Genomic DNA, 72,089 nt, shown 5'->3' on the forward strand with positions numbered 1-72,089 from the left:
GGTTTCGGGGAAAACCACAATGTCAAAATTGTAAAAGACTTGGGCATGTAGAGAATGATTGTCGTCTTAAGAAAAAACATCAAGCTAATTACTCTGAAGAGAAGGATAAAAATAACTATCTATTCTATGCCTGTCATGCTGCTTCAGAAGTAAAGGGCGGTACTTGGTATTTGGATAGCAGCTGTAGTAATCACATGATAGGTAATGAGAAGATCTTTAAAGATATAGACAAGTCAGTCAAGTTACAAGTCAGGCTTGGCAATGGAGAATTAGTGGAGGTCAAAGGTAAATGAACTATCACTGTTAAGAAAAGGAATGGGACACAACTCATACAAGATGCGTTGTTAGTCCCAAGATTGGAGACAAATCTATTGAGTGTAGGGCAAATGGTGGAAAGAGGATATTCTCTACTCTTCAAAGGAGACACATGCATAATATACAACAGCAGAAATAAAAGTTTGGAGATTGCTAAGGTAAAGATGCAACACCAAAGGAATTTTCCAATCATATGGCAGTACAACAAGACAACAATGAAGGCTTAGAAAGATGAATCATGGCTTTGGCATCGAAGATTTGGCCACTTCAATTTGCACGGGCTAAAAATACTCCATCAAAAAGACATGATGAAGGATCTGCCATCCATTTAAGTGATGAACGACATATGTGAAGGATGCTTGCTTGGTAAGCAACATCGGAAATCGTTCCCATCAAGTGGTGCATGGAGAGCCAAGGCAATCCTGGAGCTCGTACATACAGATGTTTGTGGATCAATGAGCACGACATCCTTCGAACAAAGCAAGTACTTCATTCTCTTCATTGATGATTTTACAAGAATGACTTGGGTTTATTTTATGCGTGAAAGGTTAGAAGTCTGTAAGATTTTCAGAAGATTTATGAATCTCGTTGAAAAACAAAGCGGCCAAAGCATAAAAGTGATCAGAAGTAATAGAGGAAACGAATATACTTTAAATGAGTTCGACAAGTTTTGCAAAGATGAAGGCTTGGAGCATCAATTGACCATTGGCTATGCCCTAGAGCATAGTGGAGTTTCAGAAAGGAAGATCAGAATAGTGATGGAAATGGCAAGATCAATGCCATTGGAACAAGGCATGCCTAAGATGTTTTGGGCAAAAACAATACATACTGCAGTTTATCTACTTAATAGATGTCCAACAAAAGCAATAGAAAATAAGACTCCTATAGAAGCTTGGAGCGGAAGGAAGCCGTGGGCACAACACTTGAGAGTTTTTGGATACATTTGGAGGAAAAAGAAATGAAAAAAAAGGAATGAACATTTATAATAACAAATGACAAGATGAAAGCAAGGGAAATAGTTGAATGAAAAAAGAAAAAGAAAAGCTCTATTAGTTTAAGGTTAATTAATAGGTAAATTGAAGAAATAAGAGTTAGGAATGAGATTAGATTTTGGGGTTCTACATCTCCTCCCCATCCCTACAAACATTATCAGGTTCTACTCACTTGATAGTCTAAATTTCAATAAGGACATCATGTAAGAAATTTTTGAGAGTAGGAATTAGACCTTAAGGCTCGGTTTGAAAGGTGTACAACTACAAATATGTACAGTGCAAATACATACAAAATAATACAAAATATACGGTTTTACACTATACAAATTTGTATTTGTACTCTTTCCAATCTGAGCCTAATGTTTTTTTGAACAAAACTTCGTCCAAACTTCACCAATTGTTCATAAGCAAATTGGAAAATTTTATTGACCAGTGATCTTTTTTCTTTAATTTTCTTTTAGTAAGTCAAGTTTTATTATGGAAAAAAAATCTTGACCAACCGAGGGGGCCCCTATCCATATATCATGCATCCACCTAGGCATGCACGCAAAAGCTACTATCTAGGCATCTGCTATGGATGCTAAAGAATGTTGAAGAGTGATTGATCTTTTGTTTTGTTGTTTTTTTTTTTTTTAACAAAGCTCTTTTTAGGTTCTTCACTTATGTCTAAACCATTGGCATCAACTCACTCTTCCTCCCTACGGATTTTGAATGGTTAATAATTAAGTTTTGTGTTGCTGGTTTATTTTTAGTGTAGTCATAAGTTTTATTCATTTTTTTTTGTTTATATTTCTGCTGTTGATTTTAAAAACTATATGCTAATTAATCTTGGGATATTTAAGCAAGTATTGATTTTTAGTAAACCGGTTAGCGGGTCCATCCTTCAAATTATCTTGATTTTTTTTTTCTATCACAAACTTCATAAGAAGATAAGAAAGCACAATAAGAGATTTTCACAGATCTTTCTCTATCAAACTAAGTTAGAGTTATCATCGGGTCACCGGCAGGTGAATCACCCAGTACATGACGTAGCCAGAATGGTTCATTCTGATTATGCCACATCTACAATTTTGACCTAATCCGAAGTTGGGATGTCCAAAATGTTGGTAAATTTGATTTAATAAAATTTAAATTCACAGAAATTGTTGGGTTGCAGTTCCTTTGGCTATGTTCGACGGCATAACGTTGTCATTTTCCAGTAACTAATTATGTTAAAATTTTTTTTATTTAATTTTTACAATCCACCCAGATCACCAGATGTGTCTAGAGTTGCAAAAATGTGCCTTTAATTTGGCCATATTGCGTCGCTTCTCAGAGTTCTGGGTTACAAAGTTGCTAGATTTTGCCCGGAGGGGCTAAATAAATAAAATAAAATAATGGTGTGTCTGTGTTGTATTGACTCTTTTACTTAAAAAAAAAAAAAAAAAAAACAGCTATTTATCCCTCAAATAAATAACAGAAGCCTTGGGTTGTAGTGCTGTGTCTCAGTGTGCAGTACCACTTTTACTTTCAGAGGCACTATATTTTATCTTTATTACCTAACGAAGCGCGGCTCAGTAGTGAGAAAGAATTTAAGAAAAATGCCAGACGATAATGGAAGGAAAATTGGTGTCTTTTCATTGGTTCATTTATTTACGACTTAACGGATTTATGAGGAAGCCGAGAAGAAGCAGAGCGGGTGGTCGCTTGTTCAGTAATTCCAACACTGATGCAATCCACCAGTAATGGAGCTTCCCAAGAGCTTGGAGGATCTTTTCGTTGTTGTTTTTCTTATTTGATGTTTATATGGTTTAGATCAATACCCTTTTTCTTTTCTCTTTTTTCTATTTTTTTTTCTGTAAAAGTTGCTCCGCCATTTCTCGACCTTTCTTTGACGCAGCTGCGTACATAGAACAAGCTCTTCGTCGAAGCAACAAAGCAGAAATTTTTTTTTACATTAATGGGTGCCGAATATTAAACCCCACTTGGGATGCCATTCTTCAAAGGTGAGAAGAATCGATTCCGTCGAGTCTGTAAAGGTGAAAGATAAAATTAGATATCTCTCTCTAGGGTTTTGCTTTATTAAGTAGCGCGACTGTAGGATGTCTTTTTCTCTCGCGTTTGGTTGTACAGCTAAGCGTGCAAACAAGAACGGGTTCTTTTTCTCTAGGGTTTAGTTTTTCAGGTGGGCAAGATCTGCGTATTTGTGGTCCTCGCCATGGTTAATTAAGTTTAACACTTAACAGTACTTGTAGCCAAGATCTCTCTCTCTCCAAAGGTTTTATCTTGTACCAGTACTTTATAGCCAAGAACTCTCTCTCTCTCTCTCTCTCCAAGAGAAATTTCTGCCATGTTAGGCCTTGATGGATTCAGAAGAGTTATCTGGGAATGTATGGTCCAGACCACAGTTTATTAAGTTCCAAAGGTTTTATCTCTCTCCAAGAGAAATTTTATGGTCCTCACCACAGCTTATTAAGTTCCAAAGATTTTACCATCTACCGGTACTTGCTAACCAAGATTTCTCTCCCCCTATCTCTCTCTCTTTCTCCCTCAAACCCCCCCCCCCCCCCCCCCAAAGACAAATTTCTGCCATGTTAAGTCTTGATGGATTCAGAATCGTTATCTGTGTATGTATGGTCCTCACCACAGTTTATTTAGTTCCAAAGGTTTTCTCTTCTACCAGTACTCAAGAACGCTATCTCTCTCTCTGGATTCAGAATTGTTAGGGGTAATGTCATTTTAACTAGAGGTAGGAATTGTTAGGGGTAATGTCACTTTACCTAAAGGTTCCTTATAATGCCGCTTTGCGTTTGAGGGGGAATCTTGTGGTACCCTTCATCTCAAATATGAAAAAACTACGAGAAGTTATAACTGGTATAGATTTATGTTAGATTCTAAACCTTGACCTAGACTTAGCAGTAAGAGATTTGCAGATAATGTACTGATAGATCAAGATTTCAAGTTTCTACTACGTTTTGAGTAAAAGCTTGTTGACAAAAACTAAGAATTATTAATGTTAATGAACTTCATTTCTTGCGGTTCTGCTTTTCATTTTCCCTTCCTTTTTGGTATGTTGATCTAAAAGGCTCATATTTTTAGAGAGAATGTCAAAATATTGAAATCATTGAACCATGTCGCAATTTGTTGGAGTGACCTCGAAGAATAGGGCGTGGTGAGTTAATATCTGGGCATCTGCCGGATTCCCAAACTGGCCCGGCTCTGTGTAGTTTGTCTGGCAGGTCTCAGCCCTTGCGTCGCTACTGATTCATAGATCTTCCATCTATTTTCAACTGGAGGAAGCAGAAAGTTCACAAAGGGCGTGTTAGGATATATGGTTGCACGTTTTTACCAAAACGAAACACCTGAGAAAGTGGTTTCACAATTCGCACAAACAAAACTCTGCGTCTGTGTGTGTATATGCTTGCTAACTTTTGGTTCTTCCCGTTGTGGGTGTGAAGAATTATACTGTACTAGTAACCCTAGGGATAAGCTAAATCCTACATTGTCATCATTTTTTGCTATTCTCTAGAACAGGAAAAAACCCTAGGGATGTGCCAAAAGTGAGCGACACGATTGTTTGCTCCACTACTGGGTCACACGATAACATTCTCCACTGATGTACCGTCTACATTCAAGAAGACCTAAATTTCACCTATATTCAAGCAATCTAATTGATGCTTCTGCATTAACTCAAATGAGATGGGATGAATCGATTTTCAGTCTTAGCGAGGACATCTAACCTAGATAATTATATATAGAAAGAACGAAAGGATTCTATTTTGGAGTACAGGCATGGACGCATTGTGCTGATGTGCATCATTAAACACTGCACTATTTAGTTAGAACTTGGGAGATTATCGATCACCAATATTACGCTTCTGAGTCTGTTTTGAGATGACATTCAGGAATATGGTCACCCATCACCATACAGTAAGGGTAAGTGGAAATATTAGAATAGCATGAAATGGAACTAGATTGCTTTTACGGATTGGATTGCACACTCTGAAGTTTACCTTAAATCTTCTTTTTTCTTTTCTTGAAACCCTTAAATCTTCTTCTAAGGCTGGAATCTGAGACCACCCCTACCGAAAGGGAAACATCCATCATTGGGTCTTGGGGTATTGCTGTTTCAATTTTCAACTCTTGCCTTTTAATTGGTATTTATTCTGAGGACGTGATTCTACCATGAAAATATTGGGAGAGCATAGTGCATAGACAAGTAGGGCTGTAAGATACTGTGATCAGTTGTCTAATCAGAATATGAATCTCTGTAAGCCAAATGGGAATAGAAAATAAATAAAATCCGAGTCAATCAGGAGGTGGTTCCCTTCTGTTGGCAATATACGCCTGTAATACTCTCTGCTTTCTGTTCAATTAAAAGGAAAAGGACAAACTCGGTCCATTAACACACCTCTTTCCTTCTCTTTAATTTTTAATATATAACGTGGAAGCTTGGATTCTGTCTTCTGAAAGGAAAAAGAAAAGGAAGTAAGAGGTGAAACTGCAACTCCTTTCTGCAGTTCAACCTCCCAGAATTTATCTCTTGTTTAATTAAGAGTTCTCTTTATATGCTGATCCCCAAGGATAAAAGTTCGTACACATTTTCCTTTTCTTTTAAATTATATATCCCAGTGATAGTGCATTCGTGCACCATTGACTTTGTTTGATATATATATATATATATATGTATCCTCCTTCCAATCAACTTCAAGTCTTCAAATCGTGCAGTAGTGGCTAGATAGTATATAAGCACATTGTTTTTCTTTTTTTGTTATTTACTTTTTAGGGCATCGGTTGCCTGGTTATAGATTTGATAATGCTATAACTAAATAATCTTTTCATTAGATATTCTTGAAAGAAATAAAAAAAAAAATCTTTTCATTAATTCCTGTATAGAAATTAAGACTCTTCACTCAGTTTTTTTTCTTTGTATAATAAACATTTCATGACTATCCTCATAGTATCTCGTGTTAGACCTACATGACTATGGTTAGGAGGACAAGAAGTATGCTTTGAACAATTTATCAACCAGATTATATACAAAGAAAAGAAAGGAACAAATTTTCAATCAAAGTACAACTTTTCTTGAAAGTTGAAACTAGTGAGGTAAAATCGAGAGATCACTATACTGAGGTCCAGTAACATCGTCCTTATCCACTAAAACAACTTTAGCAGCAAGGTCCATTAGGTGCATACGCCAAACATCTCTGGATCACTCTTGCTTGGTGCGGTTTAACTTCATCACAAATGAAAAGCTATATTGCATTACTTTCTTTGTCCTTAGGATCATCATGTCAGCATTACTTCGTCATTCACAATGAATAGTTTTCAATAGAATCTTAGGGCTCATGAGTACATGAATCCATCAAGAACTTGTTTTGGCTTGTTCCCCAGTATTTTGTGCTAGAATTGTTTGTTATTGGCATCTCGTCAACGTGGGTCCTGCCCGGCTTCTTAGCAGCATCACCAAGCCTCCATATCTACACTGCACAGTGACACATCCTGATCTTATGGATTCTTCCTCTTCTCCGTTCCATTAGTATGGTACCATATGCCTTTCCTTTAAGTAGCTCTATGAACTCAAGCTCAAAAGTAAGGAGCTAATAATTAATTAATCTTTTTGTGCTCTGATGAGCGGTATTTTGGTCAACCCACTTCATGATGAACACGTGGACACTACTAGTGATACAGCATCCCACTTAGCAAGACAGTTCGTCGGCTCGACATGCAGCAGTCAATATCAGGTACGAAGCCGAGCTAGAGCGAGCTCGAGCGAGCTCGGCCCACAGTGTCCCCCTCAGCAAACTAGCTAGCCTGCTCGACACGTGGCAGCCAACACCAGGTATTCACCCGAGTTGGAATAAGCTCGGCCCACGACGTCCAATACCGTAGAGTAGCTCGCCGGAGTAACACATGGCAGTCGGCCAACATCCCCAACTTGTTCGAAACAGTCCCACAAACAACGCCTGCAACAACACTATAATCGCAGCTTGAAGAACGGACCACCGAGTTGACCGCCCCCAAACCAGTAAGTGACCTATAACCACAGCTTGGATCTAGCAATTAACTGACCAATACACCCTGGGATTTAGGAAACGGCTCCACACAAGGCTCATAAACGTTGACTTACAGCACCTGAACCTCAAGAAGCAATCAAAGGACCCTAGAACAACTCCCAAGGGGTTAGCGCACATAAGCTCTCACTCTTTCATATTTTATCTCTCTAAGAACCACTCAGACTTAAACATCGGAGTATCCTCCTGGGGCAAAATTTACCCAAGGACTCTAACCTCTTTTCCTTTCAGCTCCTAGCTTAGCAAAACAGCCCGCCTCGCACCGCAAGCCGAATTCAGTCCAAACCACCTCATCAGACATGGGAGAGTGAACAGATTCTGTGCCTCATTTATTGATGGGCCCATTTTTGACTTCATCATGCTCTTTTCTCCGGTGTCGATTTAGAGGAAGACTAGGGTTTTGTATTCACACCAACATACAGGCGTCTATTTCTAGGTGCCTACATAAAGAATTAAGCATTGAGATGATACGTTTACAAACCTATTATTTGGTCTAAAGCACTTTGATTCATAAAAACATAGTCCAAAGTATTTGGTCTTGCATCACCACCCTTTAGAATATTATGCCAACAGTACCAGCATTTTTGTTATGTATACGTTCTTGCTATTTATTGAGTGTGTCCTAAAATTTGATGCAATAATTCAGAATAAAAAATTGAACCCGAAATTTCGTCTTTGGGGTGGTGGAGTAAAAAGAACTATTTATGTAATTCAGGTGGGAACTTCCCTCATGACGAAAAGGTGGTCTATGTAAACATGTGCGGCGTAATTAGATAAAGACCAATAAAAATACCATATGGAAAACCTTTAAATGAAAATTAAGTAGACTCTTTTCACTAAGTGGCATGTTCAGTAAAGCATAATAAATGGAAGAGGTCTTCTAAATAATCAATTTGACTACTTTCACCATATATTGGCTAATATTTTAGTAATGTGGAAGATGATGTGACCAATCTAAACCATCTATTAATTGATATAGATCCTTTTGATTGACAATGAGTCAATTAAGTGCCTAATCCTTGTCAGTTTTACCATAATTTAGACCTTTTTGGAGCTTTAAATCTTGTTCTAAGTAAAGGCCTTTTCTTCGCCACATGACCGTGGTTTATAATGCTGAAATGTGCCCATTGAACAGCTACGAATAGGGTACAGTATTAGGTTAAACCCAATCCTCCTTGACCCATATGTTGAATTTATTAAAATACCTCTAGTTCTTATAATTAAATTACCAATATACTAGGAATATATACGGGTTTTAAATTGGAAACCCTAAGCCTTTTTCACCCATTTACCCTCCTTAACTATCCCTCTATGTGACCTCAGCAGTTGGCCATCATTCCTCCACTGTTGGACTTTGTTGTTGTATGTTGAATGTTGTTATGCTGGCCTATGCCTCAAATTTTATGCATTATGAACTCATTGTGAAGAATATGAACTTATGTATTATGTGTTGAATTTAATAATGCTTTGAACCTTATGTGAATGATAATTGACAGTTTATATATGATTTTTATATGCTTCAATCAAATAATAAGAAATTTTGATGTTTGTTCATGTTATTTTATTTATTTATTGTATATATATAACAGGAAATTAGATGTGGGTTTTGGACCCAACCCACCCCACCCCACCCTCAAATGCAAAAAGGATAGGGTTGGGGAGGATTTTGCATTTTCATGTATGAGAGGGTTTGGATTCCACAAATCCAACCCACTACAGGTTTCGGGAGGATACAGATTGAGAGGTTTGGGGAGGTGGAAAGGGTCTAAAATTTACAAAAATCCTCCCGAACATGCCCCATTGCCATCCCTATTCATGACTGTATCCATCCTACCTGCCACAATAAAGGATAAAACCAAACATTAGAGCCTTCTATATTGTACCTGTATACATATATTATCTAGGAGGCCACTATACATGAAAATGGTCATATTTTATTTGAGGGCCACATTTAATGGGATACTTAGGGAAATTCCATCAGAAAGTTTTCAAAAGTTGGGGGGCCATGTCCTGAATGACATCATCTATTCTTGTCCATTCCTTTTTTTTCTCAAAGTTAGTATTTAATACTTAAAGGCTTCAAAACAACTTTTCCCAACAAAAAAAAAATAATTAAAAGAAAATAATATTTTAAAATCACCTGCCATCTGAATTGCTGACACTCTATATAGTTTATTAATGTGTGTGGCAAACAATTTTAGACTGGCATAGTGGCCTTACATATCCTTAGAAATCAATAATAACCACATCTGACTTATTGGCTTCACACAATTTACTGGTTTCCAACTTCTGATTGAATCTTCACCTTCATCAGCAACTATCTTAGACAACCTGCTTGACAGAAAGACCATAGTGAATGGCATTTGATATTGCAACTAATAACAAGACTGCTCTCGTTCTGCGGAAACACCATTCATGGAGAGATGACAATAATGGCGTGTTCATGTGTGGAAAAAAAAACCATCAATTTATAATTGATTATATAATAATGGTGCCATATCAAAATATCTTGGTTGAACCGCTCATATATATCTTGGTATGTAGCTTTTCCACATTATTTTGAGCCATTCAATTTTTAGCCTATGGATGTTGAACAAAGGTCAAGAAAATAGTTGAGGACCTTGTGAAAACATGAAGCATTGAGTTTGAGGGAGGTTCAACAATAGAGAAAAACAAGCGCATAAAACAAATAATTATTGTGGTTTGTCACATAAGATGGGTACATCCATGGGGAAGGATCATGTGAAGACCACAAAGTACAAAACAAGCTAATGGTGATTCCTTTCTAATTTTGTCCCAAAACTACTGCAATACAATTATTGATGCAATTGATTAGCAGCAAGGTGATAAATACATGCTGAAAAGTAGTGTCTCCTCCCATTGTTTAGACCCACCCAAACAATACCAAAGAAGAGATCTGGGCTTCCCTATCCAGAGTTGCTATGGTTGTATAATATAGAACTTAAGACACAATTTTAAATCATTAGAACTCATTGTTACCATGCATAGGAAAAAGAAAATTTCTTGGGTAAAAAGGTGAGATCTTTATTTTGGTCTGGAAATATTTAATTTAAATTTTAGTTTTATATACCAGAAATTTAGTGAAAGTGTTCACCTAACAGAAAGGAGCCCAAAAAATCAGGGCATTGCATTGTTGCTATACAAAAAGTTTCTAATCGATCATTGACCCATAAATTTCGAACTTATTCCTAATTCCTTGGAATTCTACAAGATTCAAAGGAGAATTCTACCTTAGATGGTCCTTTAGAATTAGATTGGTAGAGCCATCTTAATTCTTTAGACAGTACATGCATTCCTGAATTATGCACTTAATTAGTAATAATCATATATATTAACCTTTTTTTTCTAAATAACCATTCAAAATTCCTTCCTCATTTAGTGTCACTGACATACTTTATGCTGAAACAGGAAATCAATTCCAATTCCATGCTGACTCAACAAGTATTATGTGCAACACCTTGAGGAAGATATATTGCTGTGAGGTAGAGAACTAGCAGGCTCATTACTAGCACCATTACGTTTTTCTGGTTCCTAGCTAGGTTGAAAACCATCAAAAATATGATGGGATTTCTACAACACAGAACATAGGTCTCACGGCACAGTTGAATGTCTTAGATGCTAGGGGACGGAAGGTAAATCGATTTGAGGTTTTCCCATCTAATTTCTGTAGTGAATTGAGAAATGTATTTGTCACTTCAAACTTTTTTCTTCTGCTTTAAATCCTATAATATACATAGATGAAATAGTAAGACCTTTAATAGACCTTTTTTTTCTCCTAAAAAATCATTTCACATCCATAGGAATTCAACAAACTTGCAGTGCCTTGACAATGTCAAATCGTCATTGCAATTAGTTGTCTTTAAGTAGATCTTGAAATCTCTTGATAGTGAAATTCTCACCCAAATTGACCTTTAATTAACTCATAGACAATAATCAATATCACACATGAACTGAACACAGAATGAGAAATAATTACACTACTAGTAGGCATACAATTAATGCCATGCCTATGTAGTATTTACCACATAGCTAGACATAGCACTTATGAATGACTTCACTTGAATTTTTTTAGGGATAAATAATAAGATGGTGTAAGCAGATAATAATAGGAGCCTAATTGAATAAAATCATTTTTTAATTAAGTCTATTGTTGCTTCAGTAAAAAAAAAAAAAATCAAATATGGCACTTAGACCTTTTGCATTGATGAAATATTAGTGCTGAATATTCTAAGTAGTTTTGTAGATAATACGTTGAGGATTTATTATGTCATGCAAACTCTTTGAAATTATGATCTTATCCAATTAGCTAGATATGTATGATTATTTGCACTATTGAACTAGTGATTTCTTTTACTTATTAAGAGAATTCTTAAAAGCATACTTATTTTAGAACGATGGTGTGCAAAGTCATTTGAAATTAATGGATGCATTCTTATTCTTATTATTAATTTTGGAATTTGGAGACTCATTTTAATTCTACAACTAAAAGACTGGTTGTTTAAACATCTTTACCCAAAAAATATTGAACGGAGAAAGGACACAAACTTGTTACTTTAGTCCAGAAATTTTCGAAACAATTTATGGAAATTTGTGGATAGAGGATGAGGAGCAACTCAATGTATTTTCTTTGTTAGCACCTCTCCATTTCTTGTGTAAGAGAAGGGAGTTGAGGGGATGTCTCAAATAAAGACAGTGACTAAAAATATAAAAAGAACAATGAAACCGTAAAGAACTTACTTGACCTACTGTTTCATCCAAGTAAAAGTGGAATTTTTAGTCAGGATTAATAACGCATTTTTCACCAAGGTTATAGAGAAACTGGACAAGGTATGCCTATTTAGTGTTAATCTTCCTATCTAGTTTGATCTGAGACTGAAGATTAACAATCATAAAGTATACCTGTGTCAATATATGAGTGCCTTTTCCATGGTTTCTAATTAACACCAATTCATGGACAAACCAAGGGTTTACGATGCCCTCAGTTTTCTATTGGCGAAAACTAAAAGCATATAACATTGTCATGAAACTAAATAATAATTTCATTTGATAGTAGAATTTTTTTCATAGGTCTTAGACATTAATATATATATATATAGATAGATAGATAGATAGATAACATTGTTTTCTAAATTTTCAATTAAGTTCTGAAACAATTATACAATATTGATCAGTATTTCCTACAATATCATGATAGTTAAAGTCACTTTTCAAAACCATTCTCAAAATTATCTTAGTTTTGATGCATTAGTTTAAAAATGCATTTGCATAATTTGTCAACTCTATATTTTATTTTTCAGATATCGTTTAAGCTTAGTCCTACAATCTTAGACTATTTTGTTTTGCTGCTTGTGTTATTTAGATAGACTAAATCATGTTAATTTCTTATTTTATATACAATCCATTTTACATGCATGGTGATTTTGTTCAAGTTAGTTCTCTTTATCTTAATTGTCGTCTTACAAAAAAGTAAAAGTAAATACTAATATTCCATATACAGGTTAATCCACCATCTCAACACAGTCTTACTTTTTTAAGGCCCAAACTTTACTCCAAGTTGAGGGGTGCCCACCTTCATTTTTATAGAAAGGAGAGATATAGAAACCTTACCCGAAGAAAAGCTATGTTTCAAAGGGGTTGCTCCTTACAAATTAATATAAATAAAACACTCGGACCAAACCTTAATACCAATATAAAAGAAGAAACTGCATTCTAACCTTTAATAGATAAGCGCTCTCTATAAAAGCCAAATCTTAGACTTCTCTGGGAAACATTTTATGGTGATGTCATACCTGGGATGTTTGGAGGTTACAAGAAATGTTAATGAGATCATTATAAGCTGGCTGGATGTTCCTCTAGATCAGTCTTATAGCACCAGCTCCTTCAGACATCTCTGAGAAGACTCGTAAAAATGTTTTCATTGTACAAAACTGTAAAGGTAAACTTACGAATTATCTGAAATCCACTAGGGTACATGTGAAACTGCAATAAGGGACTGGTTACTCTCCTGGCTGCTGATATTCTTTTTTCCCCCTTTTACTCTCCTAGGTGATTTTCAAAGCCTTAATTGACACATCATCTTCATCTTTACTACAAATATTAGCTATCATCTTTAACACATGAAATTTATAGTATCAAGGCACAAGGAACATATTTGTATAAAATAGATTCTGATCATTTCCACCCAAGTAGTTTCTGATACTTCAATTTCAGAAGCTGCAAAGGAGAAAATTTCTATAGGAGAGTTGTTTCTCAAAGAAACTCTATAATACTGCTTATCATCTTTCTTTTGTCCCGTTCAATTTGATCAAGAAGAATAGTAGATTGAAACCAAAATAATAGCTTAAAGGATCTTATTGGTTGCAATGTACTTGATAATATTTTCTATTAGTGGATAGTCCATCTGATTCTATTATTAATATTATCTATGTTTTTCACGGTTGTTTCAATATTGAAAGAACTGAATAAAATATCGTTTGTAGAAAATATTTCTGATGAGTAAAGGAAAAACCTTGGTGACAAACAAATATGGAGAAACATGTTGGATGAATTATGCACTTCGGCATTTCCACTCCAGGGAATGAAATATTACAAAGAAATGTAACGATTCACCATTCTTGTGCAACTCTTTGGACTTTTCTTTTGTGTTTCCTTTTTGGTTTATTCCCCTACCACTTGTGTAGTCAATCGGCTTATCATTAAATTACTTTGTAACACAAGAAAACAAACAAAAGCAATCAAACCACAAAAACCATAATAATAATAATAATAATAATAATAATAATAATAATAATAATAACAACGATAATAGAGAGAACAATAGAGAGAAAGAAGAATGGAAAAGAAATTTGCGCCTAATTAGATTGAAAACTATGATCAGTTCTTCGATCTTCGCTGACCAAAATTCCATACACAATAATTTCTTCTTCAATGATATTCCCTAAGGGAAGCACTTGAAATTTTAGAAAGCCAATTTGAACAAGCAAAGATACACTTGTTAACTACACAGAAGAAAAGTAATAGGAAAGGGAGACACAGAAATAAAAGCATAGCTTTTTCTCATAGAGATATACTAAAACAAAGGAAATAGTAAAATGAACAATGCTCTTAACTCAGACGCTTAACTGTGGTAGTCTTCCCATGGCTTTCTGTAGAAGTGAAAATCTGCAAACTGAGACGGCAAATGGCTATATGGGGTAGATAGGACACTGGAGCTAGGCATTCGTTCTTGTACATTACCTGTCGATAAATGCAGGTTTTGCTTACATCACCATGGCCAGAATGTGGTTGCAGTGCTGTCGATGTCCCAGTTTTCGCAAAAATTAGGGAATTGGTTATGGTTGTTGGAAATAATTGAACTTTCGTGCTGGTTGAAGATCAGACATGTGCTTGATTTGTTGGTTGTAATCATGAAGGATTCCACAACAACGTCGTTGCTGCTAGTCCCCTGATGCTCTATTGAGTGAGCGGTTGGTCCTTCAACCTCAGCAATCATATCCATGGACCTCATTTCATGGCTGTGGGAACCCCTCGATTCATCCTCAACTTCTATGGGGCTAGAAGACCGTAAATGGTTCAAGTTATAGGGGGGCGCTTCGGTAGGACATTGTTTTTGTTCCTCAAGACTTCTACTCCACAACTTTTCTCTTGTTCTTTTCCTTGCCCTTTCTCTTGCCTTCGCCCGGGACTCTCTGGCAACGAGATGAGATGCAACTTTACGCAACTGTCTGATCTTTTTCTCCTTCACTGAGGATTTCCCCCTGGGGATGATCCCCTGCCGGTCTTCAGTGTTGGCAGCCTCGTCGATTCCAGACACAGCTTCGCATTCAGATGTAGAAGAGACACTCTTGGCACCACCGCTGCAGCTGGGCTTCATTTGTGGGAGGCCTTTATAAGCAAGCTCCTTGATGGCAGCCTTCGACTTTGTGAGCAGCCATTCAACAGTTTTACTTGCTTTGTCGAACCCGAGCATGTCTTGGAGATCGAAGAACCTACGGGCAATTTCAAGGGACAATCTCATTCTGCGGTCTCTTGGACCTTGAGCAGTAAAGATCTTACTATGACGATCTCTTTTAGCAGATCTCCTTCGTGGCATCTGCCGCTCAGTAGAACTAGGACCAACAGAGTTGTTTGTGTTGGACACAGCAACATCATCAGTCGGTGTGTCTTTCTTGCTCGAAGTCGCCATGTCAATCGCACTATGAGCGGTTGTCTTACTGCAACTGGTATTGGCGGCCAATAGCTGTTGCTGTGGTAGCAATTGACCCTCTAACAGCTCGTGATGGCGTTGGACAAACCCTCCATCGTCATCGCGGGGGTGATGGTCGTTGTTGTGGTCAATAAAGATGGGAGAAAATTGGAAGAAAGAGGAGGGTGGCTCCTGTTTAGAGATAAGGCCAACATCAGTGAATAAGGGTCTGCTGAACATGGGATAGTCGGTGTGTGAAAGGCCGCTGCCACAGACACTGTTGAAGGAGGGGAACATCTGTGGCTCCTGATTGCACTGGACAATCGTATCTAAAGCTTTACCAGTTTTCAGCTTAGAATTCTAGAACACCCACTACTGTCTACAAGGACGTGGCATCTCATGCACCTTATACATAGACTTTATACCCTCTCTTGAAAGAGTTCCCCATGCTTTTAAGTTGTCTGAGAGTGTGGACTGGAGCTTCAGAAAGAGGCTCCCAAATAGACAGAGGATGGGTTGTAGAGGGTTGAGATGATGAGTGAGGAATGGTAAATCGGAAGCTGGTATTTATTGCAGACAAGCGGCCATCTTTATCGTCATACTTCTTTTTTTTTCTTTAGAGCTAGTTATTGTGCTCATTGGACCCTGAGAAAGAGAGAGAGAGAGAGACCATGTTGTGGGAAGTGAGTGGATGTAGAACACTTCGTATTGTGCCACTTCACGTGGGAGCAGGTGAAAGATTGACAGCAACAGTTGCAACTTTTCGAGCCCGTATTAATTCAACAAATAAGTGGGCGGATGGTAGAGCAAGTTGAGTTGCATGGTTCCATGTATTTGGTGGAAGAGAGAGAAAGAAAAAGAGAAGTTGTACTACAGTGGACAGAGGAAGTGATGACAGGATTAGTGGATTAGGGTTTGTAAAGCCTAAAAATTTATTCCAAGACAGTACGCCTATGACATATCGCGGAGCTTCCCCGTGTCCATATCTAGAAACCCTCAAGGAGGACAATTATTTCACTCCCAGCTCCGAAGAGCATATACATATACAATGACAAGATCGAGCCTACCATGGGGGGCAATGCTCCTTTAGAGTCTTTGACTGGGCGAGTTCTAGTCGCTTTCACTAAAAAGAGAAACCCATATCTCTCAAACTACCTCATCTCCTCCCATTTTTATCTCCACTTCTCTCCCATTCTCTAATCTATGAATCTATCCATATTATAAGAGGGTCTATATATGCATGCCTAGTCACAATAATTGTGGGTTGTGGGCATCGTCATTAATATCTCTTTGTGTTTGATCAGTTTCCCCTAGTGACGCGTGCTCCTCCGTTTTTATCTTTATTAGGGAGCCAAAAAGCTCTCTCTCTCTCTCACACAAAATGTCAAGAAAGGTTGGCTTGTGATTGTACTTGCCACTGCTGTTCAAGAGACCATCTCCAAACCCTAGCCAATCACCAGACGCCATCATAATACAATCCTTCCAAGTTCCAACTTATCTTGTATGAAAATGGTAATAGTCCCATCCACAATCGAAAACCCTCTTATATACATTCCCCTCATCCTGCTAGCGCTTCTATTTATGCATGCCGCTCTTCTCTCTCTCCTGCACTCACTCACTAGCTGACCCGCTTTGGAGGGGCATAATTACAAGGACCACATGACATCCAGAGTGAGAGCTGGGGTTTTGTTCTTTTTATTTTGTTGAGCTGGGGTTGTTCGAGGGTTGTTTTCAAGGACAGGATAACTATGACAAAAAGAGAAGGTGAATGTGCCATATTAGGAATCGTGACAGTGAGAGCATAAAACCATTAAAGTCATGGTTAGGTCTACAGACATTGGATAATGTGGCTTTCATTTCAATAGATAATAAAGAGAGCCTAGTTTATTCTGGTGTATTGTAAAAGCCGTTTCTGGCCGCGACCAGTATTATTCATGAATTCATTTATTATATCATCATAAATCCACTTATTATTCTACTGTTCCTCTGTGGACTTTATTAGTCTAGACCAGCAGCTTACATTTTGGATCATAATTGGCATTGGGAAGGAGGTAAAACCATTGGCCATAGTACTTAAATCACTTGTACAATTTTTTCCGAACCTCTCAGGTTCTTTTGTTTTAGATAGGCTTCTGGGTCCAGGGTCCAGACACACTTCAGAGTTCAGAGGCTTTATTTGTTAATTAGGCCTCTTTTAACAAAAAGCGGAAAAAGCATCCAATGAGATTTTAATGACAACTTCCCAGAAACTCTTGCGAGTTATTGCGAGAGCTAGCTGAACTTATAAGGTGATCCGTTTTATGTGTTGTTTGGAAGTCAGGTCTGTATTGGTCTTATCCTGTACACCTGGGGGAACAGGTCTACATTGGTCTTATCTTGTACATATGGGGAAATGTTGTTGGGTTTGGTTGCTGTCAAATAGAGCCTAATGATAAAAGTACTACTCAGCCACTTCGTTTCATCCGTCACTTGGCACGTACACAATCATGCACTTCTTTCCACCTCCGATTCCACAGGATTGGAAAAGTCGCACCTCTTGCACAGGTGGCAAGCACTGGCTTCTTCTATACGGCCAAACAGTTATGTCTGCCTCAGCTTGCTTGAGTACTGCTCTCTTGGCTTCCAATGTTGCTGCCCGTTTTAATGCCCGATTAATTGGTTATATATATATGTTAAACTCTGATTAATTAAGCTGAAACAGCTGCCATGGAAGCAGAGTAAAGAAATAAGCTTTCTTTCTATCTGAATAAAAGCTAAGGTAAAGCAGCTGGGTTTGTTACATAATTTAAACCACCGTTGATGTGAAATTAATGATTATTTAGATGGTCCAGAAAGATAAACTTAAAATGGTTAAGAGAGAGCATCGAATCGATTAGATGTTTGATGTTTCTGAGCCAACATAACTTTTGGCAGATGAATGAACTGTGGAAAGGTGAAGAGAGTCTCAAGTTGAATAAAAGTGTATATGACGTTATCCTAGCTAGAATATAATTGAAGCACATTTCCTTTAATTTTTTTCCCTAAAACTTCCTCCCTTTATATTATTGGAGAATTCGACCAGGCTTAACTACTTTCATATAATTGACCTTTTGGGGTCTCTTTACGACCATATTCTATGGTGCAAAGAATTCTGCTGCAAAAGCTAAACAGAAGAGCTGAATGGAGTACGCAATGTGTGGGTCTAACATATAATTCAATGTCATATTGAGGACAACATAAATAAAATAGAAAAAGTCTCCCAAGCTTCCTAGGTCACTAAATGGTTTTCCTAAGAAAGCTACATGTTCATTTCTTTTATTTGTTTTATGCTTTGTTTGTCCTTTTCTGTTAAGCTATGATTCTATAGGACTGAATTCAGAGAGCTGCAACTAACTAGTAGCGAATAGCATGGCCCAAGTACCCTCATACAATTCCTATTACTCCAGTGCAACTATAAGTGTCCCTTTCAAAAATTCAATTCATCAATTAAGTAGTGTGCTGGTGAGGTATTTTCGTTGCATGGACGGAACTGTATGTTTTTCCCAAACCCAGAGGTAATAAATAATGGTAACTTCCACTACTTGTTTGAATATTCTATGGATATCCGGCTGGTGGTAAGTCTCAGCAGAGACCTTTTGGGTGTAAAAGGTTTAATTCTTTGTATTTACAATGACAGCTGCAAATTAAAACTAACAAGACAAAGTGCAAACTCTCAACAATCTAAACCACTTACTAGGAAAATGACCCAGCTGTGACGACTTTTAGCTTGATCTAAACAATCACGAACTGCTTTACTTATTCCATTATGAGAACAATGACAATTTGATTTTGACCGGGGACAAACCATACACAGAGACCTTTTTTTAACAACTACTTACTAAACAAAGTAGAAGCCAATCTCAACACATTCTTATGTGGCTTTCATTACATAGATCATAGATGACAATTACAGCCAAATAGGTGGTTCAGTTGTCATACCAAAGGATCAAAGAGTTGGTGATCCCAAGTTTTCCGCTTTCCGGCTTAGTGATCTACAACATGGTATTAGCAATACTATACAGTGATAAACCCAGTTTATTAGATTCTTAAGAAATCATCTTGAAATTGATGAACCATGAAATCCCATCACGAAGTTGATGAGCCCGTGTTAGCATCCATTGTTTGTAGTAAATTAAATGTGAATAGAATTATTATTTCAAGCTAGCTAAGTGGCTTCCATGACTGTATATATTTTTTCTTTTCCTTAACATTTCAGTATTGCAGCAAAAAAACTACTATGCCTTGGTTCTCAAGAAATTCCTTGATAAGATATATAAGGAATATTGCACAATGTCCACTAGCTAATTGCTAAAAGTTAAACTAGTCAACTGGGGAATGTTGCATGTGAACTTAAGAGGAGATGGCTAATGGCTTCGTTGAGTAATTAATGTATCCAGGATTAGCAGCTAAAAATTTGGATAGGTTGAGAATACCTAATATGAGATTGTTGATCAGTTGTTTTAGTTGGATTTATATATGTAACTATAACCGTCCTGCCTTTCTCCCCACTCCCACTCTGTATATATATTGGGGGGGTTGGTCCAGGTCTTCAGGGGCTGTTCCTACTCATGGGTGACTCTGAAACCTGGATCAATCTCCTTGGGAGCGAGAGGTGTGAGGTGGGAAGGAGGAGATTTAGCTAGCCAGCTTCAAGTAATTTTTTTTAATAAATTACCTGGATCAATCTCCTTGCATGGAGACCTTGTCTAAAGAGTAAAAAATAATTAAAAGAATAAAAAATAAAACATGGGCTTTCAATAAGTTCAAGTAGGAGACAGATAATGACTAAACCTCCATTACACACTTTGAAGCAGCGTAATGGATTGTCACAGACAAAAGTTCAACATGGGCTGCACAACTAACACCAGATAAACACAGAAATTGCACGCATTTTTAACTCAAATTAGAGTTTGAAATCCAATATATTACATAATAAAGTCAAAAGCAAAGGAAGTTGAGGGATCTAACCTCTACTTGTGCAAAAATCAACATCACACACTAGCTTATTGAGCAATACTAGACTGCATGGTACCAACTACCAATCTACACACACTGAAGTAGGGTAATGGATTATTACAAATAAAATCTTAACATGGGATGTTCAACTAACACAAGATATACTAGAAAGACAAAAATTCAATAGTACATGAATAAGTCAACAGAGAGTTTAGGGGTCAACCTACACTAGATCAATAACTCTTAAACATAAGCATTAGTTGTCTAATAGGAAATACGTACATTAATTAATACTGAGGTTAGTAACTTTTGTTTGGTCTTGAAGACCAATGAACCAACTCCACTTGTGTATTAGGCAAAGTATCCCATTCCTCTTTGGACTTTCACTCCTTTTTCTTTTTCTCCACTGTTACCCAGTCTTGGGTCTGATTTTTGTACAAGAGTGAACATATCACTAGCTTGGGCAATTTCTTTTGAAGAAAAAAAAAATTGTTAATAAAAAAAAAGGGACAGTACTAAGATAAGCCTGAGCAATACTAGACTGCATAGTACTAAGATAAGCCTACACACTTGTAAAGTTCCGATAGGACTTTTTATTCATCATAATATGCAGTCTCCAATCACAATAATTGCCCATTTGACCTACAGACCATAAAAGGCCTCATAATACTTAATGACCTTTTGATTATGAACAAAAATTGCATATATCTGATCTTTAATTGGATTTCAATATGGCCTAATGAGAAGTTTCTGAGATGAACATATTCCTACTTACTTTCGAGATTTAACCACTAAAGTTAAAGAGAAAATGCCCCCCCCCCCAAAAAAAAAAAAAAAACACTTACGGCCCAAGAAACAAAAATAACTTGCACTCCTACTTTGATTTTATAAGAATGACAAAATAAACCTTTCGGTTTCTTCTTAATGTAACAGACTCTAAACACCTAAAATAAGAAAAAAATAGAAATGTGGAAGTACGAACTGAAGAATACAATACAAAGAGTTTTGCAATCAAAACGGTTCCAGTACTGGTCCAAAAGGACATATATTATACCAAATTTGGTCTTAAATCTTTGAAATTACATAACATTGCATTGAGATTAAATTCATGGCTAGGATATTAATTAAATAGTCTTCCTACTGATGCATAAATCAGTTTATATAGTTGAATAATTTTTAACCCATGCCAATGACCTAATAGCTGAGGTGTATCCCCACCCCTTAATACCCTGTAAAATGTATATAATATGTGATAACAAAATAAAAGGAATACTTTGTAAGCCATAAAATGTGGTTAAATATATATACACTGCCAAATCAACTTGCAATATCTCGATAGCTGCAAGGGATTGTGAGCAATAATGAAAATCATGTTTTGTCATGAACTAAAAAGAGAAGCTTATGGAAACAGAAGGGAATGCTTGGAATTGTGAGCAATAATGAACATCTCCACTTTATGGTTAGTCAAATCTTGAGAGAGAACCGAGGAGTCATTATGGGTGTGAAACCCTAACACCACCTCCACCTTATCCATGGTGAATCTTAATAGGGATCCTCCTACTCAAAAAAGCCATGTTTACTCCATACTCTTGAATCTCTTCCCTCTCAAAAAACCTTATCTCCATGTTCTCGTTGTTAATGCAACACTCAGGGAGTTACTATTCGAAAGAGATAGTAAGATCAAGGAGATGCAAGAGAAACGCATCCTAGCTAACAGGTACGCTAGATCGTTTAAAGTTTAGATTGGATTATCCATCAGTTAGGGGTAAAGAACTTCAGGTCCTAGCCTCAGTTTCTTCCATACACAAACAAGGGCTTGAAGTTAAGGGTGAACAGGAGACAATGGAAAATCAAGATGAAGAAGACCTCTGGGCAACACAAGAGAGCAACCTTAATTCTAATCCGCCGGTTGTTATTGAAAAGAAGAATATGGGTGTTATAAATGATGTTCTCAATCTCAGGTAGAGAGACTAGATCTCACGGAGTTAAAAAATTTCAGTGGCATGATTCAAAAAGCATCTTGATGATAGATGTATTACTACTGTGAAACAACAAAATGAGGGAGCTCATATGGCTATGGTGGACATGGAGGCTCATAATGTAGAGGCGGATGCTTATTCTGGGGATTTGGATACCATAAATGTTAAGGGACCTGAAAGAGTGAAGCAAAGGATAATGGTTTTTGGATCAAGGTTTCATATCTGTCCAAAGGAAGAAGAGGGGTCCTATATCCCCAAAAAAAAAATCAAGATCTGAACAAGCCTTTGGTTCCAATGCATAAATCTTCAAGGCCAAATAAAGGCTATCACCCTTGATATGTTTCTTGAATTTACATTTCTTCGTTTATTTTATAGAAGTTTGATGATCTCTTGTACTAGTTTTAAGGGGCAAGGTTCATGGTTTTTTTATTAATAAATTCCTTTCTCTTTTTTTCTGAAAAAACATATGTAATACTTGCTCCATTAAAAACAGAAGCCAACAAGACATTATCTTAGTTAGAATATAAAGCTTCAAAAAATTAGCATATCATTCTAAAATCTCCCTTATATATTCCAAAGGTCTTGCCCATGCATGGACAATGATAAATAATTAAATAAATCCATTTATTTATTTATTTTTAATTCAAAAGTGGGAGTTTAGAGCCCTAACATGAATTTGAGTCTAAGACATGTCCAAGATAAAAGGCTGGAGCAGGTCATATGGAGAATCTAAATTGACCTGCTTAGCTAAGCCATATAATTCGTCCTAATTGTTAATGGAACAAATCCATGAAAATAAGATTTCAAATAAGCAATTGCCCATTAATAAATATATTCAAATTATCAGGATAATTTGGATCTTATTTGTTGCCTATGTAAAAAAAAATTAAGGATATATGTGTCATCATTACAAAGCAAAACAAATCAAGAATATGAGAACAAATTGCTGATACATAAGCATTGTTGAAACTGGAGCTACTACACAGAATTTATTCATACAACATTCTGTTAATGAAAACGTTATACATTAATTAATAAATCTCTAAATTTGCATGCATACGATTAACCATTTTCCATGAAGGGTCTGAGATGTTTTAGTGAATCTTGAGAAAATTCACAGCAATCTTTGAAAACATATCATATGACTAATTGACAATCACAATTAGAGTATTCATAATAGGAGAAAACAGAAAAAGAAATTCTATTAAAATATTATAAAATAAACGTAGTAAAAGTTGATACATCATTATCAGAAAGGAAAATGCTGCTATTGTTATGGCTTAGGTGGTGTTTGGTTTCTGGTTCAGAAAAAGGGTGATTGTGTTCTAAAACCATACCTCTTTTTGAACAAAAATATTGGTTTTCAACCACCATATATAGGCATTTTGCTATGTATGGTCATCCTAGTCCTAGTGTTCTGAACAACACAAAACCAAAACCACCATTCTGCCTGTGGTTCACTTTTTGGACTCAAGAGTCAAGACATTTTCAACTTACTTTTTTTTAGCCGCTAATAAGCACATAAAGAGACAATTCATCTATCACATTCAACTTTGATTGTACAGCCATTTGATTTATTCATTTATTATATGTTATTGTATATAATTATATATTTTGTCACTGTATAAAATAAGTTGCATTTTAAACAATATAGGAATATGGCCCAAGATATGCAAAATCACTTGGCCACCTTAGCCTTCTTTATTTTATTTAAATCATGTAGTTGTATTCAAAAAGCTATCTTCCTTAGTGTTCAAAAATAAGGATTGTGCTGGTTTTGGAATCATGATTTTCTGATTCTAGAATGAGCAATATAATGAAAATGTCATTTAGAATGCTGATCGTGTTCATAAACCAGATGAAACATGAATACATGCAACTCTCTCCATGTTTAGTACTCAATAGTCCATTTCAAACAACACCCCAACACATTGAAAACCCAATGGCTCTGTTAATTATTGTTTCAAAGCCCATTTAGTCACTTGAGGATTCAATCAACACATTTTTATAAGTAAAATAAATTTTATTGAAAAAGAAAAGAAAAAAAAAAGAGAGAAGAAGGTAGCAAACTGGAAACAAAGTTCAATTCAAAGACAAAACCACCAAGAAACTAAAAAGCACCCGAGGCGGGAAAGAGAAACCATTTTATGAGTATAATCAAAATAAGGTAATTATCTAAAAATTTGATGAAATAGGGATGCAAAATGTAATAAAAGCATAATGAAATTTTGGGGAACAACATGGAACCTTCTATTCTTTCAAACTTTTCTTCTCAATCCCCTTACTTTTTGACACTCTTGCTCGTTTCTTGTTGTTGAACATCCCATGACTGGATCTATATAGATTATAGACTTCTATGAGAGTTAGACTCTTCAACTATTAATTCATATCATTCATGATCATCACAATGACCCTTGGCCTTTAACATTTCTCAAAACTTATCACTCTTGATGGGAGCTTACCTCTCCCGATGGCAATTTGATTAACCTTCTGTTTGCCATCTTTAATCATGCTACATGTAGAAATAGAAATCTGTGTAATGCATGCATTTGATTTATAAAAGTTTTCTTCTTTTTTTAGTTCAAAATCTTGATTACTGTTATTTTACTACCACTACTATTATTATTTATTTATTTATGATGAATATATTGTTATTGTTGTTGTTGCTACCGGAAGTACTACAGTCTCATTTTATGTTGACATATTGTGTCACTCATTAAATTAAGCTTTCCTCTTTTTAAGAGTGCACACTTAGAAAAGATCATTGCTGGTTCCTTACCTGTTAATTAATGTTATAGCTTTAGAACATAAATTGTGATTTTTTATGAAAATTTGAGATTATTGATTACATTGAATAAATATAATTGTATTTGTTGACTATAGAAAAGTCAATCTGTTAATTGGTATAATGTTCTTGTGCCTTATCGCTTATTAGACTTGTATCCTTCTAATAGTGTTGAATCTAGAGGATGAATGAAGACTTACCAACCAACTAATTAATGTTATAGTTTTTAGTTCCTACTTGGGTCCTTTTTTTATTTTTTTCTTATTAATCTTCAAAAAAAAAACTCTCTCTTTCAACGAATTCTCTCCCCTGTCTTGGTAGTCAGTTAGTCACCAACCTACAGGGAACTATAGTGGCCTGATCCCATATTAAAGGGTACATAGTGCAGCCCCTTAAGGTTTGAATTGTAAGAGGATGGCATTGCATAAGTATGTAGGCCTAATTGACTTGGCTAAACCCAGGTATTTTAGACCAATTAATTGAAAAACTAAGCACTGAATATTCCAGGATGTAATTAAATTAAGCACTGGGTATTTTAGACCAATTAATTGACAAACCGAGGGGAAACCCATTATGGAGAGAGGAAAGCCCATTAATTTCCTCTCTCTCTGTCTCCACCTCTTCTCACTCTCTCCTCTGGTTTCCACCACCATTTCATCGGACCTACAGAGTAGACCACCGGTGCCAAGGCTAAAACTTGGGCCGGGTTGGCCTGAACCAAATTCAACTTTTTTCGGGTTGGGTTAGGGTTGACCCCTTAGACAGCACAACCCAACTCAAATCTGACTCTATAGTATATGCTATATATATTATATATCATATATTGATTTGTTTAGATGTATGATAGTTGTATAGCCTTCACTACATACTATCATGTCTTTCTTTTAAGATAATCACTTTAATTGATCCCAAATGAAAAGACTAAACCTTAAAAATATATTTTGTGTTTTTTTTTGAATATTTTATTCTTCATCTCCTCTCTAATGTTTGCCACGCAAAAAAGAACTATCATAAGTCATAACTCATTATAAATTATATTAATTTCAAACACTTATTTTTCCAGATTTTGTACTAAAAGAACCAATAAAAACATCAACAAACAAATACTAATAAAAAATAGGATTTGATGGAGGCCCATCTCACCCCTAGGGGCGGCAGCTCCTAGGATAAGGATAAGTCTAACTAAAATCCAAGAATTCAAGATAAGCAAGGGATCCAAGAATCCAAGATTAGCAAGACTCTACCAAGATTAGCAAGATAAAGCAAGACTCTTCCAAGATTATCAAGATAAAGCAAGACTCTTCCAAGACTCTTTCAAGATTATCAAGAAAGACTCCAAGAAGCATCAAGATTAGCAAGATAATCCAAGATTCATGCATCTAGGGAGATCGGACGGTGGAGATCAAACCAAGGAGAGTTCGATCCTATCAGATTAGATATTTGGATCTATCCTAGTTGTTGTTTTCTAGTTCTTTTACAATTTCCAAATGTATTATAAATACTGCTATTTTCCCAAAATTAATCATCAATTCATACTTCATATTTTCAGAATTTCTTCAAGTTCTCTTCTTCTTATTTTCGCCACCTTTTCTCTCTCCTAGAGAATTCGGTGTTCTTCGCTAGAAGCTAGCGATCGCCCGGTGCTTGCATAGCCAGCCCGGTTTCTCTTTGCTTCTACGCTGCGTCAGGTGGTATCAGAGCAGGGAATTCGCCCAGTCATGTCCAACCCAGACGGTAGCAGTCGCAACCCACCCCATGATAGAGATCAGGGGTTTCCAGCTGTTTGGAGAGCAATCGAAAAACAGCGTACAGCCACACGTAACATCGAGCAGCAGTTGGCAGAGATGGCTGAACAATTGCGAACCTTGTTACATGAGGTTGCTCCACGGAACCGGGAACATCCACAGCAAATCGAGGGAGACGACCACGACAGACCACCCGCCCATACTGCGCTACGACGACCAGTCCTGAACGATGACAGTGATGATGATCTGGAATTTGGTGGTGCTCCAGTTCTTCCCGATAACGACAGAAACGGTAGAAATTGGCACAATCAAGGTAATTTCGATCCCCATAGAAATAATGATGAATTTAAACTCAATGTAGATATTCCTACTTTTAGTGGAGATCTTGGCATAGAGGGACTGGATTGGATCATAGAAGTCGATAGGTTCTTTGATTACATGGAGATACCAGAGGAACGAAGGGTAAAACTGGTAGCTTTTGATTAAAGGGAGGTGCATCTGTTTGGTGGGAGCGGATGAAAGAGACCCGGATGAGAGAAGGAAGGGGTCCTGTTCGAACCTAGAGGCGAATGAAACAATTAATCAGAGGTAGATTTTTACCTCCTGACTATGAACAATATATGTTTGAATCTTATCAGAGGTGTGCGCAGGGTTCGCATAGTGTTAATGAGTACACATCAGAATTTTTAAGATTAGCAGAAAGAAACCAGTTGTCTGAAAGCGATAACCAGCAGGCAGCCCATTATCTAAGCAGGTTGAGACCGTCCATCAGGGACAAAATTGGTGTACAGATGGTTCTCAGTGTGCAGGAAGCAAGGAACCTAGCCTTAAAAGCAGAATTAATGTTCCAAGACAGGGCACGCAGTGATAATTACCGCCAGTACAGTGGGAGCGACAATAGATCGGCAACTGTCGACAAGAACAAATCAGTCCCGGCAGTACAACCTTCTCACCCGGCAAACACAAGTAACGCCAGTAAGGCTACTACAGGAGGACATACTCGAGGTAATCCTTCCAACCCTCCTAAACCCAATAACCCTTATGCAAGGCCTGCTCCTATTAAATGTTTTAAATGTAATGAGGTGGGACATAGATCCAGTGACTGTCCTAGGAGGAAGGCAGTTAATATGGTAGAAAGGGAGGAGGAAGAAGATATTGAGGAGGAAGTATACTGTGGACCTGATGGGGAGGATGAAGAGGGTCCATATGAACATGAGGAGTATACTTGTGTGGTAAGAAAATTAATGTTGTCTCAGAAAAATAAGGATACTTCTCAAAGGCACAGATTATTTCGTACCAGATGTACTATCAAGGGAAAATTATTTAATTTAATTATTGATAGTGGCAGTCAAGAAAGTATTATTTGCAGGGATGTCATCTAACAATTACAGCTAATTCCTAAAAAACATCCCAACCCATACACAATTGGATGGAGCAAGGAAGGAGGCGGCGTATGAGTGGAAAAACGTTGCAAGGTACCTTTTTCAATTGGTAAGTACCATGATGGAGTATATTGTGATATTGTAGATATGGATGCTTGCCATATTTTGTTAGGGAGGCCTTGGCAGTTTGATACAGATGCAAGGCACATGGGTAGGAAGAATACCTACCAACTTGAAAAAGAGGGTACACGTTATACTTTGTTATCCATAGCAGAAAAAAAATATTACAAATGTTCCAAAAACACATGAGAAGAATTTCCTTACCATCACCCATCATCATGCTGAATTTGTTAAAAATGTAAGGATACTCATGAAATACATTTGTTAATAGTAAAAGGAGAAGATGTTAATGATGAAAATAAAATTCCAGCTGAAGTACAGGAACTACTAGATGAATTCAATGATGTGGTTCCAGAGGAGTTACCAAATGAACTCCCTCCCATGAGAGATATACAACACCATATTGATTTTGTTCCAGGTGCAATCCTACCTAACCTACCACATTACAGGATGAGTCCTAAGGAGAATAAAATCTTATGAGAAAAGGTAGAAGAATTATTGAAAAAGTGACACATTCAAATCAGCATGAGTCCTTGTGCAGTACCTGTCTTACTTACACCTAAGAAGGATGGCAGTTGAAGAATGTGTGTCGACAACAGGGCCATTAACAAGATTACTATTGGGTACAAATTTCCCATTCCTAGGCTGGACGACATGCTGGACCAACTGAGCGGAGCTGTAGTTTTCTCAAAAATAGATCTCAGGAGTGGATATCATCAAATCAGGATCCATCCTGGAGATGAATGGAAGACAGCCTTCAAGACTAGAGATGGATTGTTCGAGTGGTTAGTCATGCCCTTTGGACTAACCAACGCACCCAGCACTTTCATGAGGCTAATGAACCAAGTATTGCGCCCCTTCATTGGTAAATTTGTGATAGTCTATTTTGATGATATTTTGATATACAACAAATCTATCACTGAGCATGTGGGACATATTAGGGAGGTCCTGAAAACATTGAGGGAAAATAAATTATATGCTAATTTGAAGAAATGCATCTTTATGAATGATAATTTATTATTCTTGGGATTTATTATAAGCAATGATGGTGTGAAAGTAGATGAGGAAAAAGTGAAAGCCATTAGGGAGTGGCCGACCCCATCCACTGTCACAGATGTCAGGCAATTTCATGGGTTGGCAACCTTCTATAGGCGCTTTATTAAGATATTTAGTAGTATCATGGCTCCCATTACTGAATGCTTGAAAAAGGGTAAATTTCAATGGGGAGAAGAACAAGAACAAAGTTTTGCTCTCATAAAAGAAAAATTATGTACTGCTCCTGTTCTTGCCTTGCCAGACTTTAATAAATTATTTGAAGTTGAATGTGATGCCAGTGGAGTTGGCATAGGGGCTGTATTGTCCCAAGAGAAAAGACCCATTGCTTTCTTCAGTGAAAAATTATGTGAAGCCAGGAGAAAGTGGTCTACTTATGACAAGGAGTTCTATGCTGTGGTTAGAGCCTTGAAGACATAGGAACACTATTTAATTGCAAAAGAATTTGTTCTCTATACTGAAATATCTTAGTGGGCAAAATCAATTAAGAAGTGATTTACATGCCAGATGGTCTGCCTTCCTAGACAAGTTCCCATATAAAATTGTGTATGAGACAGGACAACAAAATAAAGTGGCTGATGCACTTAGTAGGCGTGTAGCTCTCATCAAGACCCCCAGTGTTGAGATTGTGGGTTTTGAGTGCCTAAAAGACTTATATGCTCAGGATGAAGACTTCCAACAGGTATGGGAGAAAATGTGTGAATAAGCAGCCAGCAGAAGACTTCTTTATTTATGATGGGTTCCTTATGAAAGAGGAAACAGCTGTGTATCCCTTGCACCTCCCTCTGCGAAAAGATCATCAGGGATTTGCATGGGGGTGGATTAGCAGGACACTTGGGAAGGGACAAAACAATAGAAGCAGTTAAGGGGCGATATTACTGGCCGAAATTAAGAAGGGACGTGTCTACCATTGTAAGCAGGTGCTATGTTTGTCAGATAGCTAAGGGACAAACCCAGAACACATGTCTCTACATGCCCCTACCCGTTCCTACTGCTATATGGGAAGACTTGTCCAGGGATTTTGTGCTAGGCTTGCCAAAGACCCAGAGGAACATGGACTCCGTCTTCGTGGTGGTTGACAGATTCTCAAAAATGGCTCACTTCCTCCCATGCAAGAAAACAGCAGATGCATCCGCAATAGCCAAATTGTTTTTCCGGGAGATTGTCCGCTTGCATGGGGTACCCAAGAGCATCACTTCAGATCATGACACACGGTTCCTCAGTCACTTTTGGATGACGCTGTGGAGTTTGTTTAATTCATCACTTAATTTCAGCAGTACAGCCCATCCGCAGACAGATGGACAGACAGAAGTGGTAAACCGGACCTTAGGGAATTTAATCCGCAGCATATGCCAGGAGAGGCCAAAACAGTGGGACTTCGCCATTGCCCAGGCTGAGTTCGCCTATAACAATGCAGTGCACAGTTCTACAGGCAAATCCCCAATCTCCATCGTATACATGAAGGTCCCTAACCATGCACTGGATTTAGTGAAACTACCCAAAGTACCCGGCGCCAGTATCTCAGCAGAGCAGATGGCAGAACAAATCTAGTCCGTCCAAGAGGTCGTGAAGCAGAAGCTAGAGCAATCCAATGCCAAGTACAACATGGCCGCAGACAAGCACTGCCAACCTCAAGCGTTTGATGTAGGTGATAAGGTTATGGTCTTCTTAAGGAAGGAAAGGATTCTCGTATGTACTTACAACAAGTTGAACCTCGGAAGTATGGTCCATATAAGATCGTGAAGAAGATTAATGACAATGCCTATGTAGTGGATTTACCAGATCATATGGGTATATCCAAGACCTTCAACGTTGCTGACCTTCATCGGTACCTGCTGGAAATAACACTTGCCTATCCTAGTCATGACTCGGGGTCGAGTTCTCTCCAAGTGGGGGAGAATGATGGAGGCCCATCACAAGGCCCATCTCACCCCTAGGGGCGGCAGCTCCTAGGATAAGGATAAGTCTAACTAAGATCCAATAATTCAAGATAAGCAAGGGATCCAAGAATCCAAGATTAGCAAGACTCTACCAAGATTAGCAAGATAAACTAAGACTCTTCCAAGATTATCAAGATAAAGCAAGACTCTTCCAAGACTCTTCCAAGATTATCAAGAAAGACTCCAAGAAGCATCAAGATTAGCAAGATAATCCAAGATTCATGCATCTAGGGAGATCGGATGATGGAGATTAAACCAAGGAGAGTTCGATCCTATCAGATTAGATATTTGGATCTATCCTAGTTGTTGTTTCCTAGTTCTTTTACAATTTCCAAATGTATTATAAATATTGCTATTTTCCCAAAATTAATCATCAATTTCATACTTCATATTTTCAGAATTTCTTCAAGTTCTCTTCTTCTTATTTTTGCCACCTTTTCTCTCTCCTAGAGAATTCGGTGTTCTTCACTAGAAGTTAGCGATCACCCGGTGCTTGCATAGCCAGCCCGATTTCTCATTGCTTCCACGCTGTGCCAGGATTAATATATATATATATATAGTGAAAATTGAGTTAAGGTTCGAGATTAAATAGTTTTATGCGATTTTAAGGGATGGGAAGAAGGTTGAGTTGGGCCCAAACTGAGCCCAACCCAATCCGAAGTTGACTTTGAGTTGGGTTGGGTTAGAGTTGAAGGAATTTAGTTAGGGTTAGGGTTGGGTAGATCAGGTTGAAGGTCGGGTTGGGGGTTTAAAACTTAGGATTGGCCTCAACCCAACCTAACCCGGCCCGAGTTGCAACCCTAGTGCCAAGTCCATTACTCTTACACCGGCTACTTCCCAGCTTCCAACAGCATGAACCCAAATTTTTTAATCTCTTGGTGGAGGGGTGGCCACCATAAATTTTATTAAATTGTTCTCATAAAAATAATAAAAAAATAAACTTTGAGAGGGACATAAGGCCATACAGAAGGAACAAACGCTCATAAATATTATAATTACAAGCCCGGAAGATCTGTAAAAGAAAGAACAAATGGAGAACAAAGACTACCATGTGAGCCGAATCCATGGGATACCTAATTTATCTTCTCGCAGCAAACTCTTCATCACCGATGGTGGAAGGTCATCACTACACTCTCTGTAAGCATGAGATATTTTGACTGGTACCTTTTTGCTTAAGTCCATAATCTTTCCAGTTCCCCACATGGACCACAGACACCAATGCTGACAACAAGCCCTTCAACATGTTAACAACAAGGATTTTGAGAGTCCATCTCAATCCACATATCTGAAACACCAAGCTCATTACATAAACGAAGTCCATCCAACAGAAGATTGCAAAAGCTCTTAACAGATCACCATTGCCATCCGAAAAGGATTCACTTGCTCATTTGGGCAAGATTGCCCAATATCTTTCCAAAGTTAGTGACTTTAATTGGAGGGGCCCGTAAGGGTATTAGCTTCAATTTCATGTTTAGGAGATCTGCGTTTAATGATCTCTTGTTTTCTACTAAGACACTTGGAGAAGATTTGTCGTTAGTAGGAGTTATTAGCTAGCCCTACTTTAGAGGAGGTAGATAGCAAAAGGGGCCTCAAGGTTGTATCCAGTGAGCCTGAGGTTCCCTGTAGGTCGGTTAGGGGAGTAAAGGGTGCAAGGGGCTATTCATCTAGCTAGCTTCTACTGTTAATAGCTCCATTTCTAAGGATGTTCAGCATGAAGCATCCTTGATAGAGAATTATGTGAGTAAATTAGTCCGTTCAAATGAGAAAAAGCTAGTCTTGTTTTCTTCAGGTGAAAATCTAAGAATAGGCAAGACAAATCTTCATCAGGAATTTAGAAGAAGAAGCTACGAGGAGGAGGTCCAGGGCTAGATGGTACAAAGTAGAAGATGAGCACAGTGATTAAGAGAGTTGGAAGGATCCAAAGGATAGCTACAATTTTGGTGGCCTCCCTGAAGCAGAAGGCTTAGGAATCTAGTGGACTCTTATAAAGGTAGTGTAGGCATGCGGATAGAGAGTCTAAAATAATCCATGGTAGGGGATAGGAAGTCTGGGATACAGAACTATCAATGTGATATTTTAATGGAAGTTTGTTTTAGTTTGGAGTCATGTTTAGGATTTTTTTTGGGTGATGCCTTTTACTTTTTTTAGGTTTTGGGTGTCTTTTGCATAGCTTCATGGATTGGGCTGCTATTGGTATATTATTTTGAAGTTTTGATCTTGGACCCTTGGTTTTTTGTGGGTCCTTGGTAGTACCTTCTTTTCTCCTCTATCTCTTTATTCTTTAATAAAATCGCTTATTTATTATATTGGAAGACACCACCTCGCTCGTAGTGATACACTGCATGTCAAGGCATCTAGCCCAATCTACAATGGCATATGCCCTTAATTGTATAGGTGGAGAAGAAGAAGAGGATAGCACTTTAGGGAAGGCACCATGCACATATCGATTAATGCAATGAATGGAAGTCATATGTGGCCGATGAGGGGTAGAAACAAATTGATTAACAACCTAAATAGCATGAAAAATATAAAGTCCATTCATGGTCAAGTAAATGAGGGAACCCACAAATTGTCATTATAAGGTGGCATTAGGAAGTAAGGAACCCTCAAATTAAGAGAGTTTAACAATGAGCTCTAGAGAGGCATCAACCTGTTTATCATCTGTAATACTGGCTATCTTAACAATATCAGAAGTAAAACTCTGCTAACAAATAAAATAACCCCTATTGCTGTGTTAAACTTTAAGCCCCCAAAAACTAGGTTAGAGGACCTAAGTCCTTCATATGAAAAGAGATATGCAGAAGAAAATTGAATTCACTAATTTCTTCTTCATTATCCTCTATCATTATCATATCATTCACAAACAATAGAAGAATAATAAAACCCTAAGGTCGCCAACAAATAAATAGAAAATTATCAGAGGAACTTTAATTACTATATCTAATATTAACTACAACATACACACATGTGATCTAAAATGAACTTGAACCATAGCATGAAAGATCTTGAATGTAGGGTACACCTCTAACTTGTATCAAACAAAGTAGATCCAAGTATACCTAGTGTGTCCACTAATTGAGATGTAACATACACAATCCAAACATCATTATATATTTTAAAAGGAGAAGTAGCATGCTCAAACAAATGAGAAAAAGGTAAAATGGGACTTTTACTCAAGCAACAAGAAGTATCAAATGATTGAAAGAAGGAACTTTACTTTTAATGAAACTAGAATAAAAGAATAACTTTAATTTTTTTAGAATTTGGGTGATCAAAATGATTATGCTATAGATCCCAAATGTTTCTTTTTTCTAGTAAAAGAGCTAGGGAATGGTTCAAAGAAGCACCCCATGAACAATAATTGGCTCCCTACTCATAGGGCTGTTCATAAGAAGGCCCAACCTGACCAAACCGACTAACCCGGGCCGACCTAACCCGAGTTAGCCGGGTTTTCATAAGTACCGGTCGGTTTTGGATTGTACAAATTCATAAACCGATGGTTGGGTCGGTTTTGGTTTTCTTGTGTGAAAACCGAAACCGACCCGAACCGAACCGATTTAGTTCCTACTTAACTAAGTTGCCTCTATCCTAATTCCTAATTATAACCTAACCTAGTCTTCTAGTTACTATTTAACTAAGTTGTCTCTATACTAGTTTCTATAGTCTTTTACACCAAATAGGCAATTACAATTAGAATTAGGTGTCCTTTTTTACTTAGATTAGAACTTAGAAAATTTCTTGAAATATACAAATTTCAGCCTTCTTTCTATAAAACAGTTTGACTTTTTATTTTCTTGATAACTTTTGTTTTCTATTCTAATTCTAACTTTTTAAATATATTTCCAGAAAATATCTTAAAAACTTCAGTTTTCAGTTTTTAGAATAGATATTTCCTTCTAAGCTATTTTGTCCTTTTTTGTACAGAAGCAAAACCAAAACCGACCCAACCCGACTCAAACCAACCAGGTTGGTTTTACTTAACACTGGGTCGGTTTCGGTTTCCATCTCAGGTAACCCGATCAGGTCGGGTCGGTTGGGAAAACCTCAATAAACCGACCCAACCCGACCCGTGAACAGCCCTACCTACTCAACACTTTTTCAGAGTAATCCGCAACAACTTCCAACATCAACTTATGGTCCTCCACCCAATTCCCATGCCCATCCATGTTTCTTTTTATATTTCCCCATTCTCATCTTTCCAACAAGGAAAGGTGAAAAAATTTGGTGATTGGTGTTTGGTAACGAGGCCACTCTCTTTGAGGGTGGGCCTTGGCTCCATTGTGACCTAGGTGACTAAGGTTCAAATCTTGGAAATAACCTCTCTATATGTGCAAGGTAAGTTTGCGTACATATGTCCCTCCCCAAACCCCACATTGGTGGGAGCCTTGTGATCACCCATTTAGGAGTGTTTCATTTATAAAAGATCTATTCTTGAAGTAGCATCTCTTTCAGACTGTCCTTAGCTGAAGTTTTTTTTTTGTTTTTTTTTTGTGAAGGATAGGGTCCACATCAATAAAAAATTCTTCATGTAAGACATTATTTTATACTTCTTAACCAACTAAAACATGTTGCCAAAAATCTCTGAATTCCAACCCCAAAGGGCATATATTAAGCACTTCATTTTAAATATTAAAACAAAAAAAGAAGGTCCTTATAAAGGACTATCATCCAAGACTGTTAAACAACCCTCTTAAAGTCTCTATGTTGAGTCCACATCTGTTGAAACCTAAATAGAGACTGCATTTAATTAGAACTATCATCCACATTAATCAACAAGGGAGCATGATCTTATTTAGCTCAACTAAGGTAATTCACACTTGTGAAGGGGAACTTCAAGAACCAATTATTATTATAAAGTAAGGGGTCAAGTCTAGAATAAACGCATTGAGGACATTTCTGTTGTTATACCACGTGAATTTACTTCAGTTGTGGTACACCTAAAGGAACACAAGTCCTCACACAACTCTCTCCTTTCTATCATCATGCATTTGCATACACCAAGGACATTAGAGATGTGACAACCAATTCCTGAGCTATTATTAATTAATGTATACATGGATTACTTGACTATAAGTTTAAACAAAGAAACATTCAAAATGTCCTTCCAAAAAATCCAACACTTCAGTATTAGCACAACATAAACAACCATCCATACCAACTCTTTTTTACCTCCTCAATTCTACCATTATCAATCATATATAGGTTCCATAGTGACAACAATAGTTACTTTTTCTACACACATGACACCGTTTGTCTTCTTTTGTCATTGTTCCTAATTTCATGAACATTCCAAACAATTGCCTCCTTCATCAAGAGAAATGAGGGTGAACAGGGGCGGAGCTAGGGGGTGGCAGAGGGGAGCCATGTATGCCCCCCCCCCCCTTATGTCTTCAAAATTCCCTTTAAATCTATTTAAGTTCCACTTGTATTTTAGCTATTTTATTCATGTTTCCTAACTTTGGCCCCCCTATCCATATTTTTTAGGTTTTGACCCCCCTCAATAAAAGATCCTAACTTCACCCCTGAGGATTTTAGTTAATCAAGAGAAAAGGTGTTGGTGTTGTTGTTGCACCAACACCTTTCCTTTTAAAAAAAAAAAAAATCAACCCAAAGTGGTTCTCTTCCACCCTAACTATCTTAGGCTTGTCAACAAACTCTAAATCTTACACTATGTTTGGTTTGAAGAAAAAAGTAGGGAAAGAAATGTTTCCCTTTTTTTTGTAAAGGTTTTTCCTACCTTTCCCTTCCTTTCCTTGCATTTTCCTTCAAACCAAACAGCCTTAGTAGATGCTCCAAGTAGCATCAATTCTTCATTGGATTTCTTTGCTCACTGATCGTCATTCATTAGTAAGTATTATAGTCAAATTGCATAATTCCTCATTTCCCTGACTTTAAACCTTAAATGCCTTCTCTTCATTTCCAAACTCTACATTAGATAAGCATATGCTTCATTGATATCAATCTTGACCCTATCAGAAGGCACAACATGGAAGAGCCCTCTTCTCCATTATATTGCTAGCTTGTTCCTTCCCCAAAACAAACATGCTTTCCACCCAACAACTCTTCCTCTTTTTCCCTGTACAATAACAGAATTAGCTAGAGTCACCATGTGCATGCCCATGAACCATTAGAGAAAAACTAGAAGATTCGAACTCCAAAGGAAGGAATAGTGTTTTGATACCAACTTGATACAAATAAAAGAAAATCTCAGAAGCGTGTTTCCTTCCAAAGTTACAATTCAGCTCTTTCCTTCATGAGCTCGTAGATTCTTATGATATTCCCACCAAATAGAAGCATGTTTCTTTGATTGCTACAAGTTTCACCTCGAGATAGATGATCAAATATTGTTTCAATAGTGTGAAGCCAATCAATGAAGTCATCTGATTGCATCTTCCTTCAAATTCTAGAGTCTTCATTTTGATACTAAAATCTCGTTGGAAACTATCGTTCCTTCGAGCATGATGATGAGGAAAAGCCCCTTCACTTATTTTTTTACAATAGAAGAAATTATTCTCTTCTTCATCTTTATCATGAGAGTGTTCATTCTCTACATCACGATCGTGTTCATCATGACTCAAGGCTTTAAAGCGTTCTAGATATTACTAAATTCGTTGCACTTATTGCCTCTTCATCAACTCATCCATTTCAACATCACGAAGGTCTCATTCTCATGGAGGAGGATTATCATGTCCACTAAATGCATGCCCATGAACCATTAGAGAAAACTGGAAAGATGCCTTTACAAAAAACTGTGATGGTGCTTGGTCTTTCTTCATTTTTTTCGAGTTTTTAGATCCAAGAAATTTAACCTATAATTTAATGTTTGTGTTATGGATAAATGGACCATTAGGAGGCACAACACACAAATTTAAATAATGGATTATGAATCTTATATATCACCAAAGTTTCATCTTTCCTTAAGTCTTTGTATTGCAATGTTATGACCTAATCATATTTTATAACTTCAGCAAATTTGGCCTAATAAGGACCCTTTGCTGCATATCAAAATGGAGAAACTTTTCTTGACATATCCTATTATTGCTAGATTTTACATCACATAAGTAAAATGTAGCTGCCCCTCTTAAAAAGAAACAGTGCCATAGGCCAGTGCTAAATTAAGATTCTTATAATGAGATACAAGGGTACTCATGTTATAATTGAGTATCCAGAGGGGATACTTGTGTTAAGTGTAATTAGGTTTGGGTACTGGGTACCCTAAAGTCAAAATCCAAACCCTATAGAGTTTTAATTTAAAATCCAAACCTTATGGAGTTTTATTTGTCATGCTGAAGTTATTGATCGCCCACATAACTGTGCATAACCCACACGCAACTACTATTATTTTTTTTTTCATAAAGGCAAAACATCATATTCCTTTCAACTATGAAAGTTGTATAAATACAAAGCAGTGGTCACAATACCAAGCAAAAAAGCACAGAAACATTGTATGAAAATAGAAAAGGGATAATAGAACCAAGCAAGAATATAAGTCTCTAGAAAGAACAAAATATTCACAGTGGATAAAGAAAAAAATGAAGAAACTTTTGCAACAGACAAATGGGGAGGCAGAATCACTAACAAAAGAAATAAATGAGCGCATCTCTAACCACTGAAATGGAGGGATGATAGTCACAATTTTCCATAACTTTAATCATCCGGAACCATAACCGCTAAACTAGAACTAACTGGAACTTTAATAGGCTAGAACCACAGACATCGGAACTGTTATCGCCAAAACTGGAACCAATTGGAAGTTTAACCAGCCGGAATATGTAATCGCTGGAACTATTATCGCCGGAAGTGGAATCAACTAGATCTTTAACCACCCTAAACTGAATCTACTGGAACAATTGTCGCCAAATTTGGAACCAATTGGAACTTTAACCACATGGAATTGAAACTGTCGAAACTAGAAAGTTAACCACCCAGAAGATAAGGAACCTTTGGAACCCCAGATGCGGAGACTCTTCCAAGAAGAGACTTCCCTCGCTTTTTCTTTGCAAATACTATTAGTTTACACTTATTTTCTCCTATCTTTTGTTATACTTGTAACACATTCATTTATAGTTTTCTATTTTGTACAACAACTAACAATTATCTTAGAGAAAATCTCTTAGGCTAAACTCCTTGTAATATATCACTTCATAGTCTTTAAATAGCAAACCACTCCGCTCTATAAATGATCGAATTACCTTCAATAACTTTGTTGTTCATCTACGGCCTTACTCTTTGGAAGGACATGTTGCAGACTTCTAGTTCAATTGCACACAATGCAATTGCTCCACCTACTAAGATTCGAAGCATCTGGCATGGCCACTATTTCCTTAAGTTTCTATTTGTCTGCATGGTGTTTGCATTTGTCAAATCCTGGCTCTCTCACTTTAATTAACCACTATGAAGGCACCATAAAATAGATCTTGATCTCCATTATTGTGACAGATGAGGAGCAGTGGCAAGTCTTCATGAACTTACCACCTGTCCCAGTCTTTTAAATTATCAAGTCTTGATGAGGATAAATCTAAAGCTCTCCTCATGATGACCTTCTATTACTTACTAGAATTACCTATATTCGTAGGGGAAAGGTATGCGAACAAGAACCCAAAAGGTGTTATTGAAATGCTACTCGTCTTGAAGAAAGAGGCCATAAATGGGTTGACTCTTCCTTTTTCTTTAGACAACTCTAAGGGAATTAAGTCCAACTAAGTTTTATTAACCATGAAATGATGAAATACTTCTGAAGATCAACATCCATTAATTAATGTGATATATTTTTCCTTAACATTTTTAGATTATTTGAATGGATTTAGGTTGTAGTAAATGTCTTTATATTGTTTATATATGAAAGTTGTTATTAATTATTTTTTCCCATTTTATTTGCAGAATCTATACTATAATTAAAAGTGTGAATGATAATGTGGAACTTTTATTTGACTAAAATATCTTAATTTTTTAATTTGATCCCTCTTTAATTGTAAGGACAGAAACATAATTAGAACAATCACTTTTCTCATCATTCAAATCAACTCTCATTAAGTCTTATATTTAAAATATTAATTTTCATTAACATTTATTAAATCATTTTCTTGACTAGAATACCCTTATTTTTTGAATTTGGTATCTCTCTAATTGTGAGGGCACAAATGTAATTTTAATTACTACATTTCTCCTCATTCAACTCTCTCTCATTAAGTCCTATATTTAGGGGGTGTTCTTTTTTGGGATTTTGAGAGGGGGGAAAGTTGGTCAATGGGATTATGGTTCCCATTGACTAAGAATCCCATGTTCTTTTTTTAGATTAATGTGAGGACCAGAGAAAGTTTATTTTCCTGAGTATCACTTACTCGTGTAAGTGATACCCATCTCCTAGGTGGGTAAATAACTTTTCCACTTGGGAGGAAGTTTCCAACACTTGAATGGGACAAAAATGCCCCTTTTAATAATGAATTTTTATGGTTAAAATGGTCATTTCCTTTTTTACTTGGGAAATAAAAGAACATGGGTAAATACACTTACCTAGGTAAGTCTTTCCCAGGAAAAACTTACCCAGGTAATTGTATTTACCCAGGTAAGTAACTTACCGAAAAGCGAACGGGGCCTTAGAGTATTAACTCACATCCTTTAATTGAATCTTACATTAATTAGTCATATTAAAGAAAAATATGTGTGACAAAGAATAATTGATACTATTGATGATTGAAATAAAATACAAATTTAAAAACAACCGAAAATTTGAGTTGTTTTTCTATTTGGTGGCAACTTAACAATTCAACCTTTTGATTTAAATGTGTCAATCATTGATGTCATAATTAAATAATAATAATAATAATAATAATAATAATAATAATAACATTAATAATAATAATAGTTAAAATATATGAAAAACGCACAAAAATATAAAAAATGTAAAAAACATTTAGGCACAACTCTAATATCGTATATTCATCACATTAAATAAAAATGTGTGATAAATAAGAATAATTTTTATATACATAGAAATACAAAAAAATCATACAAAAAAACTTTAGAAACATATTATTTACTATCATCATCATCATTAAAAATTTCCACACATGCACATACTAGTAGCACAAATAAGATACAACCATTTCTTGGTAGATGGAAGTGACATTCTATAACTAAACATATCCTTGTTTATGGAGCAACAATTGCAAGAGCTGATACAGTTGCTTTGTTTGAAATTGATGACAATGGTCAACTAATTTTGATTTGTGTCATTTTACACTACTTGAAAATACTGCCACTAATAATCCATTTACATGATTTGATTTATTGCTTCAATATACAAATATGCCGCTCTAACTTGACAAAGCCATCCATATGTAGAAAATGACAGCCTAGTGCATGAGGCTCCTGACAGGGGAGGGCTAGATATATCCAGCCTTAACCCTTCACATACAGAAGGGTTGTTTTCAAGATTTGAACCTTGGTCACCCACCAACCGAAGGCTGGTTCGTTGGTGTGTTATCTGGTTTATTCCAGTGTTGATGCGGAATCAAATCTTACAACCAACACTTTGGGAAAAAGGGGGCTAGGAGAAGTTATTAATGGTGCATAGCACCGAATACCAAAAAAAAAAACTGTCACCCATGTCACAATGGAGCAACCCTGCATAGAATTTGTTTCAATGGAATAATCTTTTGTTGATATGTCATGGTAGAAATTTGCACATGCACTTATTAGAGGGTCTAAAAATTCTTTAGTGTTGCATTTATTCATGACAAAAGGAAATTAAGGAAACCAGGAGTAAAATGCAGGATCAATATGGAAAAAGCGCATGACCATGTCACTAATATTGGTAATTTGCTTTATTCTCCAAGAGATGAATGAAAGAGGGCAAGTTCTTTTTTCCTTTATCAGGAACAGATCAAGAGGAACTTTATTGCAACGAAATGAAGTTGCTGCAAAACATAGTACTCAAATTTTTGTAGGTAGATATGCTTTCTCAAACATAGATTATTTATATAACTTGATCAGCTCTCCTTAATTTATCTGATATCTATATATCGTTTTCCCCTTTATAATTAATGGATGGTGATGATCCTTTTTGGTCCTTTCTTGTTTTTCTGTGGGGGTGATGTGGGACAAGAGGATTTTAATTGGGTTGGACTCCTCAGAACTTTTTAGAGAGAGAGAGAGAGTCCCCCTCAATTAGCACAACCTCCCGGCCGAGACAAAACCCAACCTGCAAGAAGAAACGCTTTAAACTACTACTTTTAGCAGCCATTGCCTCTGCCGCTAATACTAGAGAAGTAGAGATTATTTGACCATATATATATAACGTTCTCAGGTGAGTACAACTGATTGTATCCAAAGACCATCTACTTCCCCCAAAACAACCATGATATATAGCACTAGCAGAATCAGAATCAATTAGTGCACACCCAATAATCCTGTCTCCTTCCATTATTTCTGATTCTGGGTTCTGGTTTGTGACCCGATTAACTGCACATTTACCCCATTAATTATTTCTGATTCTGTGCAAAGTTCTTGTACTAAAATTTACACTGTTCATTGCCAAAGAAATCTCAGAGGTTTTTACGTTTAATTCGATTATATTGGTGTGAAACTGTGGATAAATCTATAATCGTGACGTTTCATCTTACCAAGAATCAGATATTCAGCAAAACAGCCCCCTAACCCGGTTGAGCGGTGAACCGGTAATTAAGCATGACTACGACTGGTTAAATACATCAGACCATACAGAATGAAGTCAGTGTCTTAAGAGTTAAGATTGCTAGAGTTTAACAGCTGACCCTACGTAGATCAACCAACTCTATTAACCAGGCTGATGATATTTGATATATCAGGAAGAGCAAAGGAAAAAGAGTACCGTCTTTTTTTTAAAGAAAAAAAAAAAGGAAGGAAAGAAAAATTAAAAATTTGTGTTAAATTTATTGAATTTGAGATTGTATAATGGTATATTTATAGGCAATTTCCAGATTTCTCAAAACAACAAAATTACTAAGAATAGTAAAACTCCTAATTTGGGATTTAAACTTTTCAAAACATCATATTTATATTTTACTGAAGGGAAAATATATATGGTGCCAGAAAGACATGATACCAGAAGAGCTTTCACCAATCAAATCCGCTTTCCCTGTGAATTTTTTATAAATATCACCTAATTGGTTAGCACATTTATGATACCAAGTGATTGGTTATAAGTTTTTCCGGTGTCATAGTTGAACCCTTTACTAAAAGAACATTCCCTAATCAAGCTCAAACTCAAAATATGCTAAAATAATAGAGAATAAGACTTACTGTAAAAGAAGGGATTTTAGTAGTGTAGTGGAGGTGATTGTTTTGACATATTATATGTCAAAAACTGATATCCATATAAAAAATTATGGCCATTTGAAGTTTCAACACCTGTGTTAATCTCTTATTATGATCTTAGCTAGGCCTCTAAAATATTCCTTTTAGCAGCTTTTTCTACCTTAGTTGAAGTAGCCATTTAAGCCCCCAAATCTTCTTATTGGCATGCTTCCTATTATGTCAAGTTTTACTCTAGAGTCTAGACACTAAGGCTCTGTTTGGAAGGAGTATAAATGTAAATATGTAGAGTGTAAAACCTTATATTTTGTATATATTTACACAGTACATATTTGCATTTGTACTTTTTCCAAACTCAGCCTAAGGTCCTGTTTGTTTTTCTAAAAGTTTCTTACCCAGTTAAATGCACTTCTTGCGTAAGTGCTTCCTGGGAAATATTTATCTAGGTAATTGTATTTATCCATGTTCTTTTATTTTCAAGATAAATAAAATGATGACTGCTTAACCATAAAAATCATTATTGAAACGGACAATTTTGTCCCATCCAATTGTTGGCAACTTTTCCCCTTGTGGAAAAGTTACTGACTCACCTAGTAGATAAGTATCCCCACCTAAATGATATCTAGAGAAAATAAATTTTCTGTAAATCCCACATAAATCTGAAAAAAAGAACATGAATATCTTGGTCAATAAAAACCAAAATCCCATTAACCAATCAAAAATTGAACAGGCCCTAATTGCTTCCTCTGAAATCATATCATAAAGAGTCAAAGACCTGAGAATTGAAATTCTGATGCAAGCTTTAAGGATTGAATGGATCAACAATAAAAATAACAATACCAGACCAGACTGAACAGTCAGACCTGAAAACTGGGAACCGATCACCTGTTAGGTTCCGCTTCACCCTAAAACAGCTTTTTTGGCCAAAAAAATCATTGATTTGATCAACAAACCACTGACCAGACGGTTGAACCGCTGAATCAAACAACAGTTTTTGGTCTTTTTTTTTTTTTTGTCAGAACGGATTGTTCATTTAGACTAGACGGTCAAACCATTCAACCTGGGAACCAGTCCCAGAACGGTTCCCTATCCAGTCTGATTTTAAAAACCTCTCTGTCTATTGATTATTATGATTGAAATTACTTTTACAACCATGATGGTCAAGACATCTTGATGAAATACTATAATAAAAATGAAAAAAAAAAAAAAAAGAAAACATGTACTTTGATTTGGTACAAACTAAAATGATAAAAAGTTAAAACCCCTTCATCTCCTCAACAATAAGCCATTTCAAAAGTAACCGGACAGTGATCGAATACAAAGAGAACTAGCTAGTGGGCACAAATTCCCATTTGATGAAAAATAAATCAGAAATGTTGGCCCACATTCCCTAATTATTAGAAAAAAAAAATCTTTGGAAGTGCCCATATAGCTAATAATATTTTTTTCTTCCTTTCAATTTTGAACCCCACACATCGTTGTGAACAGAGTAGACATGTTACTTTGTCAGTCATCATCCACCCATATGCAATCCTCGGACTGGGTCGACATACCCAGTTGGCTCAGATAACCTCATGTACACATTTTAAATTTAAAACTCAGGATCTAAAATTGGAGTAACACCACATTGCCAAATATGGCATTCCAATTGATTCAGTTGATAAGGTCTCTAGCAGATATTTGGGATTGAATCGATTGATTCCCACTCTCACCACCACTCACCAGTCACCACCCATGTTGGTAGGGCTATGGATATGGGGAATGGGCTACCGCTGTGTAGCCCATGAAGCCAACAAAAAAGAAAGTAATTGAGTCGGTTGCTCAGCATCACTCTCATGGTGGAGGTGTACAACCAAACCTGCCTAACTGCACTGTCGTATGGGTCTCAAGAAACACTGCCATATCAATGTCATGCAGATGTTTTGAGCAATTTCTTTTTTGATTGGATTAATTCAACTAAAAGCAGTTTTATCTCTTGTTCTAAGGTGTGTTTTCACCTCTTTTTTCCTATGTGGTGTCTAATGGCTTCTAAATTCTTAAATCAAAATAATCAATTATGCACCAAAATCTATTTACAACTCTCCTGCGTGCTCACCCTTCTGATTTCCAAGGTAAGCAACATTTACAATACCCACAAAAACCTAAGTTGTTTTTTTCTTTGGCAATCCATGAAAATCTGAGTTTGGATATGCTATCCACACGGCCACACTCTATCCATAGGACATTACAGCCATACATTGAAAATACCTTTTGTGCTCGTATATGTTGTCTCTAGCGGGACCAGCGTGATGCATGAGATTTATTAAGGAAAAATGAAACAATAGAAATTGATAACTATTATAAGGAAGGATGCAATGTTGCTTAAATAATTGGTTATAAAAATAATTTAGTTATTTAATAATTTATTATTTGCTTGGCTTGTTTAGCAACCCATGAAAACCTGAGCTTCAATCTGCTACCCACACCCTGCCCATAGGACATTACAGCCAAACATCAAAAACATCTTTTGTACTCATATATGTTGTCATTCATAGGGAGATATTCCCAACAAGATTTAAAGTTTTAATACAATTTGATATGCCAAACAGGGCATATTAGCCTTTAACAACACATGCTTCTTTTTAGTTTTTTGTTTTTTTTTAAATAATTTCTGGTGGGGGGTGTCAATACAAGGCCTGTCTACCCCCTAAAAGAGGTCTTTGATCTTGATTCCCCATGTGTGCCTGTAAAATGTAATGTCTTGTGGGTATTATGGGTTGCACATCCAAACTATGAAAAAATATCAGTGATGTCATTCGTTGGCCCAAAAATTAGATCATGATCAAGAGTATTCGAAAACGCTTTTAGGGTCAGTTTGGTTTGTAGGAATAGGGGTCTGGAATTGGAATCGGAATGGGTTATTCCGATTCCAACTATTTGGTTAGGTAGAATCAGAATCCTATTCCCATTCTTATTGGAATGGCATTCCCCCATTTGAGGGAATGGCCATTCCCTGCCTCTCCCTTGGGAATGAAATCTCATTCCTTCTTATTTTAATTCCTATTCTCATTTCTGTTTGAACCAAACAGACTATAGGAATGGATCATTCCAATTCCGATTCTGAAAAATTTCAATTCTGATTTCGATTCCAATTCTAACTACAAACCAAATGGACCCTTAGTTTTCTCATCATAATTATAACTCCTCATTAATTAAAAATGGTGCATTGTGATCATTCATGCACCAACTAACAGAGAAGATAAAGTAATAAAATTAAGAGTGCTTCATAGCATTGTTAAAAGTGAGATTAATAAGATGATAGTATCCTCCTAAATATCACAGTCATGGCACATAATAATTAAGTACATGCACGTAAAAGAAATATATAATTATAGAATATTAGAGGTGATGTTCCTCTTACCCATCACACCGTTGATCTGGAATATTACCAATTGCAGCAATAAATGGACCATATGAGATTCACAATAGGCTTAATGTATTGTTGGAGACACATAATTAACCTTATTATTCCCTAAAATATAAATACAATATTTTAAAAAATACAGACATAAACACATGGTATACTCCCTACTGGAATCTGCGATTCACCAGAAGCCTTACAAAGGGATTGATTTAATTAACAATACCACAGTTGTCCAAACAAGTGATAATCCCAGCACCGAAATCCCATATGCGGAGTGCGGACAGCTCTCTTTTACTAAATATATAATTTCAATTCTTTTGCTTGGAGAAATCTAATATAAGACATGGTACAATCATAGAGGGAAACGACAATACTTGCTATGAACACCACTCGCAGAAGCACATGGACTCATTAATGGATAAATCCGAACCTCAAAAGAAAAAGGAAAAAGAAAAAGGAAAGAAAAAAAGTTTGTTGGAGGGTACAACAAGCAAGTCCTATCAAACGCATTGGTTGATGAGTTTGGTTTTTAGCCCAGGAGAGACACCTGCTTAAAGCGCTGTCCATCAAATGGTGGGTCCAATGTGCAGTCGTGGATTGTAATGGAACCCATCATGGCAATCGGGTCCGAGGCAACCCAGATTTGAACTCTTTCAAGTTTCAATTACAAATAAAAGAGAAGGTTCCCACTGCCCCCATCAACACTCAACTTTACTCGGTGCAGAGGAGGTAGCCAAGACAATGGAGATGGAGACTGAACCATTTGCACATAAAGTGGACTCATTTCATGTTAGTTTCTAGATAGCCAGCATTTGAACCCATATAATTTCATTTGAAATGGCCTGTATTTTTTGTATTTTTGTATTTCACTAACGGCTGAGAATTTATTACAAGTGTTAAATAGTCATTATTTTTATTAGTTAGAAGAAGCGATTTGTTACAAATTAAAAAAAAAAATCTAAAAATGATAGGGGTCGAAAAAAAGACATAAATAAAAACAATAAAAAATGATATAATCATTAATAATTTAATAATGAATATGGCTTTAAATAGAATGAATTGATAGCACTGAAATGTAAATAAAAATAATAAAAAATCTGAAAAGTAAATAAAAATAATAAAAAAATCTGAAATGTAAATAAAAATAACAAAAAAATCTGAAATGTAAATAAACCCATGAAACCGCTTTATTTGCCTGGCATCCAAGCAGCAGTATGGCTCAGCTATTTACATGGTATTATATTTATAATAAAAGGTTGTAGTTTCTATCTCATGAAAGTTATTTTTAATTAAACTAAATAAAATGTTCAGGTAAACTATAACATTTGAATCAAGGTTGGAGTACAATGAAGAACAGGAAAAAGAAATGCAAATTTACTGTGGAACAGGCAACTTTGCCTCTTGTAATACAAGCATAAATCTGTAGGTTTCCGAGTCCAAACAAAGGTTTCAGCTTTTGATATAATTAGTATTTTTAGTTTTTTTACTTTACACCCTATCAACATAATCTGACACCACACATTTCATATATAGCGGATCCCACTTTTATAATGGGCCCCAGTTTCACCGTTAAATGTGCGATGCCAGATCATGTCGATAGGGTGTTAGAACATGTTTTGTTGTTGGTAGGAGATCTTCATTTTTCTTTTACAAAAAAAAAAATGAATCCAAAATAATATTTTGGGTCTCTGATTAGAACCCCACCAATCAAATTCAACTCAAATCCATATATTAATTAAATTGAACTTCGTATAAACAGGTGGAAGTGCAGCAATTAGGGGGAATTCTTTCTTTCTTCAGTTTGGAACCTTATTAGAGATCATGACCCTCATGTGGCTTGGCATAAACAGGTGTGGCTTTCTAGCTTATCCACTAAGATCTTTGTGTTTATGTGAAAACTTCTCAATGGCGCCTTGTCTATTGATACTGTGATTAGAAAGGGTGAGATTCAATTGAGTTCACATCTCCGCCCCACAAGGGGCCACCCCCACAGCACATTCTCGCCGTGTATTGGAAACATCTCCTTTCTAATACACGATGGGGATGTGCTGGTATTATCATCGGGAGATGTTTTCAATACATGGCGGGGATGTGCTGTGGGGTGTTGTGAGGCGGCCCCTTGTGGGCAGAGATGTGATCTCGATTCAATTAACTTCAAAGTGTTGTTGTTGTGGCCAGCCTAGTGTTGAGAGTTTTAACCATACTTCTGTTAATGATGCTTTGGTGAGCAAACTTTTTGGATCCACTTTAGCACAAACACTTGATTGATCGATGACGTCTGTGGTGGATAGGGGTGGCAACGAGCCAAGCTTTTCACTAGCTGCTCGAGCTCGGCTCGGCTCAGTTTTAGCCGAGTTCGAGCTCGAGCTCGAGTCCAATTCAGTGGCTCAATTATTAAACGAGCCGAGCTTGAGCCTACTAGAGCTCGGCTCGTGAGGCTCACGAACCGGATCGAATATATATATATATATATATATATATATATATATATAATAAATAAAATTATAAAAAATATTATAATTATTAATTATTATAATTCTTAATCTTTTAAATATAAAATAAATATATATATATATAATTTTTATTTTTATAATAAAATATTTTTATAAAATATAAAACGAGCCGAGCTCGAGCTTTGTAAAATAGTCTCAAGCCAAACTAGAGCATGATACTATTCGGCTCGTTTCGGCTCAAATCTACCCATAGTGGAGTAGAGCTGTTAAAAATTCTCAAATACATCATCTTATAAGAATTCTTCCTTCTATTTTACTTTGGGAGATGTGGAAAGAAAGGACCGAAGGTTTGAGGGAAAGGGAATGGCTTCCTCTATAATGCTCAAGCGAATTAAGATTTGGTTATTAGAAATCAAATTTTATTGTTCTTTCAAATGTTAAACATACCTTTGGTTCCACAGGATATGCTTTGTCTAATTATTATGGTGATACCTCTTCTCTGTTAGCAGAATGTAAAGCGCACTATGATGGGTTTTATTTGTGCCATCAAAATCGAATTGAACTTGGTATGAATACATTAATACAAAAACCAGTTCAGTGGATATATTGGGCTGAAACTACTGTTCAATGTTTTAAAAGTTAACTGGAATTGCTTTGACCACCGGTTTCCTGATCAATGGTTTAATCATCTGGTTCAAATGAATAGTCTGTTCCAAACTTAAAAAAATAAAATAAAATAATAAACAGTCAAAACTGTTGTTCCAATCAAATGGGTTGATGATTTGGCTATTCGGGTCAATGAATCGTTAACTAAATCAATGATTTTTGGTCAAATAATATTAAGGGTGAAGCCTGAGTGGTTCCTGGCCTGTGCGGTCCAACTATCGGGTCAATTACAGTTTGAAAACACTGCTACTGTTATTTACCCCCGAATCAATTTAAAGCTTTCGAAAAAATGAAATTAAGAGAAAAACATTATTACTGTGAGAGCGAGAGAGAACATCGATTAGGGACGGAATCCTTGAGGCCATGATCGAAAACATGTAATTAATTAGAGTAGGCTGATGATGATGATGATGAGGTTAGAATGTTTGCACGAGGTTGGACAACTCAAGAGAAGACTTTGTCAAAATGAGAAACCTTATCTCTTACTATGTACCTACCGAGTATGATCGCATCTAAAGTTAGTAAACAGACGAAGTGCAAACGTATAGAGAGGAATTGTCCAGCCTCTCGACAAAGACAGCCAGCATGACTAGTTCATTTTCAGGACCATCGAAACGCCAAGGCCGAATTAAGATGTGTTTGAGCTCAAGCTCTCATAAAGCTAAACATGTGCTAGCTGAAAGCTTCTTCTGCCTCTACCAAGGCTGAAAATTAATGACAGAATTTGGTGAGATAACCCTAGCTAATTAATTAATTAATGTTCATTAGCATCGCTTCATGCATGAATCCTTTTCTTGGCAGTAGCCTAGAATTTGGGAGGGAAAATGACATCTCCCAAATCAATGAATCATCACCTACTCACCTACCTATCTCTCCATTTATGAGAAGGAAAGGGGGAAATGGCATCTCCATGGGATGGGATGTTGAAGAAGTAACCACTACTCAGCTAATTAGTCTTTCAAGTAATTAACTTCTCCAGAAGCTTGCACTTGCTTGAGGGCTTTCACTAAATTTTCAAAGGAAACTTAATTTCTATCTTTGTATTAAATATATGATATGATGATTTTCCCATATATAACTCTATATCTTAGCTTCTCAAAAAACAATGTATTAACTAGAGATTTTGTTCTATTATAAACCAACTCATTCTCCTAAGTCTTCATTTATTTTATATGACTAGCGGGGACCTGTGCAGGATTTATTAAAAGAAAGTTAAATAATAGAAAGGGTCATATAATAAAATATCCCTTATAGTTTCATGGATTTATTAAAATCTACCGTATAGTTAGCATGTTACTAAAACGTCACTTCTAATTTGTAAAGGATTTAATCAATCTTCCATTAGATGACAGTGGAAAATGACAATGTTGACCCTAACACTCATTTAAATATATTTAATCAAAACAAAATAAGAAATAAAAATATCATTTTTACCCTTGGTCAATTTTATTTTTTATACAAAAAAAGTGTTAAGGGTATTTTTGGAATAAAAAATCATGGGCCTAATGGCAAAAGAAACACTTCTTAATGAAAGGTTGATTAAGTAAATAAGTTGTAAAATATATGTGATGTTTTAGTAAAATGAAAACTATAAGGTAGGTTTAACTAAATATGTACAACTATAAGGTGTGTAGGAATGGCAACCAGGTGGGGATCATATTCCCATCCCCAACCCCGATTCTAAAATTAACCCCGTCCCCAATCCCCGACGGGGATGGATTTCTCGTGGGGACCTAAATCCCCAAAATGTTTTCAGATAATAGTATTTTTAAAAATATATATATATATATATATATATATATATATATATATATATATATATTTAAAACAAATAAAAATTATAAATTATAAATAATGTTTTAAATATGTGTTGATATATATAATATAAATAATATAATAACATTTAATTTATATATAATCAGGGTAAGGTTGGGGCGGAGCGGGGACCTCAATCCCCATCCCCGACCCCGACCCTGACCTCGACCGGGGATTCCTATTAATCCCCGTCCCCACACCCGCCTCGCCAAAACAATCCCCATCCCCAACCCCATCGGGTCCCCATCGAGGATGGGGAAAACTGCCATCCCTAAAAGTGTGTTCTAATAAATGACCCTAATAGAAACACATAGGATTATACAATTGTTTTATATTTTCAACATTTTAAATAGTTAATAATTATTCATATTTTATATACTACTTTTAATAAATTTTTTATAATACAAAAATAACAATAATTAATTTCAATTAGGTTTATTTATCAAACTAATGAAACTGACCAACCCAATTAACTCGACCAGAGTTGGTCGGTTTTCTAGTATTTTAGGTTGGCTTTGGATCAAAAATTTCCCAATTTGGCCAAGTTGGATTAGTTTCGCTTTGGCCAGTTGTAAACCGACCAAAATCGAACAACCTAACCTGATATATGTATATATATTAACGTTTATATTCTAAATATAATTTTTAAATTTATTTTTTAATAATTGCACTATAATTTTTAAAATTAAAGTAAATTTTTAAGTTTAAATCTTTTGAACAGACTGACCAAACCAGAAAATAGGCCCAAACCGATACAACTTGAGTGGGTCAGTTTTCACAAAATGTTGGTTGGTTTCAACTAACCAACTCCCTAACCTAACTAGGTCAATTTGGCTAGCCAAATAGCCTACGACTGAACCAAACCAACTCATGAACAGTCATAATTTCAGCTAAATTAATAGTCTTATCTCTGATAAATAACAAAAGTTTGATCTCCAATTATTATTAAAAATTTATAGAAAAATACGCAATTATTGAAAATATATTGATAATGAAAAATACAATAATTGCAAAAAATACAAAAATACAATAAGTACTAAAAATATATTAACTAGTCAATAAATACTATAATCTCAAATAATAGTTTAATCTCTAATAAATATTAATCAATAACTTATAACAAAAATTCAATAAGTACAATAAATTAAATTTAAAAATTTTAATAATAGTAATTTAATCTCCAATAATTATTGAAAGTTTTCTATTAAATAACAGAAAAATAAATTTATACATAATCATTGAAAATACATTTATCACAAAAGAAAATAAATATAAATTTTAGTATATATAATTATATAATAAATACAGATTAAGAGTTTAAAATTATAATTAATAAATATTAATTTTTTTGAAAGTTATTTTCTCAAATTATTAATTGATATAAGTGAAATTATTTATTTACAATATTATGTAAAAATATTAAATTATTATTAATTTCAATATTATGTTATAATTAATTTTCTACTTTTTAGAATTTTTTCAAATTTATTACATATTTTATTTATTTTAACTATTTAAAATATAGTTATGTTAAATGTTTTATTATTTAAAATATTTATTTATTTAAATACTTAAATAATCTGTAAAATATTTAAATTTTAAAATATTAATTATTTATTGAATTTAATTATCCATAAAATCATAATTTATACTATTATTACATAATTTCATTATTAATTTTGTAATATATTAAATTATTATTAATTTTGTTATTTTAACTATTTAAAATCTAGTTATGATAAATATTTAGTTATTTAAATTGATAATCCGGAAAACATTTAAATTATTCAAATTGATAATCCGGAAAATATAATTTAAATTGTTAGTAAATAATTTTGTGATATATTTTATAAAAATATAAAATTATTTTTTGTATTTTTAATAAATATTTTAAAGTTATTATATAATTTTGTTAGAATATTTAAATAATTCTTAAATTTATAATCCAAACTTTCTTTAGATAGATATAGATAAAAATTAGGGGAGAGGATAAATAGGAATTAGAGATAATTTAGGAGAGAAAATCTCTAGTAAATTAGAGATAATTTTGGAGATAAATAGAAATTAGAGATAATTTAGAAGATAAATAGGATTTAAAGATAATTTTGGAGAAAGTGGGGGAGGTAGTTTAGGAGTAATGTTAGGAAAAAAGATTATTTAGGTTATTGGGAAAGTGCATCTCATTGGTTGTTTCAAAAATGACAGAGAATAAAAAAAATAGAAATTTCAAAAAAAGGAAAAAATTTCTTGACCGCTTTTATTTTAATATGTATATATATAGTAGATAGATAGATAGATAGATACTTCAGTTTTGTTTCACCCCTTTTAAGGCCAACATTGTTTTCTACCTCTCTTAGCTAGGGATCATTTGATTACAACTGAAATGGCTGAATCAAATGACTTATTAATTTGTCTTTCAGTCAATATATATTATCATATGATCTCTCTCTAAAAATCATATATTTGACCATATCTCAACGAGGGTGTAGTACTTGCAATGGGTCATCGTGACTGTTTTAGAGGAGATGATCTGCATCTTCAGGGCCTCAAAATGTCCCAAAATTTTAACACAAGGAACAGTACCAGCTCACCATCTAAGATTAAGGGTGTCAATGGACCGGTTTTGAATTGGACCCCATCCAATCCAAATCAATTTGGACAGATTGAACGGACCACAGACCATCAAGACATTGGATTGGACCAATCTAGTCTAAAAAATTTATTAGATTGGATTGGACCTGGTCCATCCATAATAAATTTATATTGGATTGGATTAAACCAATATCTGTTCCATTGATATAAGATAAGAATATAGATGTGAATGAATCGAAATTGGATTGAAACTAATCTAAATTAAAACAAATTTGAACAGATTAGATTATCCAAACATTGATTTAGACCGATCCAAAATATTCATTGGATTGAATTGGACCTGATCCGTTTGTAATAAACTCACACTGGATCGGATTGGACCAAATCCAGTCCAATTGACACACCTATCTAAGACTAGTATTTCCCTTGAGGAGGATTTTGGCATTCCAAGGTCTAGAGTGCTTCACACCCAAGAAGAATGACGTCCCGCATCAATCTCCAGGAAAGACTAATTGAGAAAGGGAAATAATATTGCATTTTTATGACTTTATTTTAGAAAAGAAAATCTAACTTCAAAGCAGCCGCGACAATTGTTTTTAATTTTGCAGAATTTTGAACTTTTCTAGGGAAACAGAATCAAAATCATCAAATATTGGTCTCAAAAATTTTAACTAAATTTATAGATTTCGCTGAATTTTTGGTATAGTACTTCGTCAAAATATTTTTATTAAAATAAAAAAAAAAAAACATAACATTATATATATATATTGAACATCATTTAGAGGATTTTTAAAAGATAATAAAAAATAGAAATAGTAGTTATAGTAGTGCAAAAAAAAGAATATCTCCATTGTTCTTTTTAATCGTAATAACGATATGTCGACATGTCAGTTTGGGCATAACATGTATGTTCACCTAAACCTTGTATGATTTTGGAGTTACTTTGATTTCCATAACTCAATAATGACATTAGTACTTTTGTGCAAGAATTCTTAATAAAAGTATTCATTTTGAAATTGAACACCTTCTAAGCCTTGTCCCAACTATATAGGGTCGGTCACATGAATCCCCACTTCACCATTCTGTTCTGTTTATTGTTATATCATGGGGACTTTATTTAAAATAGGATGTTAATTAATAAACAAGTTTATGCATTTTCTAGGATTCTTTTTCACCCATCAGACAATGTTACACCCATGAAAGAACATGTTCAGCTTTGTCTTGTAGTATGTCTTTTTATAGATCCCAAAATGTCTGTGGGGCAAAAGACTACAAATTAATTGTCTACCAATTCAATTCTACTCATAATACTGGTCCAATTTCCAAACTTTCAGCTCCTAGATGTAAGGTTTCACATGTCTGGCTGATGCGCCATATCATAATTAACCAATATAGAATCTATATATAAAATTTGAATCCAAATGCCAAGAACACATAAGTTGTACAGCCATGTTGCAAGCCTTCACAAAGGATGAAATCAACACCTTTTTACCTCATTAAAAGAAAAAGGAAATCTAGCAAGAAACACAGGGGAGCACCAAAGACACACTAAAATACACAAGTGACAAGATAGGGCCCATTAAAAGTTGGCCAATAACTGTCTAGTCTGGGTGACCAGTTGCCAGTTGGCATCCCTCCAATCGATAAGGCACGGGTTCAAAGTTCAAACTACAGGGAAAAGCAGCTTCCTCGTGTTAACTTAGTGGGCCCTGCATGTATCCTATGCTGACCCTCTTGGCCCATGACACCTTGGAATTATGGGGATCAAAGCCCTATTGCAATACAAGACTACAAGACAACAATGAGAGAGAGAAAGAGAGAAAGATTAATGATAAGTTTAGTATTGGAATTTGGAAGGTTGAAGACTGGACATAAAACCCCAGACTGGACCAAGGCCCAAATCAGCTCCTGCCAAATCTTTCATCGGTATTATTGTATTTTGGTCCAATGGTGTAAAACCCTCACCTCACAAACATGAGAATATGCATTCAACCCTGAGAATGACCATTTCATGCAAAAAAATAAAATAAAATGTCAAAGTTAGGCAATGACCTTGTCTCATTGCCCATCTCCCCCTTCCCCTAAATACCAGGATAGCCAGCACCAACATTGGGTAATCACCATTTCTTTATAACATTTCTATTAAAAAGTGTTGGGATTTTGGATCAGAGCCAGAGTCTTAATACACTATGTCACTCCTTACCCAACTAAACTAATGACTTCAAGGACAGGGAGGGGGTTGGTTGATTTTTTCAAAAACTTAGTAGTGAATTACACCAAGCACCAAGATAACATTTAGTAAGATCATGGTTTTGACTTTGATTTGAATTTTGAACCGGATTTGTTTCAGATGAAACTTTGGAATCTCAGGATTTTGTCGTATATTTACTTTCATCAGAAATAGTACTTTTTTTTTTGCATAAACTGACAAAAATAAATAATATAAATATATTAAAACTGATATTTTATAAAGTGAAAAATACCTATTAGATTAAAATGGATAGAATTTCCAAAATCTGAAACTTTTCTCTTATAACACCAACCCAAACTATGCAGCCCTTTTGGCCTAGATGACCTCTCAATTCAGCGGTGGTTCGGATCCTCCAAACTTGCCACGTGTCAGGAGTTTCTGGAGTTGATACCCTTGTGGGACCCAGGAGTTTAATGCCAGCATTTTGCTGCACCCCCCCCTCCTAAGCAGTGGTACATTTAATATGCAGTGGTGGTTGCAGAGAGAATGGTGCCGGTGGTGGTGACTGAGTAGGCGTGTGGAGCTCCTGTGAGCTTATGACGTTGGTCCATCATCCATGACTGATGGCTCCATGATCGATCACTCGCTCCACGATCCATGCATCTGTCGACTGTCGTCTCTATCCTTTGTACACCGTATAATCCTGCAATCACTAGACGACGAATTGATATAATGTATATACGCAACAGATACGTATATAATACCGCACTTAAGACCAGACCATTCCAGAGCCCATCTCTTTCTCTCCTCCTCCGCCTTCTTTCGTTTTTTTTCCTTTCTCAAACAATGGTGGTACGTGTTCCTCTGCCACGCGTTTTCCTTCTTCCCCTTGTTCTTCTCTTCTCTTTCATTAATGCCCAGGCTGCTTTCAACAACAGCGGCTCAGTGGAATACTTGAAACTACGATTGCTTCACAGAAACCCGTTTGTTTCCCCAGCACAAGTTCTCTCTTTGGACTCTGAGCGTCTCTCTGTTCTTTTCTCGGCCCTGCGCAACCGTAGAGCCTTCAAGGCTCCCATTGTCTCCGGCGCATCGACGGGCTCCGGCCAGTATTTCGTCGATTTCAGGATCGGAACCCCACCTCAGAGCCTCCTCCTTGTGGCGGATACAGGCAGCGATCTCGTCTGGGTCAAGTGTTCTGCTTGCTGGAACTGTAGTAAACACCCTCCAGGCTCGGCCTTTTTGGCTCGCCATTCAACAACATTTGCTCCGGTTCACTGTTACGACTCAGCGTGTCAACACGTCCCTCACCCTCTGAAACACCAGCCCTGTAACCACACTCGCCTCCACAGTACTTGCCGCTACGACTACTCGTACGCCGATGGGTCTAGAACAAGTGGGCTTTTTGCCACAGAGACGACGACGTTGAATACGAGCTATGGAGGAGCTGCTCGGCTGAAAGACCTTGCTTTTGGTTGTGGGTTCAACGTCTCTGGTCCGAGTGTTTCAGATGCGAGCTTCAATGGCGCCCATGGAGTTATGGGCCTGGGGCGAGGGCCCGTCTCCTTCTCCTCCCAAGTAGGTAAGCTGTTCGGGAACAAATTCTCGTACTGTCTCAAGGATTACACCATATCTCCACCTCCGACAAGCTATCTGTTGATCGGAGAAACACATGGACCCATTACAAAGAAGCAAAGGATGAGCTTCACGCCATTACACACCAACCCTCTCTCGCCCTCGTTCTACTACGTAGGAATCAAGAGCGTATTTGTTGATGGCGTGGGATTACCAATTGACCCCTCCATTTGGGCCTTAGACAACCAGGGAAACGGCGGCACTGTGATCGACTCCGGCACTACATTAACGTTCCTCGCCGAGCCAGCCTACCGGCAGGTTCTGACAGCCTTTAGAAGAAGAGTTAAATTACCGAGAACGACCGACCCAGCTTCGAGCCTCGACCTCTGCGTCAATGTGTCGGGTGTAGCAAATCCAAGGCTACCCAAGCTGAGTTTCCGACTCGATGGGGGCTCAGTTTTCTCCCCGCCGGCTAGAAACTACTTCATCGATGCGGCTGAAGGCATCAAGTGCCTGGCGATGCAACCTGTTACCTCCCCGTCAGGTTTCTCAGTCATAGGGAACCTAATGCAACAAGGCTTCTTGTTTGAGTTCGATAGAGAAAGGTCATGGCTTGGTTTTTCTCGGCATGGTTGCGCCCTTCCCCTACCATGAGCACAACGAGTTAAGTGGATTGAATTTCTGAAATCACAGTCAGACTCAGTGAGTCGGGGGATCCCTTTTTCTTATTGTGATCATTATTAATTAATCTATTTAATTATTGGAGATTGTGTTTTCTTTTACAAAATTCATTTAGAGAGAGAGAGAGAGTGAGAGAGAGAATTGTCTGTGTTTTCATGGGAAACTGAGAACAGGGTAAGGGAAGGTAGTTGTGCTGTGATGATTTACAGATTAGTATTAAGGGAGGCTGGTGTGAGCGGCTTTTTGCCTTAATGGGCTTTTTGCCTGTCTCTTTACTTTTCATACTCTAAATTCTCAACTACTAAAAGCTAAGCGCATTGATGTCATGGGCACTGTGAATGAAAGGAGATCAGGATCGCTTGACCCAATAATGAGTTGGAGTTGAAGGTTGAAACCTGAATTAAAAGACTGCAACACTTCTGGCTTTTGGACCACCAATGTTTTTTGGGGAAGTTGGATATGATATTGTTACAATAATCACAACAATGATTTAATAATTCAATACTGCATTTACTAGGTTAGCTTCATCTCTGCAACTTGGTCTACAGTCTCCTATGATGAGTCTATGACATTGTCTTGCTGTCTTTGTTTGTCTCTCTTGGTTGCCGAGATATATATTGATTCCTGAGTCAACTCGGCAAATAAGAATGAGCGGAGGGAAGTTTACGGTGCATATCTTCATTTGGGGTTGGCCTCGGTGAGGGTCAGAACTCAGTTACTGAGTCTGAGATAGGTCAAAGCCTCAAGAGGGAATCAATCAATTTTGAAATTTTCTTTTAGGATTTCTGTCGAAAACCATGCGTGAAAGTGAAACAGTAGATAACAATAGGCAGGAAGCACCGGCCCTTGAACTGAAACGAGCCGCACATTTGTTGGCATTTGGACAAAACCCAGCAGCATTTTGAGTACTATGCCCAAGACACGCGTGGCTTAAATGCAGCCAAGCCAAACCCGGTCGCTCGTCTCGTCCTTTCCAGCTAACAAACTAAGCTTGTTGCGATCCATCCGGGGCCCTGCATCAGCTTAAGCCATTGATGTTGAAGTGTTGGACTCTTTCAAGTTTCAACTCCATGCACGCCTCATCGAATCATTAGTCTGTATCGGTCCAATTAGCCTTCTTTCTTCTCTTTGTTTAGTATTAGTAGTCTGTAGCAATCGAAGTCCTCATCCTAATCAAACCAACTAAAACTATCTTATAGATGGACTTGGCTTTTCTGGGTTGAATAGAAATGGTAGAGATTGTTACATGAAGAATAGCTTCTGATGAGTGCAATTACAATTTCTGTTCTCCTCTGGTAAGAATTCCAGAGGGTGTGTTCATTGGCAAAGGATAGATCATAGAACACACACAAGTGGAAGTGGAGAGATTGTGGGTGGACTATAGTAGTTGCCTATTACGTATACAATTGTGTCGTATCTGCATGGTAAATAGTAAATACGGATGGCGTCCTCAGCGCCACTAAACAGAAATAAGAGGCTGTACTTGAAATTCGTGTGACCATCTGTATTGCAAGGCATTCTGAATATGACAACCGGGTAAGACAAACATCCCTCACTGCAATTTCTGCACTTTCTCTCTCTCTCTCTCTACCATAGTTTATTCTATTAATAATATATAATATTTAAGTCATTTTACTTTATTTATTAATAAAATACAAATTTCTAGTCATTTTTAGTTTAACTAATTAATAATGAGATTCAATTTGAATTCTAATATTAATAGGATGGAATTCATCAAATCTAGAAAGACCCATTTACAGTTCCATCCTTTTTTATGCAACACTGATGCTTCCTAGCTTAATGTTGTTCGAACAAATGCACTGGTTATCCATAATTGCATATGTTGCAGTAACAATTGTTATAGAATGGTTATTTGCTACTATATGTTTATGCGACTAATTGTTCTTGATTTCCACTATTATTCTCCCTTTTTTTTTATTCCAATTATACATTTATAATTAGTAGATAAATATAATTGAAAGTTTGAAACTTGTGGTTGGACCAAGGTTCCACCCACTTGACAAAATTTCAGTCCAATGAGCTTTTATCCTTATATTTAACTAAAGAGTAAAGAACACTTGTTCTATGATACAAATGGAGTGAACAAATTAAGCTTCAGTCAGACCTCGGTTTCATATATGGGGTTAGTTACTTTTTGGTCAAACTTTAGTTTAATTTAATATAATTACACTTTGCCCCCCAAACTTTTATGATGTCAAAGAAAATAAAAATAAAGAGCTTTGACAGATCAAACCCCTCAATAAATTTTGATGAATACCACTTGCTTTGTTACCACTCTATTTGGTCCCAACAACATCCTGGTGCGCCTGGTGTACGTCTGCAATGGCTATTGCGACATTCTTACGATCACATCTGAATACTTAATGATACTGATTGATTGCTTATAAGCTTTTCCGGTATCATAGCCAAACCCTTTTCTACAATACTAACTCTTCTAACATCCTCTCAACAAAGGCTGGTAGAGGATCCACACCCACCATGGAATTATTATTGAACTAGAAAATTAGAGCAAACATAGTTTTCAAAACCAGATCAGATTGGATGATCAGATCAGAAAAATCGGGAATCAATCAGGTGACCAGTTCTATTTTATCTTAAAATTATTATTTCATTAAAAATCGTTGATTTGATCAGCAAATCATTGATTTGGGCAGTCAAACCATTCAAACTATCCAACGGTTTTGACTATTTTTTTAAATTTTTTACTTTTTTATTAGAATGAACTATCTATTTAATTTGAACGATCAAATCATTCAATCCAAGAATTGGACTCCTAACCGATTCATTGTTCGATTCAGTTTTAAAAACTTGAAAGCAAGTGATTGATCTTTAAATGTCAGCATGCATTAACATAACCAAGTGTTATTTTTGTCTGTTAGTCTATAGAATCTCAAAGGGGTAATTTGATAATTTGGGCCTTTGCTGCAAAAAGAAGTTCAGAGGACCAAGTTTTAGGCCCCATAAGTAGGGTGTCTATAATTTATCCTAAGTACCAGGTTTAGTTTCCCAAGATTCCATTCTTTTTCCCACATATTTTCTTTTTTTTTTTTTGTTTGGTAAAGAACCATTTCCTACATTTTTCTAAAACCAAACAAAGGATTAATTTATTTGGCAAAATTTTGGATTCCATATGGATCAGGTCCTCCACCGCCTATAGCAATAAGCTATAAATGGGCTGCCATTATTAAGACCCTCAATCTTGTCTTTTTGTCGTTGGAACAATATTTAATAGATCAGGTGAGGGACCCCAATGGTGAGAAACCTTGAGTTGTCTATATGTCCTTTCTGAGGCCAATCCAATGGTGAGAAACCTCTCCACACAAGTGAGGGACCCCACCTTTACTAGATCAGGACCCTTGACTACACCATCAGCATCTACTCTCCCGCATATCAACGATCAGAATCTAAGGATATTAATATATGATATATCCTCCCCTCTCTGTCCTTATTCCTTGTTTAAACGCTGTTCTCTTTTAGCCACATTTTGAGTATCCAAGGTTCTTGGTTGCCTGGTATCAAGTCTTCGACATTAATTTTCATGATTTTCGAATTGCCATTGACCCGAATAGTCAAACTGTTTGGCTAAAAAATCATTTAGGCAATTAATTCTATTTTACCCCAAATCCAATTTCTGGTTAAAAACCACTGAATCAATGATTTATTGATTTAAGCTGTTAAATTATTAATCCGTTCAACAGTTTTAAACTGTTTTTTATTTTTTTATTTTTTCGTTGTCAAAACAAGCCGTCCATTCATATTGAACGGTCGAACCATCAATCTAAAAACCGGTGTCTAAAATGGTTGCATTTCCGAGTCATGTTTTAAAACCATGTTAATTTTCCATGTGAAAACATGAAAAATCCAATCCAACGGTTAAATTAATTGCAACATATAAGTTTTGCATTCGACCGTTGATTGTCTGGTGTTTGCTTTGTCCTTATTTGGAATAGGCCTGGTTACCTTTGTTTGGACTTTAGAGGGTAGAGACTAGAGAGAGAATATCTTTGTCCTTCATTCCCTTCTCTTCTTTTTCTTCTTTCTTTTTTTCTTAATGTTTTCTTCTTATTGGGTCATAGTTTAAATTTATGGTCCACGTTCAGTGGATCGAACAGTCATGGAAAGTCATGTTGACCCAGTATGCCGACCATACCACCATGGTGATAGTGGGTGGGGATAGGGGTGTAAACGGATTGAATTCGAATCGGACCAAGCAATATCAGAATTTGAATCCGATTAGAATATTTGATATCCGACGGATATTAAAAATTAATATCCGAATTTGAATCCATATTCGAATATTTGATTTGATTCGAATTCGATTAATTAATTAACTATTCGGTATGAATAGGATATCCGAATTCGACTGATTAGATATTTGAATTATCCGAATTCGATTCAATTATTTCAAATATCAAATTTGAAATCAAATTTTCAAATATCGTTGATACCCCTAAGTGGGGAAGGAGATTTCAATGCATTAAATAGAGGTGATGATTTTGGGTACTTTTGCAAATACATTATTTTCTCAAGGGAAATCAACTAGCTGATAGTTTAAATTATTTATACAATACATCTCATATCAGGCATACCGTATCATATCTTTAGGATTTAATATACATTGTTATAACTATTTTTAATTTTTTTATTAAATAATATATATTAAAAAGTCTTAAAACCAAAATTAAAAAAAAAAACTAAAAAACTTAAAAGGTACAAGATTAAGTGCCATGCACAGAGGTGTATGAATACTTTGAACCATGCTCCTAAGCAACATACATGATGGGTCTCACTTTTATGGTGGGTCTCAGTCTCATGGTGATATGTGATATCAACGTATATTGATAGGGTGTTGAAACATGTTTTAGTGGCAAAGAATTTTGTAGACGGACATTTTAATATGGGGCTACAAAGAGATAAGATCCAATTCGATAGAGGGTATATCCAATTCTATTCGATAATTAGAAATCTGACCAATCCAAATTCAATAAGAATCCGTTGGACTTCCAAAATCATTATTTGAATTCGAATTCAAATATTTTATTGGATAATTAATTTGGATTGAAGTAAAAAAATGATGATATAATATAAATAATATTATAGAATATATTTATATATAAAATATACATATAATATATAACATATAATATTTCATAATTAATAGATCGAATCTAATCGGAACATATTTAAATTTGATCCATTAACTAAACGAATTGGCCTTTCGACTTCAATCCAATTTATTAAAATGAATGGAGATGTCACAAACTGGAAGCGGATGAGGACTCGTCGTTTAATAGCCCTCCGCCCCTTCCACCTTACACAACGCCTGAATCAGCATGAGAAGATATAATTAATGCTCTGTTTAGAAGGAGAACAAATGCAAATAGGTACAGTGCAAATACATATAAAATAAGGTTGTGTTTGGTATAAAAGAAAAAATAGAAAAAAGGAGAGAAATATAAGAAAATCTTTATAAATCTTATATAAGTTTTTCTATATTTTTCTTCTTTTTCCTATCTTTTCCTTCAAAATAAATATAACATAATAAAAAATATAAGATTTTGCACTCCTTTCAAACTGAGCCTTAATGACCATATGCGATTTACTGATCGATTTCTCTACTGCTACTTTTAGAGTTGGCGGTAGATTGCATTTCCATAGAGCAACCGGCCAAAACATTGAATTGGTAGCGATCATAACTTGGCTAGACGATTTCTCATATGGTATTCAGAAAAGGTTGGCTCTTGACCTTCTGTAACATTTATGAATCCCATTCCTTCTTTAATTAATGAATCCATTTTTGGTGTTCAAGCTCAAGCTTCCCATCTTAGTGTAGCCTTGCTCCGCCCAAATGTTCAAATAGAAACAAAATTCTTTTGAGAAAGGAGGCAAACCTTAGACCGCCCGGCCTCAATTAATTAATAGAGCAGAAGTACTTCTATCAAAAACAAAAACATTCACTAAGCATTTGTGATGATGTGTAATCCGGCTAGTCTTAGCTGTTAACGACCTTGCCTCTAAACTGAGTAGCAGGGAACCTGAAACAGGGGAAATGATGAAACTCCGAGGGGAATCCGGTGTAAAGGCTCCGAAACTCAAGTTAGAATCCTTCAAAGGCAAGATAAAACCAGATAGCGCAAAGTTTGCATACCTCCTCTTTGGGGGAGTGGAGAGCCTTTTATAACCACCTCGCGCACTCACTCCTAGACTTCTGTCAGGTCGGGAATGATTACTTCCGTGCTTCTGCCAGTTCGGGCGTCATTGCCTCCGCTGGGGCAGGACCGTCACTGCTCTTTTTGTCAGAGCCGTCTCTGTAACTGGAGATGGCGGTGGCAGGTGACGGTGGCAGGTGGCCGTTGAAGTGCGGCCGTCAAGCGTCAGATCCCAAGTCAGCCAGGTGCGCCACCCCTGGATACGGACACCTTTGGTGTCAGGTACGGTGTGGTTCGTCCAATTCAATGCTCTGGAGGCGAAGTGCTTGGAGCGGTGTGTGAGGCGAAGTCTTGAGTTCGGATAGGAGGGGAGGGGGTCCCGAACTGTCATGAGACGGGTCAGTTCGGGTCACTGCTTTGCGTGGCTCGGGGCCAAAGGGAGAGTTCAGGCTCCTCGTAGGGAGTTCGAGCTCTAAGTAGGGAGTTCGGGCCCCTTGTAGGGAGTTTGGGCTCCTCTTAGGGAGTTGGTCTCCTCGAGGGGAGTTCGGACCGCTGGTCTCTTCCCGTTGGTGTTTGTACCCTCGATACGTTGTTTTAAGTGCTGAGCTACTTGTTTTTTGCCACGTGGCGTGATTTGCGAGGTCGAGCCAAATCTTCCTTCATCAATTGCCCCCCACTCCTCGTGCTAAGGGTCTTGCCCTGGTAAGGGGAGTTCGCAAGGTGTCAGGTAGATTTGCCCTGCACTTTGAATCTTGGTTCTGCCGGCACGAGGTGCGTTGTCAGGGTTCCTTGGGTTTCTTTGAGCGTCCATTAGGCGGGAAGCGCGCCGGCTTGCCCAAACGCTGATAGATGTGGCGGCGCGTGCTTTATTTTGAAATTTCGAAAAAGCGCGTCACTTGGGGGGCGCGATAGCGGGCGTCTTTTCAAATTTGAAAAAGACGTGCCGCTACCGTTTTTACTGAGGAGACGTGTGCTGGCGTTCCGTCAGTTTCGAAAAGATGTGCGCCGGCGCTCTGTCAGTGCGACTGTAGGCCGTCGGATTGGCTTTGATCTAAGCCGTCACCTTTCGGTCTCTGTGAGTATAAATAGCGGGGGGACCCCAGTTGTTGCCACTTCTGTATTTCTCTCAAGCTCGCGTCCGAGTCTCAGCTCGCATCCAGTTCGCGTCCAGGTTTTTTCAGTTCACGTTCATGGCCTTCCGCTCGTCTGAGCTCTTGTGGTCTACAGCCTTTGTCCGAGTGAGTACTTTCCTGGATCCCATCTCACTCCCCAATGTCAAGCTTGGATGGCTCAGATAGTCTTTTCAGCGGGTCTGATGCAGGTTCTACGAACCGAGTCGCATCCCCCGATAGCCCTAGCGAGCCGAAGGTAGAGCTCGAGGAAGAGTTCGAGCTTGTAGGCCGAGGCGCTTCGGGTAGTTTGGCGTCCACCTCTCGTCGAGGTCGGATGTTAGACAAGTTTGGTCCTTCGACCATGACGCCCGAGGGGCTCCAATCCCTCATTACCTACTATAACTTGCCCGAGGAGTACGCTTATTTCATACCTTCGGGTAGCTTTCCTTGGGAGCATGGTCCTGATGAGATCGTGATATTCCGGGAGCAGCTCGCCGTGGGGCTGCGATTGCCTTTCCATTCCCTCTTTGTCGAAGTCTTGAACCACTTCGGCGTGACGGTCGGCCAGCTTCACCCGAATTCTATTCGAAATTTGGTGGGGACAATCTCCTTATTTAGCGAAGAGAACTTTCCGTTGGACTTGGAGATTTTTTCTTCAATCTTGATGCTTAAGAAGCAAGCGGGTCCCCTCCCCGAGCGTAGGCGGGCTTACTACCTGTCTCCTCGCCCAGGCTTTAAGCTTTTACATGAGCTCCCCAACAAGGTCCCAACATGGAAGCGGGACTATTTCGGGGTGCGAAGTGTGCTGGGGTGGCCGTTTCAGACCGGGTGGGGGATGGCCGCTATTGACTCCGGGGTCACGCTTGACAAAGAAACGGCGAAAGGCCTCTGGCAATGGGCGCAGCTTGGGCTGAAGTGTCAACAGTATCTGACGGAGGCCAAGCTCATTGCGGCCGGCCTGAGTTCGGGTAGGTTCTTCACTTAGACATTCTTATCTTGCTGTCTTTCTTGCTTTTTACAGATGGTGAACTCCTTTTCGCAGGTGTGATGGATTCTCGAGGGACCCGGGGTGGGCACTTGTTTCAAGGCATGAAGAGGAGAAAGCGAGTTGCCAAGCGAAGTCGCACCGAGATGCCCCGGGATGCGGAGCCCGAGGTGCCGGACTATCAGTCAGAAGATCTGCCCAGGGAGACCGAGATGGTCCCTCCAATGTAGGAGCCGGCAGGGGGCCCTTATGCTGAGACTACCTACACAGGGGCTCCTACATACTCCAGTGCTCCTGCTTACTCCAGGTCTGCTCATACGCGAGTTGGGCCCTCGGGCTCGGGGGCCCCGGGGGATTTCAGGAGTGTGTTGTCGCCGACCCATGCTCTTCAAAAGAGTAAGGAGGCTATCTTCCCCGAGGAGGTCGCGGCGTGGACTGATCACTCGGTCCCTTTTGGTAGGTGGTAAGTGTTCTCCCTTTTTTAGAGCTCTTTGGCTTTCGTTTTGTTGGTTCTTTTGATCACTCGGTCCCTTTTGGTAGGTGAATTCTTCTATTCACGCCTTGGCGGCTCAGGTGGAGAGGAGCTTGAGGCAGGCGCGAGCTGCTGAAGAGGCTCGTCGCGTTGCCGAGGAGGCTGCTCGTGCTGCCGAAGAGACTGCTCGTTTTTCACGGATCAGGCAGGCGAGGTCTCAGAGAGATACCGAGGCCATGGGAGTGGTGGTAAAGCACATGGCGGACTTGAGGCTGGATCTGCAGCATTAGGTCGAGTACCTTCAGGAGGACATCAAGGAGAGGACGCAGATCATTTCTCAAGGTATCGAAGATGCCAAGAAGAAGGCTATCGATGAGTACATTGCTTCGCCGGGTTTTCATGATCTGATGGTGGATTCATACAGGAGGGGTTTTAAACTAAGCCGGTGGATGATCTGGAATACGTACCCCGAGCTCGATATTAGCGCCATATCCACTTCGCGCATAACTCAGGAGATGGCCAATGCTGCTGACGGTGAGCCAGACTCCGAGGGCGAGGCGGGGCCTTCGGGTATTGTTGAAGTGCCTTCTGATAATGAAGAAATAGCTTTGGGCTTGTAAAATTTTTTTTTATGTACTACCTTACTTTTGAAATGGAATGACTTTTGCTTAAGTGTTGGTTGTTCTTTCTCCCGAACTGAGCATATTTGCCGAACTGATCATACGTCCGATCTGTTTCCTATCCTGGCTACCGCACTCGCGTGGCCTGTTTTGGTGGTGATTTTATCCACTTTGCTTGGCGGTCTATAGGTAGTATCGCCTTAGGTTGACAATGTTCCATGCTCGGGGTACTTGCTTTCCCTCTAAGGTTTCGAGCTCGTATGCCCCCCCGAGTGCTTTCTTTACTCTGTAGGGTCCTTCCCAATTTGGTCCGAGTTTTCCTACGCCAGGTTCAGGTACCATGATCTTACGGAGAACCAGGTCGCCGACGCGGAAGCTCCTCTTCTTTACTCTGGCGTTATAGTACCGAGCTACCTTTTGCTGGTAGGCCGCAGTTCGGATGTGCGCAAGGTCTCTCACCTCGTCCATATTAGATATAATATTTACCACGAGAAAGTGGGAAAATTCCCATATCATAATTTTTTAATTTATTTCTCAATAATACCACTATAATTTATTAAGTTTAAATTCAATTTTTAAGTTTAAATCTTTTGAACAAACAAACCAAACCAAAATTAGACCCAAATTGATACAACCCGAGTTGACGGGATTCCACTACTGGTCAACAGGTTTCGAGTAATAAACTCCTGAACTAACCAAGTTGATTTGGTTGGCGAAACAACCTACAACTGAATGAACCAACCATTGAACACTCCTAATTTCAGCTAAATTAATAGTCTAATCTCTAATAAATAACAATAGTTTAATCTCCAATAATTATTAAAAATTTATAGAAAAAATACATAATTATTGAAAATAAATATATAAAGAAAATACAATAGATATATAATAAAAATACAATAATTATAAAAATACAATAAACACTTAAAATGTACTAAATTAGTCAATAAATAGTGTAATCTCAACAATAGTTTAATCTCTAATAAATATTAATCAATAAATTATAAAAAAATACATCATTACTATAAATAAATTCATAAAAAATACAATAAATTAAATTTCAAAATTTAAATAATGGATGTTTAATCTCTAATAAGTATTGACAATTTATTGTTAAATAACAAAACAAAATAGATTTATAAATAATTATTGAAAACATATTTATCAAAAAGTACAATAAATAATTACTCAAAATAAAATAAATATTAATTTTAGTATATATATAAATATATAATGAATATACACTGTTATTGTAAAATTACTACTAATAACTATTATTTTTATTTTGAAAGTTATTTTCTATAATTATTAATCAGTATAAGTGAAATTAGTTATTTACAATATTATTTAGTTATTTAAATAATATTGTTATTTAAATTTTTAAAATAGTAATTATTTATTGAATTTAATATCCATAAAATTATAATTAATACTATTACTACATAATTAATCATTAATTTTGTAAAATATTAAATTATTATTAATATGAATATTACGATTATTTTCTACTTTTAAGATTTTTTTTAAGATTATTACATAATTTTTTTATTTTAACTATTTAAAATTTAGTCATGTAAAATATTTCGTTATTTAAATATTTAAAAAATGTAAAATTTTTAAAATTTTTATTATTTGAATTTTATTTATTTTAATGTTATTATGTAATATTAAATATTTTGTTATATAATTATTTACATATTTTTAATGATTTGATATTTAAGATATTTAGTTATTAAAATATTTAAATAATGTTTTATTTTTAATGTTAAATTTTTATTATTTGAATAACATTTAAATTGAACAATTTGTAAAATCATAATTTATATTATTACTACATAATTTCATGATGAAGTTTGTAGAAATAAAATAATATGAATATTATAAAATTTATTATACTTAATTCCTGTGTTTTGAATAAAGATTTAAAAGTTAGTTTTTATTTTGTTATAATATTTAAATAATTCTAAAATTTTTTAATTGAAACTTTGGTTAGACAAATGTAGATAAAAAGTGGGGGAGAGGATAAATAGGACTTAGAGATAGTTTAGGAGAGAATCTCTCTACTATATATATCTTGCTAAATATAGATAGATAGGTAGATGGATGGATACATAGATATAGATGAGTATGTAGTTGCATCCTATGGATATAATACATTTTGAATCATGTCAATGTTTTAATCTTTGAATAATAGGAAGGCTTTTATTTTTTCTAAGGAAATAAAAACCATTGGCCCCTGATAGGCACCATTTCGCATAATAAATTCCATGGTTTTGAAAACCGGATCGGACCGAATGGTCAAACCAATTGACCCGGGAACCGGTCAGGTAATTAGTTCTATTTCACCCTAAAAAAGCTCCTAGGCCAAAAACTGTTAATTTGGTCAGCGACTCAATGATCCCAAACTCTCCCCACCCCGAGGCAACCACCTAAGAATAATCTAATTTGTGGATATTTTACAAATAGGATTAAGGAAATTTGGGGGTATTTTAGGAATTGTATTATGAAAATTTGGGGGGTATTTTATAAATGGAATTGTGGGATCCTAGGATTATAAGAATATGAGGAAAACTTAGAGATATTTTAAAAATTAATATTAAATATACAGATATTTTACTAATTTACCATTAGGTTTGGGGAATTATATGTAAACTTTGTCCCTTCCTCATCCCTAATTTGGAGCAAAAATATTTTCTCTGTCTCCACCCAGTCTCTCCCCTATCCCTATTTAAAATTCAAGAAAACTTGCCATATTCGGGGTGGGGCAGGGTAGGGCCCTAGTTTTACAGGGAAAATTGTCATCCCTACAATTCTTTCTATAAATAATTAACTAACAGTAAATTAAATAACAATCAATTATAAAATTTTATGATAATCTCCAAAAATTATGGAAATTATTGTTGATTAGCAAAAATGTATAGTAATTTAGTTTACAATAACAACAAATTAATGTGAATTAATGTAAATTATTTACTATTAATCGATGTGATGTAATTATGGTAAATTACATTAATTTTAATTAAAAGTAAATCATTTGTTGTTAATTAATGTAAAACCATGTATGGTTAAAGTCAACCATGTGATCTACACTGGTGTGGATAGATTCAATAATTTTCCTAAGTTATTTCATAATTATTTATTAAAATAATAATAATAATGGATTGTTATTTAAATAAATCTGATAGATTAATTTCCCAATTTGATTTTCCTAAAAGTTTTAGTTGAATAATAATAATGGACTACTATTTAAATAGTTTTGGGTAATTTTTTTCATAGATTAATTTTCTAATTTTTAATTATTATTTATTTAAATAATTATGAACTGTTAGTTAAACAATTTCCCTAAATTATTTGGTACTTGTTAACTATAATTATTGGTTTTATGGAAATTAGTTAATTACACCAATTAGTAATATCTTTTTATGAATAAATAATTGTTGTAAAAATTTAATGAAAATTTATTAAATCACAATGATTAATGTAAATTACGCTAAACATTAAAAATTTGAACATTTA

General features: G+C 36.4%; 3 protein-coding genes across 3 annotated transcripts in view; 2 read left to right on the forward strand and 1 right to left on the reverse strand.

Moving 5' to 3' along the window:
• Nucleotides 1–1,277, forward strand: part of LOC148792093 (uncharacterized) — a 2,028-nt gene extending 751 nt beyond the window's left edge. The window contains exons 1-2 of the mRNA XM_088903723.1: nt 1–285; nt 670–1,277. The exon at nt 1–285 is cut by the window's left edge and continues 751 nt beyond it. Of these exons, the coding sequence (XP_088759849.1) occupies nt 1–285; nt 670–1,277 (893 nt within the window). The remainder of the gene's footprint in view (nt 286–669) is intronic.
• A 12,939-nt stretch (nt 1,278–14,216) lies between these two features.
• LOC104603052 (uncharacterized) lies at nt 14,217–16,715 on the reverse strand. The gene has a single exon (XM_010266979.3). It carries the CDS (start codon nt 15,861–15,863, stop codon nt 14,646–14,648), a length of 1,218 nt encoding a protein of 405 aa, XP_010265281.1. The 5' UTR covers nt 15,864–16,715; the 3' UTR covers nt 14,217–14,645.
• A 40,716-nt stretch (nt 16,716–57,431) lies between these two features.
• LOC104603051 (aspartic proteinase NANA, chloroplast-like) lies at nt 57,432–59,466 on the forward strand. Its single transcript, XM_010266978.3, has one exon. The coding sequence runs from the start codon at nt 57,616–57,618 to the stop codon at nt 59,185–59,187; it is 1,572 nt and encodes a 523-aa protein (XP_010265280.1). The 5' UTR covers nt 57,432–57,615; the 3' UTR covers nt 59,188–59,466.
• The last annotated feature ends 12,623 nt before the right edge of the window (nt 59,467–72,089 follow it).

This window comes from Nelumbo nucifera, chromosome 4, assembly GCF_055504915.1.
Source record: "Nelumbo nucifera cultivar China Antique chromosome 4, China Antique-T2T, whole genome shotgun sequence".
Taxonomy (NCBI): Eukaryota; Viridiplantae; Streptophyta; class Magnoliopsida; order Proteales; family Nelumbonaceae; genus Nelumbo; species Nelumbo nucifera.

Coding starts and splice junctions, on each gene's coding strand:
- LOC104603052 (XM_010266979.3), bottom strand. CDS start 15,863: ATGTTCCCCTCCTTCAACAGTGTCTGTGGCAGCGGCCTTTCACACACC.
- LOC104603051 (XM_010266978.3), top strand. CDS start 57,616: ATGCATCTGTCGACTGTCGTCTCTATCCTTTGTACACCGTATAATCCT.